Raw genomic sequence first — 71,345 nt, 5'->3', positions numbered from 1 at the left:
TCCCAAGGTGGGGATAGCTTATGCATATTAGTCTGATCTTGGATGAGCCGAAGCACCAAATCTCCTTCCTGAAAGGTTCTGGTTCTGACCCGGCGACTGTGATAACGACGAAGATCCTGCTGGTAAATCGCCGATCGGGCGGCTGCGATGTCACGCTCTTCATCCAACCGGTCCAAAGCATCTTGCCGTGCTGTCTCGTTGTCCGCTTCAATATAAGCTGTGACACGAGGTGAATCATGGTGGAAATCATTGGGGAGAACCGCCTCCGCTCCATAAACCATGAAGAACGGTGTGTATCCTGTTGATCTGTTGGGTGTTGTATTGATGCTCCATAAAACAGATGGTAATTCTTCTACCCAACAACCCGGCGTTCTCTGCAAAGGAATCATGGGCCGGGGCTTGATGCCTCTCAAGATCTCTTGATTAGCTCTTTCTGCTTGACCATTGGACTGTGGATGTGCCACTGATGAAACGTCGAGCCAGATGTGCTCCCGTTCGCAGAACTCCTTCATAGCACCTTTGGATAAATTGGTACCATTATCTGTGATAATACTGTGCGGAAAGCCAAACCGGAAAATCACCTTTTTGATGAACTGAACCGCCGTGGCCGCATCACACTTGCTAACAAGTTCTGCCTCCATCCACTTTGTAAACTTGTCAACCACCACCAGGAGGTGGGTCTTCTTATCTTTGGACCTTTTGAAAGGCCCAACCATATCCAGCCCCCAAGTCGCAAACGGCCAAGTAATTGGAATCATTCTCAATTCTTGAGCCGGTACATGAGCACGCCTTGAAAACCTTTGGCAACCATCACATCGTCTGACCAGATCCAACGCATCAACATGAGCAGTTAACCAATAAAAACCATGGCGAAACGCTTTAGCCACCAGAGACTTTGAACCGGCGTGGTGACCACAATCTCCTTCGTGGATCTCACGCAAGATTTCACGGCATTCTTCAGGAGACACACAGCGTTGAAAAGCTCCTGATATACTGCAATGATGCAACTTGTCGTTGATGATAGCCATGGACTTGGACCGCCGGATTATCTGCCGGGCTAGAATCTCATCCTCTGGCAACTCACCCTGGTTCTTGTACGCCAGGTAAGGAAGCGTCCAATCCGGAATAACATGAAGAGCCGCCACCAATTGAGCCTTCGGATCAGGAATAGCCAAATCCTCTTCACCAGGGATCTTGACCGATGGGTTGTGCAGCACATCCAGAAAAACATTGGGTGGGACCGGTTTGCGCTGAGAGCCCAGCCGGCTTAAAGCGTCTGCCGCTTCATTTTTCCGCCGGTCCACGTGGTCCACCTGATAGCCCTTGAAATAACCTGCGACAGTATCCACCTCACGACGATATGCTGCCATGAGTGGGTCCTTGGAGTCCCAAGTGCCAGACACTTGCCGAGCCACAAGGTCCGAGTCACCGAAGCACTTAACTCGACTTAGATTCATCTCCTTAGCCATCCGGAGACCATGGAGCAAGGCTTCATACTCAGCTGCATTGTTAGTACAAGGGAACATTAAACGGAGAACATAACAAAACTTATCACCTCGTGGGGAAGTTAATACGACTCCAGCCCCCGAGCCTTCCAACTGCCTGGATCCGTCAAAATGGATGGTCCAATACGTATGATCCAGCTTTTCCTCAGGTGCTTGCATTTCCGTCCAATCATTGATGAAATCAATAAGTGCTTGAGACTTAACCGTTGTCCAAGGCACATACTTCAGATCGTACGGTCCCAGCTCTATGGCCCACTTTGCAATCTGGCCAGTTGCTTCCCGGTTCTAGATGATATCTCCCAAAGGAGCAGAACTGACCACCGTAATTGAGTGCCCTTGGAAATATTGTTTAAGCTTTCGGCTTGCCATAAAAACTCCATACACCAGCTTCTGCCAATGCGGATACCTTTGCTTGGACTCAATGAGCACCTCGCTGATATAATAGACCGGACGTTGAACCGGATGCTCCTTACCTGCCTCCTTTCGCTCCACCACAATAGCTATGCTGACCGCCCGAACATTAGCAGCAACATATAGCAGTAACGGCTCCTTGTCAACGGGAGCAGCGAGCACAGGTGGATTGGCCAATTTCCGCTTTAAGTCCTCAAATGCTTCATCAGCAGCAGAACTCCAGACAAACTGATCCGTCTTTTTCAACATCTCATACAAAGGGATTGCCTTCTCACCCAGGCGACTGATAAACCGGCTTAGCGCAGCAATCCGGCCTGCCAGGCGTTGAACATCGTTGATACACTTCAGTTTAGCCAGGGAGGTGATAGCCGTGATCTTCTCCGGATTAGCCTCAATTCCCCTGTTGGACACTAGAAAACCCAACAGCTTGCCCGCCGGTACACCAAAGACATACTTGTCCGGATTAAGCATCATCTTGTATGTTCTCAGGTTATCAAAGGTTTCTTTCAGATCATCAATCAGAGTCTCCTTCTCCCTGGATTTAACCACGATATCATCCACGTAAGCATGTACATTACGGCCAATCTGCTTGTGAAGACAATTTTGTACACACCGTTGGTAAGTTGCCTGGGCACTCTTGAGCCCGAAGGGCATAGACACATAGCAGAAGGCTCCAAAGGGAGTTATAAATGCTGTTTTCTCCTGGTCCTTAACTGCCATTTTGATATGATGATAGCCAGAATACGCATCCAAAAAACTTAAATGCTCACAACCCGCCGTAGCATCAATAATTTGATCAATACGGGGAAGGGCAAAAGGATCTGCTGGACAAGCTTTATTAAGATCTGTGTAATCCACACACATGCGCCAGGTGCCGTTTTTCTTGAGGACCAGCACCGGATTGGCAAGCCACTCAGGGTGAAAAACTTCAATAATAAAGCCAGCTGCTAAGAGCATGGCTACCTCTTCTCCAATCGCCTTGCGTCTTTCTTCGTTAAACCGGCGGAGGAACTGTTTCACCGGTTTATATTTAGGATCCACATTAAGTGTGTGCTCAGCGAGTTTTCTCGGTACACCTGGCATGTCAGACGGCTTCCATGTGAAAATGTCCCGATTCTCACAGATGAACTCGATGAGCGTGCTTTCCTATTTCGGATCCAAGTTGGCACTGATGCTGAACTGCTTGGACGAATCGCCAGGTACGAAGTCAACAAGCTTAGTTTCTGCTGCCGATTTGAACTTCAGGGCCGGATCATGCTCCGTAGTTGACTTCTTCAACGGAGTCATGTCCGCCGGATCAACATTGTCTTTATAGTACTTCAACTCCTCGGTGGCACAAACCGATTCTGCATAAGCCGCATCTCCTTTCTCGCATTCCAAAGCGATTTTGCGGCTTCCGTGAACCGTTATTGTCCCCTTGTGACCCGGCATCTTGAGCTGCAAATACACATAACAGGGCCGAGCCATAAACTTGGCGTATGCCGGTCGCCCAAACAGGGCATGATATGGACTTTGGATTTTCACCACTTCAAACATCAATGTCTCCGACCTGGAATCATGATCATCCCCAAAGGCCACTTCCAGAGCTATCTTACCAATGGGATATGCTGATCTGCCAGGTACTACACCGTGGAATACTGCATTAGACGGTTTGAGATTCTTATCTGTTAGTCCCATACGACGGAAGGTCTCATAGTACAGGATGTTAATACTGCTCCCTCCATCCATGAGCACCTTGGTGAACTTATAACCTCCCACCTGAGGCGCCACCACCAGAGCCAACTGACCCGGATTATCGACCTGGGGTGGGTGATCCTCTCTGCTCCATATGATTGGCTGTTCAGACCAATGTAGATAACGGTGTATGGCTGGTTCAACAGAGTTGACTGCCCGCCTCTGAACCTTCCGGTCTCGCTTGTCCAAGCTAGTGGTAAAGACATGGTACTGCCCACCACTCAACTGCTTCGGGTTGCTCTGGTAACCTGACTGTTGCTATTGTTGGTTGTAACCACCCTGGTTGTTCCGACTATTTTGACCACTATGTCCGCCTGGATTACCATTAAATCCTGAACCGGAACTTCCTCCACCGTAACCCGGCCCGGACCCTGAGCCATCGCCAGATTCGTGATCATACCAGAAATTATTAGAATTCTTGAACTCCTGCATAATAAAGCAATCCTTCCAAAGGTGGTTTGCTGGTTCCTCCTTCGTCCCATGTCTTGGACAGGGCTGGCTTAGCAGATAGTTTAGGCGGTTTGGGTTGGGGTTGGGTGCCCCACTACGATTTTTCGGCCTACCCTTGCGTCGCTGGCCATTGTTTTGTGCGTTGGTATTAGCCACAAAGTCCATGTTACCATCCGCTTTACGCTTGCCTCCTCCGCCATTGCCTACCCAGTGATGCTGCTGACCTTTGGAGCTGCTGTTCTTCTTCCCTTTCCCTCTCTTGTCATCATCAGATTCGGGATCCTTGGTACTATCAGAATCAGCATATTTCACCAAAGCGGCCATGAGGGTCCCCATGTCGGTGCAATGACGTTTCATCCGTCCTAATTTCAACTTCAGGGGACCAAACCGGCAGTTGCCTTCTAGGGTTAATACTGCGGTGTCAGCGTTGATGCGGTCTGAGGAGTGCAACACTTGTGAAACCCGGCGCACCCGATGAGTTGTTGATTCTCCTTCCTCCTGGACACATGCAGCTAAGTCCACTATCGACATAGGCTGTTTACAGGTATCCTTGAAATTGCTGATAAACCGGGCTCGTAATTGGGCCCATGAACTGATAGAATTAGCTGGCAAGCTTTTTAACCACGTACGGGCCGTTCCTTCAAGCATCATGGTGAAGTATTTCGCACACGCCGTGTCATCCACATCAAGCATCTCCATGGCCATCTCATAGCTCTCCACCCATGTCTCTGGAGGTTGATCCGCCGTGTAATTTGGTACCTTGCGCGGGCCTTTGAAATCCTTGGGCAGGCGCACATTGCATAAAGCGGGGATAAGGCAAGGTACCCCCAAAGAACTAGAAGTAACACCAGGTTCGATCGAGATGGCTGGATGAACCGGCGTGAGCTGCCGAGCCTGATGTTGTGCGGCTAACTCGGCCTCCCTGCGCGCTCGGGCCCGGTTCACCACTTCCTGAGCGTCATCAGCACCACCCGTCGGGTTGTTGCCACGGGGTGCTCCACGTCGTTCATTGCTCGACACTGCTAGTTCATCCATATGTCTGCTATAGCTCCGGCTTGGACGGGGGGTCGAGTGGATCCGGTCGCAGCTGTACGAGTATGCTTCCTGTTGGGCCAAAGCTGTCCTCAGAAGTTCCTTGACCCGTCGCGTCTCTACCGCCTGCGGCGAGTCACCTTCAATTGGAATGGCCTCCAGCCGTGCAGCAGCAGCAACAAGATTGTCCATTGGATTGGAGTAGTGACCCGGAGGTGTTAAAGCATCCTGAGGTATAACGGTGTTTTGACGAGGCGGGTCCATCTGACGAGGCTGAACCGGTGCACCGGTCCCAGGGGCTTCTGCCCGGTTCCCCTCCAGCGGATTGCCGGCTCTTGGTCCTGGAGTGTTGAAAAGGTCTCTAGCCTCGAAAACCGGAGGTAGGCGGGATCGGTGCTTCCTCCTCATGACTTCATGCGACGTGCTCTGGTCCAACATAAGCCTGTAGGCCTGTGCGTCTAAAGCGGCCCGCTCTGCGGCCATCCTGTTGTCCTCAGCCGCCAGATCCGCCTTGGCCTGGGTGATCTATTCCTTTACCTTTGCAATCTCCGTATTGTGAACGTCCTGATCTGGCGGATTAACTTCCGCCATAAGCACAGCCAACGCATCAAATAGTTCTGATAGAACCTGAGCCGGCGGGCGCACAGGGCCTCCTGCCCCGGCAGCCGTCGCTGCTGCTGAACCGGAAATCGTTGCCGCCGCTGTCGAAGAATGAAGCGCTGCTTGTGTTCCGGCCATGAATATTCCAACCCGGTTGGGCAGATCAGAGGGGTCCGGAATACTGTCGCCATCGGAACAGCTCCCAATCCGGCCATCTTGTAGCTGATAAAGAGATTCGATTTCTCCGGTCGAAGATTCATCACCGGAACAAACAACAGTCGCCCCGCAAAATTCCGATCCGTCCTCATAACTTCCTCCATGGATGACTCCCACGAAGGCACGCTTCATGGCCGGTTTAACCCGGGCGGATTGCGCACGCTGAGCCGTCTCGACGAGGTCGGTGCAGATGTCCGGCTCAGGGCCCAGTTCACCGATCTTGCCAATGAAAACATGAATGCTACCAAAGGGGACCCGGTACCCATACTCAATTGAGCCGGCCTCGGGGCCCCAGCCTGCGTCGTCGATGTAGAGCCTGCCGCGATGACTCTTAGTCATCCGGCCTACAACGTAGCCCTCGAGTCCTTCAAAGCGGCCCTCCAAGAACCGGAAACCATCATGCGATAGCCCCACGGTGGGTGCCAACTGTCGTGGTTTTGTCACGGCAGATGTCCTAGAGAAAGGACTTAGTCGTCGAGCCATCGCGACGGGTTAGCTTGAAGGGGTTAAAGCGGACACAAGGATGTAAGAGAGTTTATACTAGTTCGGCCCTTCGATGAAGGTAAAATCCTACGTCTAGTTGTGATGTAATTGATGGGGTTTCGATGACTAGGGAGCAAACCAGCTTCGCCTACGTCTCGAGTTGTTGTCTGTCTCCCCTGAACCGCCGCTGGGTCGCCCCCTTATATATACGGGTGACGCCTGTCGGTTCAGAGAGTCCCAACACCGGTTCATACTCGTATCCGGGTTGATCTCTCCTTGTTCCTAACTTATAGTACAAGTATACGTACAAACGCCGGTATACGGCTACAGGTTTTAAACTGACTACGGGCCCTGGGCCTTTATCTGCCTCTTTGGGCTTTAACACCTTTGAACTACTGATGAAGTTAATCCGGCCCAGGTAGGCCGGTTTACGCCCAGTAGTAATATCCCCAACAATTATGGTGGAGGGGGGCACCGCACACGGCTAAGAGATCAATGATCAATTGTTGTGTCCATGGGGTGCCCCCTGCCCCTGTATATAAAGGAGCAAGGGGGGAGGCGGCCGGCCTAGGAGGAGGGCGCACCAAGGGGGGAGTCCTCCTTTCCTTGTTGGAGTAGGAGAGAAGGAAAGAGGAGGAGAGGAAGAAGGAAAAGGGGGCTGCACCCCTTGTCCAATTCGGACCAGAGGGGGGCCGCGCGCCTCCTTCCTTTTGGCCTCTCTCCTCTATTCCCGTATGGCCCAATAAGGCCCATATACTCCCCGGCGAATTCCCGTAACTCTTCGGTACTCCGATAAATACCCGAATCACTCGGAACCTTTCCGATGTCTGAATATAGTCGTCCAATATATCGATCTTTACGTCTAGACCATTTCGAGACTCCTCGTCATGTCCCCGATCTCATCCGGGACTCCGAACTCCTTCGGTACATCAAAACTCATAAACTCATAATATAACTGTCATCGAAACTTTAAGCGTGCGGACCCTACGGGTTCGAGAACAATGTAGACATGACCGAGACACGTCTCCGGTCAATAACCAATAGCGGAACCTGGATGCTCATATTGGCTCCCACATATTCTACGAAGATCTTTATTGGTCAAACCGCATAACAACATACGCTGTTCCCTTTGTCATCGGTATGTTACTTGCCCGAGATTCGATCGTTGGTATCTTAATACCTAGTTAAATCTCGTTACCGGCAAGTCTCTTTACTTGTTCCGTAATACATCATCTCGCAACTAACTCATTAGTTGCATTGCTTGCAAGGCTTAAGTGATATGCATTACCGAGAGGGCCCAGAGATACCTCTCCGACAATCGAAGTGACAAATCCTAATCTCGAAATACGCCAACCCAACATGTACCTTTGGAGACACCTATAGAGCACCTTTATAATCACCCAGTTACATTGTGACGTTTGGTAGCACACAAAGTGTTCCTCCGGTAAACGGGAGTTGCATAATCTCATAGTCATAGGAACATGTATAAGTCATGAAGAAAGCAATAGCAACATACTAAACGATCGAGTGCTAAGCTAACAGAATGGGTCAAGTCAATCACATCATTCTCCTAATGATGTGATCCCGTTAATCAAATGACAACTCATGTCTATGGCTAGGAAACATAACCATCTTTGATCAACAAGCTAGTCAAGTAGAGGCATACTAGTGACACTCTGTTTGTCTATGTATTCACACATGTATCATGTTTTCGGTTAATACAATTCTAGCATGAATAATAAACATTTATCATGAAATAAGGAAATAAATAATAACTTTATTATTGCCTCTAGGGCATATTTCCTTCAGATTTCCCCCTCCCGGAGGGATGTTTCCCTGGCAGAACAGCTTCGCCGGAGCCCTAGATTGGTTCCGCCTTGAGATGGTGGCGCTTTGTCCCAAAAGCTTCCTTCTAACTTTTTCCAGGCCAAAAGACACCTTATACCAGAAGATGGGCATCGGGGGGCTTCCAGGTGGCCCACGAGGTAGGGGGCATGCCCAAGGGGGTAGGGTGCGCCCTCCACCCTCGTGGATAGTGGGTGGCCCCCCTCTGGTGCTTTCTTAGCCCAATATTTTTAATATATTCCAAAACTGACTTTCGTGGAGTTTCAGGACTTTTGGAGTTGTGCAGAATAGGTCTCTAATATTTGCTCCTTTTCCAACCCAGAATTCCAGCTGCCGGCATTCTCCCTCTTCATGTAAACCTTGTAAAATAAGAGAGAAAAGGCATAAGTATTGTGACATAATGTGTAATAACAGCCCATAATGCAATAAATATCGATATGAAAGCATGATGCAAAATGGACGTATCAACCACCTAAACCTATCAATTAGGGTTTTGGTGGCTCGGGGTCGACGAAAACACCTAACCTCTCATCTAGGCTCTAGGGTGGCTCGGGGTCGACAAAACCACCTAAACCTATCAATTAGGCTCTAGGGTGGCTCGGGGTCGACGAAACCACCTAAACCTATCAAATTAGGCTCTAGGGTGGCTCGGGGTCGACGAAACCACCTAAACCTATCAATTAGGGTTTTGGTGGCTCGGGGTCGACGAAACCCCCTAAACCTATCAATTAGGGTTTTGGTGGCTCGGGGTCGACGAAAACACCTAAACCTATCAATTAGGCTCTAGGGTGGCTCGGGGTCGACGAAACCACCTAAACCTATCAATTAGGGTTTTGGTGGCTCGAGGTCGACGAAAACACCTAAACCTATCAATTAGGCTCTAGGGTGGCTTGGGGTCGACGAAACCACCTAAACCTATCAATTAGGGTTTTGGTGGCTCGGGGTCGACAAAAACACCTAAACCCATCATCTAGGCTCTAGGGTGGCTCGGGGTCGACGAAACCACCTAAACCTATCAATTAGGGTTTTGGTGGATCGGGGTCGATGAAACCACCTAAACCTATCAATTAGGGTTTTGGTGGCTCGGGGTCGACAAAAACACCTAAACCTATCATCTAGGGTCTAGGGTGGCTCGGGGTCGACGAAACCACCTAAACCTATCATCTAGGCTCTAGGGTGGCTCGGGGTCGACGAAACCACCTAAACCTATCAATTAGGGTTTTGGTGCCTCGGGGTCGACGAAAACACCTAAACCTATCAATTAGGCTCTAGGGTCGCTCGGGGTCGACGAAACCACCTAAACCTATCAATTAAGGTTTTGGTGGCTCTGGGTCGATGAAAACACTTAAACCTATCATCTAGGCTCTAGGGTGGCTCGGGGTCGACGAAAGCACCTAAACCTATCAATTAGGGTTTTGGTGGTTCGGGGTCGACGAAAACACCTAAACCTATCAATTAGGCTCTAGGGTGGCTCGGGGTCGACGAAACCACCTAAACCTATCAATTAGGGTTTGGGTGGCTTGGGGTCGACAAAAACACCTAAACCTATCATCTAGGGTCTAGGGTGGCTCGGGGTCGATAAAACCACCTAAACCTATCAATTAGGGTTTTGGTGGCTCGAGGTCGACAAAAACACCTAAACCTATCATTTAGGGTCTAGGGTGGCTCGGGGTCGATGAAACCACCTAAAAGAATCAATTAGGGTTTTGGGTGGCAACATAATAAAAGAACGATGAGGAAGCATTTAAGCATAAAAACTATTCCTTTTGCAAATGCATTTAAGAATTTAAGCATCAATATTTCTACAACAAACTAGCGACCATTTTCAGCATCAGTATAACATAAGCAAACAATACTTACTACAGTTCAACACATTATAGGCATACACAACCATTGTTCACAATACATAGTGCAGTTCAAATGCACAATCCATCATTTTCTCACAAAAGGATGAATATCATAACTACTAGGTAAAGAAACAACCAGAGTTTACAATTACTAGAACCATACATTACACAACCATAATTCTAAGTTACTAGGTCATTGCACAACCATCCTTCCTGAAAGGTCTGCAATGCCCACTAATCTCACTTCATCTTGTTCAGTTCTATAAGATGGCCTGGATCCCCTTGATCTTCTCCTTAAGATTCTCCTCTGCCTTCACGAGCTTACAAATCTTAAGCTCTTGCTTGTACTTCTCTTCATTATGGTTTTCCTTGAGCTTCAGCACATCAGCAACCTAAAAATTCATCTCTAGCTTCTCTTGGGTGAGCTTCTCCTCAAAATTTGTGAACTATGTATTCTTCAACTCCAAACTCATCCTAGCCTCACTAAGCAATTCCTTCTCTTTCATATTCTTCAACTTCAAGTTCTGGATGACAGTTGCTTGAGCACTTGTCAGGTTGCACAGGAGTTCATACTTCTGTTGAAGCTTCTCCGTAATTGCATCTTTCTTTGCCATTTCTGCCTTCATACCAGCCACCAATTCAGCTCTGCATTGGTGCTGATATGTGATGTTGGACTACAGATAACTGAAATCCACAACCCTCTCCTCCTGCATATCCGCAAGTTGATGCACATCTTTCACTAACTTGTCATAGTCTGCATCCAGCTTGTTCTTTTCTTCTGTCAAGTGGTGAATAGTTAAAGCACTTTCAAGATTATCATTCACCCTACAGACTTGCTCTCTTCAACCATTGACCAAAGCTTCAACAATGCATTCTCCATTGTTGGGGGCCACTGCTCATCAACCCACTAAACAAACCCACAATTCTGACCTTCCTGGAAAAATAACAAGGGCAAAATTTAGTACAATACAACTACTGTGGGTAGTAAGCAACAGTTAGTTCATGGCAGTAGCTAATGTTGGTATTGACCAACATTGAATTTGCACAACCATGTGCTAAGCAACAGGAGCACATTGTAAAATAACTTAATGTAATCCTACAATGGGTGATCAGTATATATTTAGCAGAGTAACACTCCATTCAACTTAGCATAATAACCAACTTAGAATTGGCCATTAATATAATGGAATCTTACAATGTGCACTACCACTCTACCAGTGAACTACTTTGCCATATATCACTAACAAATGGAACATAGACATCACTTAATGAAGAGTTATCAAACCAGACTACATTAGCCTAGCTAAATACACTACATTAGCCTGTAGCAACAAACTAGCTATTGATAGTACCTACTGTTAGCAGTAAGCAATAGTTACTTATTAGGAGTAACACATCAGCTAATGGAGGGGCTAATGTGAGTACTAAGCAACACTGCATACAAGTATAAATAAATAGCATGTGCACACAACAGAGCATGCTTGAGCCTATACTTAGCAAAAATGCACTCCACTGAACTTAATATTCAGCATTCCTACAATGAGCACTACAGTAGGGCATATATGACTAACAAAATTACCATAGACATAACTGAATAACACTAGGCAAACAAGACTCTGTCACTTTCAATGAACACATCCTGTGCATAATCAATAAGGCAAGAAAATTACCAACTCTGCACATGCTAAGAACCTTCTCCCAGTCAATGTTCCTTCAAATGCAACAAGCCTCTCTGATGGCTTCCCATGCTTCTCGCACATCACTATCAGATCTAGCTCAAGACCCTTGTAATCCGGGTCCTCAAGTGAGAAAGGCACCCGCCCAAGCAAAATCCAAGTTGCCATCATGTGCGGAGGACGAGGACAAAGCAAAGCAAACGAAATCCTCACAATAAAGACCACCTACACAGAAAAATCCCCTAATTTTCTAAACCTAACCCTAACCCTAGCTCCAATGGAGTAACTGACCTGGTTGAGCCCATCGGTGGAGGTTTTGGAGTGCATGTACGGGAGGCTTGAGTTGTCATCGCTGCTCTCGTCCTCCAAAACCATGGCTGCGGCGGCGTCGTGTGGCGGCCGGCGGGGGCGGGCGTAGGCGGCGGCGAGGCAGAGAGAAGGAAGAAGAAGGCAGAGCAGAGCGGGGGGGTGGGTGGGTGAGTGGGGTTTGGCTCAAACGCACCAGCCGCGCCTAAACGGTGCGACCCGGGGCTCGTCCGAGTCAGCGCGTGGGCACGCGCTCACTGGCCAGCGTGGCACCTGACGGGCGGGCCCAACCGGTCAGACTCCCTATCAATACGTATAAAACACACTTTTAGCCTCTTTTGCAACGTCTCGCCTCAAACTTGGTACTAACACGTAAAAATTACCAATCTTGGTACCAATCTGCTTCCAATGCCCTAATTGTGCTACTTCTGTGCAATTTACTCCTAGTTTACACTTGATCACTTCATACATGCCATTGAGCTTTTGCGTCCTGTGTCATCCCGTCAGCTTTGTGACCACCAGATTCTCTAAGCACTAGAATAATCATGGCATCATGCCACCAGCTAGACACAAAGCAAGATAACTGAAAGACAGCAAGCATCACTTCTTTTTCTCTCAACTTTTTCAAAGATCACACACACATTCCTTGTCTCTCCTCTCTGCCTAATCCCTGGGTACTCTTACACCCCAGAATTAACCAGCTACAATGTGAGAAGAGAAGACACTGGAACCGATTCTTCTTCCTTCTCTTCTTCTTCCTCTTACCTCTGACCCTAATTAATAACAAGACATAATTAAGCAAGCATGGTAGCACAAAGCATTACATATCCTTAATTCGGACATAATCTTCTCTTGCATGTTGCATCTTGCAGCTCCAAGGAGGTTAAGCAAGGTTGATCGTGCATGGTCGCCTATCGATCGGTGTCGAAGAAGCTCTTACCTTCGAGCTTCCTCTGCCTCTTCACCCTAGCAATGAAGTCATCCACCCTCTTCTCTAGCTCCCCCCCCCCCCCCCCCCCCGCGCTCCTCCTCCTCCTCCTCTTTTTCCCTTTCCTTCTCTCCCTCCCAAACTGCTTCAACCGAAGCACACTGATTAGAGAACGCCACCATGGTAGTAGTCGTCTTTGTGGTCATCGGCATGGCACTCCTCTTCACGTACTCCTCGTGGATGTTGTCGACATCCATGATGGAAGCGGGCTGGCTCTTCAGAGCTAGCCTAGACTGGGCGATGAGGAAGGCGACGATGAGGTTGTCGGCGACGAAGAGGCACTTGGGGCTGAGCAGGAAGGCCGTGGCCAGGTCAGGGAGGGTGGTGAGGACTGGGGAGGAAGGTGACGAGGAGCAAGCAGAGCCTAGGAACCAGGCAAAAACATGTTTTAGAGCACCTGCTCTCAGGCCCTTCTTATCTAGCCATCCATTCCCCGCATGGCGATTCGTGTAAATACATTTCTTTTTTTGTTCCTCTCATATAGAACATGTCTTGAAGTCAAACCTTTGTAGAACGACAAAGCTTTCTAACTAGAATCTAGGATAACACTTTTAGATTTTTTGGTCAAACATAAATATACAAAATAAGTTTTGTTTGATTAAAAAAATTATTTTTAGTATTTATGTCAGACCAAAGATTCTGAAAGATTTATCCTAGATTATAGTTAGAAAGCTTTGCCACAAGCTTTGCCGCACTGCAAAGGTTTGAACTTCAAGACATGTTCTATATGAGAGAAACAAAAGGGAGATAATTTCATGTAGAAAGTTAGTTGATGGCATAGATCTTAAAGCGACATTGAAGGGTCAGCCTAGCAGGGCCGGGGTGTAGGTGCTCAAAAAAATCTGCGTCCGGGAACCAGGCAGGGCTGGTGAGCAGCAGGCAGAGGAAGCCACAGGTGGGCATCAGGTACGGTGCGAGGGTAGGGAGCAGCTGATGCTGCTTCTTGTTCCTCCTGTACTTCCTCATGCCCCTGATCTTCTCTATGTTTTTTTGCGGGGAGCAGCTGATCTTCTCTATGCTGACGGGGTCCATTTTTTGGACTGCAGTTGAGTAGTCAAGCTCTTGCAATGGACTGCACACAAGAGACCTGATGAGGCTCAAGAAGCTATGGCCGCAATGAGGGGGGATGCTGGCCATGGAAAGGCAGAAGAGAGGGGCCAACCAACCATGCAGGGACACAGATCTTCGCAAGAACGAACTGCCAGGTTTCACATTTTACACGAATGTCATCTGGTGATTAAATTTTACAAGCTAAGAAAACATTTGTCAAAGTTTCACACAAAAAAGATTTCATTTTTTGAACCTTTTCTGTTTTTATTGTACACCTGAGCTCAGGATTAGAACATCACTTTCGATATATTGTGCAGTACTATCGCCTGTCCGAATCAGCAGCCGGAAAAGCGCTCCCCGGCAGCATCTACAAGTGGTTGGGGTCCCATCACTCGTGATAAAACCACCACTCAGAATAGTACCCTCCGTATTTATATTTAACTCAAAACCCACTGCATCTTTTGGTCTTGCGCCATTGATAAATCCCAAGAAAAAAAGCTGCATGTGCATATGCAGATATGCTGATATGCAGGCAGTCGGTAGTCTTTTTTGCCACTATTATGATGCCTGCACATTCAGCATTGCGTGTGATCTTATTATTTTACTGTTGACATTTGAAATGAAAAGGGAGAAAGCCTTTGGATCAACACCTGCGTCACCTTTTCATGTCTCCTCTTTTAGTTCTTGCTGGCAGGATAATATAGCTATTATTATTATGATGGCTGAACAATCAGCATTGCGTGTGATCTTCTTATTTTATCAGTAAAGAAAGAGAAAAAAAAGCTTTGGATCAACAACTGCGCCATTTATTTATGTCTCCTCCTTTACTTCTTGCTGGCAGGATAATGTGACTACTAATATTATCAATGGAAGTATGAAACCATGACTCTACTTTTAATTCTTGCTGGTAGTACAATAGAACCATTATTTCCATCACTAATTTTCCGGATTATTTACTGTGAAAGGGCGACCGGTCATTTAGCAGCTGATCTGAAAGTACATTCATGCATGTGTCAACCTCTAGTTTACACTTGATCACTTCATACATGCCACTGAGCTTTTGCGTGCGTCCTGTGTCATCCCGGCAGCTTTGTGACCATCAGATTCTCTAAGCACTACAAATTATCATGGCATCATGCCACCAGCTAGACACAAAGCAAGATAACTGAAAGACAATAGGCATCATCACTTCTTTTTCTCTCAACTTTTTCAAAGATCACACACACATTCCTTGTCTCTCCTCCTCTCCGCCTAATCCCTGGGCATTTGCTACGCCTCAGAATTAACCAGCTACATCGTGAGAAGAGAAGACACTGGAACCGGTTCTTCTTCCTCCTCCTCTTCTTCTTCCACTGACCCTAATTAATAACAAGACATAAAAAGCAAGGATGGTAGCACAAAGCATTACATATCCTTAATTTGGACGTAATCTTCTCTTGCACGTTGCATCTTCCAGCTCCAGGGCAAATCAGATCATGCATGGTCACCTATCGATCGGTGTCAAAGAAGCTCTTGCCTTCGAGCTTCCTCTGCCTCTTCACCCTAGCAATGAAGTCATCCACTCTCTTCTCCAGCTCCTCCTCTCCCTGCTCCTCCCCCTCCTCCTCCTCCTTCTCCTTCTCTCCCTCCCAAACTCCTTCAACCGAGGTGCCATGATCGGTGAACACCACCGTGGTAGCTGTCGCCTTAGCGGTCATCGGTGCGACGCTCCTCTTCACGTACTCCTCGTGGACGTCGTCGACATCCACATCGGAAGCGAGCTGGCTCTTCGGAGATAGCCTAGACTGGGCGATGAGGAAGGCGACGATGAGGTTGCCGACGACGAAGAGGCACTTGGGGCTGAGCAGGAAGGCGGTGGCCAGGTCCGGGAGGGTGGTGAGGATGAAGGAGACGAGGAGAGAGCACAGCCTGGGGAACCAGGCAGGGCTGGTGAGCAGCAGGCAGAGGACGCCACAGGTGGCCACCAGGTAAGGTGCCAGGGCAGGGAGCAGCCGCTGCTGCTTCCTGTTCCTCCTGTACTTCCTCATGGCCCTGATCTTCTCTATGCTGATGGGGTCCATTTCTTTGGACAGCAGTCAAGCTCCTGCAATGGAAAATGTATGCAGCTGAAGAAGCTGGTGTGGAGGCCTGAGGGGGAGGCAGGGTGGTGAAGGGTTTTATATGTGGCTTGAGAGGGGGGCTGGCCATGGAAAGGCAGAAGAGAGGGGCCAACCAACCATGCAGGGACATAGATCTCTATCCTACTGGTGGTAGAGATGCATGATGCTTTTGCACTTTGGGATTTCATAAACAAATGAATGAAATTGGTGTGTTGTGGGTGGGGGCATTTCTCTGTCAAAAAAGATATATGGTGGCTGTCTGCCTTCTCTTGCCCCTCTCTTTTCCTTTCCCTCCCTTGCTCTGCTTTTGGCCCCCTTTGCTCTCTCATGATCCTGATCCCTGGACTTTTGGTGACCTGGATTTATACAACTTTGGATGCCTCCAAAACTCCATGTATTCAAGCTCTTGCTCACTGCAGATGATCTACAGTAACAAGCTGTCACAAAACATGTAGAATTAATCACTTAAATGGACATGGATAAGCTTCACAGGCCACAGCTATGTCATGTACCAATAGTTGGCAAGTATGACCTCTCTGGCAGTTATGAACTCATGGTAGAGGATGGATGATTCACCTTCAGAACCAGTAGTGGCAAGGGTTGCTGAAACTTTCTGCTCATGTGGTATGCATTCTAGAAACTAGACCCTGGTGGTACAGACGTACAGTTGGTGCAAGTGCACATGAAGTTGTTGGTTTGGATTCTCTAGAAGAGGTCCTTGTGTCAGGAGGTCATGTTGCCATGACCAAGTGCTCAACTGTACTTCCAGTCTGGAACTCAAACCCAACAAGTTGGTAATTAGCAACTTTAGTGAATTTGCTATGAAAGCAGACGATCGTACCGAGTCGCATAAATAGTACCAAGTTGCGTAGTAAACTCTGACCGAAAGGGATCATCATGTGATAAAAGGGCAATGGCTTTCAATTAACTGGTGGCCTAAAGAAACAAAAGACCGGTTAAGCAAGAAGCCAAGATTAATACACAACAGTCTACGACGCTAAAAAGTTTCTACCCGAATATGTTTGCACTAGGACCATCTGAATCATATAGTAGCCTTTCAGTAACCATGTTCCATGTTTTCCTCTAGTAAACTAATGCAACACGGGGGTTCAAGTTAGATCCTGAGATCTTGTGTTTCTATATCAAATCAAAGGTAAACTGAGGAGGTGAGGATTAAGAACTGTATACTCTCCTAATTTCATAGAAAGGATGTCTTCTATCTATGACCGTCGCATCGTTCGAACACGGAACATCCAACACAAACTTGTCGTCTTATACCAAAACAGTCTGCAAGTTGCAACTACCGCTTGCGTCAAATAACCGAAGACTTGATGGCTAAGGAAAGATGGGGTTAGGCTCACTTCAGTCCAGTCCAACAAACACTAGTGCAGTGCAGTAGTGCCCATTATCTCCTTCCCCCAAGGACCCAGCTTCTCTCTTTAACAAGACTGGTGAGGTGCCTGTTAATTGAGTGCAAGTGTGCCAGTGTGACTGATCAGTCTTGACTCTTGGGCATTGGGCAAGCCACCAAGTAGGCACCACAAAGGTGTTTGTTTGTCCCTGCAATTTGCCTGTCATGGCAATATGCCATGCATTGCAAGACAGGAATGGTTCTGGAATTATGGTCTCCACACCAGCAAAATGCGCTTTACTCTCATAATTGAGCAGATGAAAGGAGCCCAATGCTTGACAAAAGATTATTATTAGCAGTTGGTGGATCCATATTAGCTTTACTATTATGTGGTGTGGAGTGTGGAGTCTGTGTGAAAAGGAAGAACTTGAGGTAAGCATGGCTGCATGGGTGATGGCTGGATGATTCCATTGGTGCCCTCCTACCCTGAAACACAAAGTTCTCTCTTGAAGTCCATTCATGGGGTGAAGGTTGGAAGTGCTTTCTTGGTTATTAGCTTTGCCCGCTCTCTTTAGATGAACAAGGCTCTTTCAACAATGCAGAGAAGTTCCATCCCCCAATTAGAAGATCCTTGAGATCTCACGAGCTTCAGACGCAGGATCTGCACCTAACAGATGATTCTTCAAGTGCTTTAGCTATTGGTGCAAGGCTGCAAGCCCGTATCTACACTTTGTTATATACATTATCTAGGGGGACTAAGGTAGTTACAAGAAAATAGACAGGGGCACATCAAGGAATTCTTCATCTCATTCCTTATTTGTAGTTTTACACTAAAATCCAGTGTTAAGCAGCTCTATACAGCAAACAAATGGAATTATGCAAATGGGATTCTTGCAAAAAATATGTATGGGTTTTAGTTTTTATGCCCACTATGTATTACTGTCAGCAAGAAATGACTGAAATTAATTCAATAAAGTTGCATCGAGCAGGTCAACACTGTCTTCTACACCGTGAACAGACAACCATTTTCATGAATTTGGTTTACAGAATCATAGTAGAAAAACTCATGCTTGCCAGGTCAATTCTGATATTTATGAGAAAAAATATATGGATAATACGCTTAGATCTCAGTAATAATCTACTCAACAAAGTAGATCACGCAAAATCACTGATGGATATGCATTCTAGAAATCAACCATCATGAAAAGAACATTTGAAAGGTCCTAGAAATGTGACAAGAGATAAAGAGATGGCACCAAGGGCTCGGTGAATCTGCAGTACAGCCATTTCAGACACTGCACATGCTTAACTCATCTAAAGTTATTGGTTTCCTAAGGTTATTGACCCAATGTATGGCAACAGATCATATTGTTGCATTACTTTAATGAACTTTGATGCCAAGGGTGAGGGTAATGAAGCAGTATTTTATTCTGCAAGTTGCATCATTATCATCGGCATATGTAACTGGGAAAACAAACTGTGACTTAAAATGTGTCAGATGGCTCCCAATACTGTGTTAATAGGCCCTGTCAGCATGGTAATCTTTGGGTGTCAAAAGAGACCACGACACATGATTTTAGACTTATTGGTACCATGCAATGCCAATACTGATTCCTTTTCAAGATTCCACACGCGAGAAGCATATGGGGACACTGAAAGAGCAAAAAGATCCAGTAATTGACATACTTTGTGTCCCTCTCCATCATCCAACTTGCACAAAGCTTGTCGAAAAACATGGTGGGCTCTCAATAATGCTTGTCTTGGCACCATCGTTCACCATTGCTGCTAGCTCCTGGGTTATAGGATGGCACAGAGAAGAGAGAGTAAACAAGGATCATGCTTCTTGATTCCATTGCCCTTTCCTTTTCTTTGTGTTGTTTCTTTGATGAAGACTTGTGGCCTTAGAGTCGAGAAGGCAACAAAAGGGTCCCATCTACCCTTTGGTAGGCCAATTTTATTTGACAAAAAGCCCACCTGAGCTCTATCATGCCCCTCCATGCTTTGCTTGAGCATGGCTGATAGACTAAACCATGAGACACAAAAGAGGGGCCAAAACACTATAGAAATGCCCCTTTCTATATTTCTTGTTGGGCAGATAATCAGCACCTAATCCATAAGGTTCCATAAAACAAAACCTAAACTTCCTTGTTTTATCTCTAATAATTAGGTGTGTGGCGTATTTGCTGCCCTATGAGACACAAAAGAGAGGCCAAAATACTAAAGAAATGCACCCTTACTATATTTCTTTGTTGGATAGATAATTAGCACCTAATCCATAAGGTTCCATAAAACAAAACCTAAACTTCCTTGTTTTCTCTCTAATACTTAGCAGAACTAGTGTCTGCTACTACTATTTTTGCCTTTTTGTTTTCACCAAATGTAATGTTACCATCTCTAAATATTGACAAATCAATTTACTTTATCAGAAATTTATGTTTCTCAAGGTAGCCATAATAGACATAAATGCAGGGAATCTGGTTGTCTTGCATGCACCAACTAGACTAAAACCGTTTAGATCCCTACACACCAAAAGAAACTTTTCTGCAAAGGGAGCCTCTGGAAAGTCACTCCTAATACGACCTTAACCAGATAACACACCCCAGTAATGATTGTTTGGATTCATTGGCACCATCACAATATTACGTGGAGTTTGTGGGAAGTTGGCCTAACTGTTCCCGGAAGTGTAATATCCCGAAAACACAATATAGACAGGACACAGCTAAAATTTAAAATGAAGCTGGAGTGCTGAACTTGCATTCATCTTGCAGTTGATGATTTACATTTGAGAAAGATTTGTCAAGCATGGATTTTGTAAAAAGAGAAATACATTACAGTAAACCTATCAGCAGTCTGCATTGACCTCAACACTTGCATCTGCAGCTGCCAATACCAATTCTGGTTCATAAGTTCCCTCTGCTCTGGCCTTCAAGCGTTCGCGCTGCAAGCGGAAGTTCTCTCTCTTCCTTGCTCTGTAACTGTTTGGGTTCTCAGGCTGTTTCTCATATGGGTAGACGCTTACCTGTAAAAGAAAATAACAGCATATTCATATATCTGGTATTCCGCTGAAACCCAACTAGATCCAGTAACTAGTGACTCTGACCTTTTTCCTGTCCGGTCCATATTTCTCAAACTTGACAAGTCCATCAATCAAGGAAAAGAGGGTGTGATCCTTGCCCATTCCAACATTATTTCCAGGATAAACCTGAAAAGTTCAGCATACATGCAAATAAGAAAACGCAAAACATGGAGACACGTTTGGTTGCGGCTTATAAAATGTGCACTTTTCGTACACCAATGTGAACCTACTTTATGAATAGTGCATGGTCTCAAAAGACCGAAAGTCATGTTAAACTCACGGTTCAGGTAAATAGCACAAAAGTTGGGAAGGAAATTGCATTTGCACACTGAATGATCACTCGGAACAGATAAAATTACTATGTACACAGAAAGTACTCCCTTTTTTTCTGCCCTTGCAGAATTTAGACTTGGTAGATATCAGTGCCCATTGCTTCTGAAGAGTGTAGTAATTCCTTTTTCTAGAAAGTGGAAGCTTTATTGCCCCGGCTCTGCATCGATGATGCATAAAGCCAATTTATTACAGGAGTACTATGCGCTCCGAAAGTACTATTGTCTGCCCTTTCAGAATTTAGACTTGGTGGATATCGGTACCCACGGCTTCTGAAAGAGCATAACTAGAGGCCACCATACTTGCAAGCTTGTACTACATGTGGCCATGTAAAGAGTGACATACTCCCTCCGATCGGAAGAAAGTGTCCCAGCTTGAGCGGAGGGAGTAGCAATTAAAGTCTCTTTACAACATGGTCATCGCCATGGTTTTATCTAAACGAATGAATAGTCATGCCACTCACAACATGGTCATTGCCAATTTACCACCACATAGTCATGCACTCATGCCATTCACAAGTACTCCCTCTGTTCCAAAATAGATGGCTCAACTTTGTACTAACTTAACAAAGTTGAGTCATCTATTTTGGAACGGAGGGAGTATGAAGTAAGCATTCAACCAAGATAACATGAATATAGCAGCTTCTAAGCTGCTACCTGCAAAATGATTAGCTGACTAGTGACTACAGATCACAGGTGTGAGTTCCTTTTGAAATGAATGGATGATGCTTGCAGTAGTATACAGCTAAAACAGGGACCAAACATTATACTCTGAACAAGTAGGTTCGTACTTTTGTCTGACAGAAAAAACTGAAAATGTGGACAATGCCAGAGCCAGCAGGAACCGCTGAGCGCCGCAACGACGATGACAAGCACACCTAATCTAAGCCCTGTCATTCCCTGACCTGTAGTATACACAGTCTTGCCTCACCACAATCCAATCTCCACAAATCCCCTAGCACTGAAAATCAATTTCGTATCCCGAAGTACTAGTACCGCACAGTATTTAGTTTTTAGTTATGTACACTAGCATTTCACCGGAATTCCCCATTGTGCACCAGTCAGAAGCGCCTTACTCACTGACAGGAGCCGAGAGCAAGCGGGAGGGAGAATGGACGGGGCGTACAGACAGACAGGAGCAGAGAGGGAGACCTTGGTGCCGCGCTGGCGGATGATGATGGCGCCGGGCTTGGCGAGCTGGTCGCCGTAAATCTTGACCCCGAGGCGCTGGCCCTTGGAGTCCCTGCCGTTCTTGGTGCTTCCGGCCCCCTTCTTGTGCGCCATCTGGATGGTCAGCCCGCGCGCCGGCAGCGTCGCCACGCCCACGCCCCCGGTGGTGCCGCCGGGGAGCGCGGCGCGGTCGCCGCGGAGGAAGGAGGAGGAGGACGCGAGGGACAGGCCCTTGAAGGCTCCCACCAGCGTGAACGCCATTTCTGTCGCTCGGAGAAACGCAGCAGCAGCAAGCCAGCAACGGCAGCAGACACTCTGCGCAGGGGAAAGAAGATGAGGTGATAAGGGTGGGGTCGTGGGCCGTCAGTGGGCTGAATGTACTGGGCTGCTCGCTAAGTTTGAGCCTGGTGTGAAGAGCGCTGCGCGCGCAGCTGCAACCCAGCAGGCCCTGGCCAGCAAGACCGAGTCCGTCCCCAAGCGCGCACGTCAGCAATGACGCCAGCCCTTGATCCCACCCGTCATTGAACCATACCCCCTCTCCCGCTGACGCCCGGACCGGCATGTCATCCCCGACCCCGAGCCGGTGTCCACCTCCATGGCGGAGTCCGGCCCGAGCACCGCCTCGCCGTGTAGCCCCGCGCCGCCTCTCGATCCCTGCATGAATGGAGGCGCTCCACCGCACCTCGACCCGAGTCCGCAGCCCTCGAAACCCGTCGAATCCGAGCTCCAATTTCTTGCGGTGCCGCTGCCGCCGCCACCGCCACAGCTCCAATTTCTTGCGGTGCCGCTGCCGCCGCCACCGCCACAGCTCCGGCCGAGCCCAGCCGACGCCAGAGATCACCACCGCCGTTTCCAAGGAGAGCAACGGAACCGCCGGTCAAGCCGAACCTCTCGAATCCGAGCTCCAAATCGAGCTGGAGTACTCGTCGGCGCCGCCACAGCTTCGACAGAGCCCAGCCGACGCCAGAGAACACCACCGACGTCTCCCAGGATAGAAACGGAATCGCCGACTCAAGGCAAATCTCTTGGACGCCTTCCCGAGGAGCAAGGATCACCGGAGCCAGCTCAGCGGCAAGCCCCAAAGCCGCCGGCGCCGCCTGAACGCATCTGAACCAATAGGTATGCAATCTGGACCGCCCGATCCAACCTAAATCCTGCTTCTTGGTCAACCGGTGGCGCTTCTTCAAGTGTAGTGTAGCAGCTTCAGGTGGGCCAAGGAAGTTGTATGTTGGAAATCCAGCTCCAATTGAGACCGGCATGCTCCCCACATTGCAAAACAGACTCTGCTTTTTTGTGCAGGGTGATGCTGTAGAATAAGTTTCTTGTCACAAATATACCTGGCCATGGAAAGCCCGGCCCGGCTGGCCCGGCCCGAAAAATCCCGACCCGGCCCAGCCCGACGCTGCCCCCAGGCCAGGCTCGGGCCTAGATTTTGAGCCCGAAGGCCGGGCCGGGCCCGGCCTGGGCCCGTCGTTTTTGCATTTCTCTGAAGGTCGGGCTGGGCCGGCCCGAAGCCTGACGGGCTTTTACGTGTTCGGGCCGGGATCGAGCCCAGAAAACAGGCCCGATGGCCGGGCCGGGCTGGGCTCGGGCCTGGGTTTTTTTCGTCGGGCTTGGCTAGGCCCGGCCCGGCCCGAGGTATGGCCAGGTATAGTCACAAAATGGAAGACTTTTTGTTTTACCAAGCTAGTGTAGCAGCTTCAAGTGGGGCAAGGAAGTTGTATGTTGGAAATCCAGCTCCAGTTGAGACTGACATGCTCCCCGAATTGCAAAAAAGACGGTGCTTTTCTGTGCAGGGTGATACTGTAGAATAAGTTTCTTGTCACAAAATGGATGGCATTTTGTTTTACCAAGATAGTATTTCAAACCTTTCCCTTTATTAATGTTAATCATACTATTTAGGCCCCGTTCGAAAGCTCGCTGGCTTCCGAAATGAGCCGTTCGGCAGTGCACCAGGGCAGCTTCTCGTCTCCGTGATTTTTGCACTGCCGAATCCTCGTCTCCGCGGAGCCAGATTCTCGAAGTGGAGCCGTTTGGTGCGGCTTCTCGGAGCGATTTTCGGAAGCCAGCTCGTGGACTGCTTCTGAACGGGCCCTTACTATGATTCGTAGTAGTAGAGCAGAGGAGTGGAACATTACGTTTTTAATCTAGTTGATTCAGGGAAGATAGGCGATTCTTAATTCTGTGTGATCTCTTAATTTGTGTGCCACTTGTAGTTGTGTGCTAGTCTGGTGTTTGATGTTCCTTCAATAGTGATTGTCATATATACACGAGGCTGTTTTATTTTACTTATTTTCAAAAGCTCATTACAGTTGTTGTATAATGGTTTTTTTTTACTGAGAAAAAAATGATTGCTGCTATCTATAGGTTTTGCATTTCAGATTGCTTGATAACTCTCTAGAACTGTATGTGTCAGGAATCTCTGAACCTTCATTTAACACATTGACTTCTCACATAAAAAAGTACTGATAACTGATTTTACTTTCATACTTGTAGATCAAAACGTTCCACATATATGTTGTTGAGAAAGTTGCACAGCATCTTGGTATGGATGATCCTTCAAAACTTCGCCTTACAAAGCACATCCCGCATTTACAGCAACCAGGTCAGGCACCTTTTTTTTAATGTTTTCCTATTTATTTACTACTACATTGCATGGGAGTATTGATCATCTTGAGCTTCCTTTTTACTTGCAGATGTCTGACATTTTTTATTATGAGACACTGACATTCCTTTGCCAGAACTGCAAGGTCCGATAACATTGAGTTGCTTTTCACCAAGCTACACACAATGAGGTTGTTTGCACCAAATTTTGTGCTTGCAGCCGCTTTTATGTGTCTGTAAACATGTCCTGCAATAACCTTTGTTTATCAGGCGCTGTTTCACATTATATGATTGCCAAAAGGCAGTACGTTTTCTGATTTGATTGGCAACTTAAAATCAAAGTTGAATTCACTGTAAATACTGTTAGGGTTTTTTTATTTTTCTGAAAGGGTTTTTTATGTTCTGCCAATTTGATCTTGAATTTTTCAATTTTTCCTTTTTTTAGGTTGAGTTATCACAAGGTGATGCTGGACTTAGCTATTTCAGGTCAACAATAACAAGATATGGAAGGTACTTGTTATCTCTGTTGTGGCATGGAAGTTGTAATTCCTCTAGAATAGATTTTTACTATTGAAATCTTGGTTCGGAAACAATAGATTGTATTATCACGGAAGTCAACTTGTACCATGATGCATGTCTTTAGTTTAGTAGGTTGCAGTGGCTGGAATATGGTACACCCTTATAAACGAATGCAATGAGACTGCTGATGGCAGTATGTTGGCAGGAATTAGGAAGGCAGTGCACTAGTCCTTGCCTGGGTGGTACTACCCCATGATGGGGCTACAAACCCCACTTATTTTGCAGTCCGTGTAATAAAAATGAATTAAATATTAATTGTAACCATGGATATCCATCTGTAAAATATGTGGTTTTGGCTATCTGCAAGGAAAGTACAAATTATCTTATCATGGTTCGTGATTTCATTAAACTTCTTCAAAGTTCCGTCTCTCTTTATGAATCCAGTTTTCATTAAGATGATGCACATACTTCACAATAATCCGGTTGACCTTTGTATGCATTATCAGTCATTGCCTTATTTTTCAGGTGTACCAGCCAACTGAGAAAATAGATGCAGTTCATGATCCAAACCTCTTTATGTTGAGGAGGTATGCAACATTAACACAAATACTGTTTACATTCTCCTAGAAGCTTTAAAGGCTTAACCTCGGGCCATTTACTCCTATTATCCTTATTTTCTTGCTTGGTTTGATAACGGAGTGACATGGTCCATGTCCATCTCATGCATTATAAGCACTTCATGTAATTACCCATTCCTCAAATACGCTAGTCATCGTCTCCTTTTCCGTATTTCTCTTAGTCTCACTCCCAAACACTTCACGATCCGACAGAGGGAATACCAACAACCATGGCATTGTCCCCTTCGGTCGTTCATGCCACTTGAGAGGATGAAGGCTCATGTGAAAGGCATCGGCACTGGCGAGTTTGCCACCATCCTAGCCACGACGACAATGCCGTTGAGTATATAGTGGAGGGTAGAGTAGCAAAGTGGAGCAATGACGCCGCGGGAGGAGGTGCACTCGAACAGGGGCACTGTAGTCTGTTTCTTCTTCCGGGCGAGTGACTGGCATATAGACAAGACTCCCAACAAAATATCGATAAAGCGTTGGATCAGACAATGGGTCAACATCATTAGCAGGGAGGTGAACATCAAGCTCCATGGGAGTCTCAAGAGTGCGCTCATCAGTAAGAGCAGCACGAGTAAGAAGATCATGGATTATTTTTTAGCAAGAAGGGACCTCAATCCCAAGAATTTAGCGAGGAGGGCCAAGATAAGACTTAAGAAATTGGTAGCTAAGACGTGCCTACACAAAGGTAATATACTCACGGTCTTCGCCTGGTGATGATCATGTCATCAACATATAGAAGAAGAGTCCTACCAAGAGCAGAAAAGTGGACAAACAACGTAGGATCACGAGCACTTGTTGAAACCAGCGGCAGCCACCATAGAGGCAAAATGCTCAAACCAGGCGCGAGGGGATTGCTTAAAGCTATAGGGAGAGGGATGAAGATGACAAAGCATGATACCCAGGTGGTTGCTGCATGTAAACCTCCTCATGCAGCTCACCATTAAGAAAGGCTTTCTTAATAACAAGCCGATACACAGACCAATGGAGGCATTCTTAACATCAAGCTGGGACATAGACTAGTGGCGAACAGAGGCCACAATAAGAAGTGTGCGACAATGGTCAGACGGTTTGCGAGAGAAAAAGTCTCATTGTAATCAGGACCATGCTCTTTCTGAAAGCCACGAGCCACAAGACGAACTTTGTAAGGCTCAAGAGAACCATCAGAGTGAGTCTTAAACTTGTAGACCCACCAAGTGATGGGACGAACACGAGGAGGAGCAAAAACAATACCCCCCGTGCCGATGCGCTCAAGAGCAACAGTCTCCTCTGCCATCGCAATATGCCATCTGGTTTGAACAACATCACTATAAGAAGTCGGCTCAAGAACAACAACGCCAACACTTGGAAGACCAAGGTGGTTAACAGGCCAAAGCATTAGAATATGCAAGCCATAAGTAGGCGGAGACGGGGAACATGGCACATCAGTAGACGCATCCACAACACGCAGATGCCGTGTATATAAGACATAAGTTAGGAAAAAAGATGAAAGAGTATGAGTAGGAATGATCGGAATAAACTTAGGTGATGGAGGCAAGGAAGCCACAAGGTGTAGAATCATGTGATAAGCGAGGTGAGAAAATCATAGGAGATGATGGCGTTGGTTCTACAATAATCAGGGAAGCAGGAGCAGTACATCAAATGCATAATGGCTCAATAGGACTGGTAGGAGTGTCGGGAAAATTGTGGAAAGAGATATACTCCATTGAAATGGTCGAGGAAGATGGACGTGGGTTATAGGGACGAGACTCATCAAAAGTCATCCCCTGAGAAATAGGTATGCGAAGACCAACATGATCCCAATAGTGATATCCCTTATGCTCATCGTTGTATCCTAAGAAGACACACGCAACGAACTGAGCAGTCAGTTTGGTGCATTCACGTGGGGGCAAGAAGGACATAGCAAAACACAACCAAATAATTGAAGCGCCAAATAATCAGGAAACGATCGAATAGATGCTCGAAAGTAGCGCCACCCTTCAGAGCAGTGGATTGCTGAAGGTTGATGAGATAGATGGAAGTGGAGACAGCCTCGGCCCAAAAGTGCAAGGGAAGAGAGGCAGTGGCCATCAACGGACGAGCCGTCTCAAGAAGGTGACGACGCTTACGCTCAACCATGCCATTATGAGCATGTGCACCTGGATAAGAGAACAAATGCAAGAGTATCTTGCTCATCAAGGATACGCAACAACTTGGGAGATATACTCTCCACCAAAGTCATCAAAGAACACACGAATAGGCGTAGAGAACAGAGTATGAACCATGACAGCAAAACGCTTATAGATAAGACCTCACTACGAGAAGAAATAAAGTATATCCAGGTGTTTGGGTCAAAGCTATTTTTAGTGTTTGGGTCAAATTATTATTTGCAAGAAGGGGTTAGAGTTTGCCTGAAAGACAAGATTATCATTTGGGTTTGATATATGACTATATCCCACTCAGTCATGTCTTGCATCAAAGGTGTGGCCCACTTTGGAGAAGAATACACCTACCATTCTGGCAGCGGGCCTATAACTTATCTCGACACTTCTGTTTAGGCCTCATTCCCCTAATACGCTAGTCATCGTCTCCTTTTCCGTATTTCTCCTAGTCTCACTCCCAAACACTTCACGATTCAAGACAGGGAATGCTAGCAGCCTTGGCGGCATGTCCCCTTAGGCCGTTCATGCCACTTGATAAGCTGAAGGCTCTCGCAACATCGTGTGAGAGGCATCAACTCTAGCGAGTTTGCCACAATCTTGGCAACGATTACGCTGTAGGAGGAGGTGCACTAGAATGGGGGCACTGCAGTCTGTTTCTTCTTCTAGGCGAGTGGCAGCCAGATAGACAAGACTCCCAACAAGATGACGATAAAGCGTTAGATCAGACAAAGGGTCACCATCAGTAGCACCGAGGTGAACATTGAGCTCCATGAGAGTCTCAACAGTGCGCTCATCAGTAAGAGCAACAAGGGCAAGTATTAATTTTGAGAAAGAAGAGACCTGAAACCCAAGAAAGTAGCAGGGCCAAGATCAGACATAGGAAACTCCTTACTAAAATGTGCCGTCACAAAGGCAATATACTCAGGGTCTTTGCCGGCGATGATCATATCATCAACATATAGAGGACTCCTACCAAGAGCAGAAAGGTGGACAAACAACGTAGGATCATGAGCACTCGCTGAAAACCAGCGGCAATCACCCTAGAGGCAGAACACTCAAACTAGGCTTGAGGGGCTTGCTTAAAGCCATAGAGAGAGCGATGAAGACGACGAAGCATGTCGTCAGGAGCATAATACCCAAGTGGTGGTTGCATGTAATCCTCCTCATGTAGTTCACCATTAAGAAAGGCATTCTTAACATCAAGCCGAGATAGACCCGTGGCCAATAGAGGCCACAAGAGAAGTGTGCGAGCAGTGGTCATATGGTCTGCACGAGCAAAAAGCCTCATAGTAATCAGGACTCATAATCAGGACCATGCTCTAGCTGAAAGCTACGAGCCACAAGACGAGCTTTGTAACGCCCAAGAGAACCATCAAAGCGAGTCATAACAGCTTTGTAACGCTCAAGAGAACCATCAGAGCGAGTCTAGACCCACCAAGTGATGGGACGAACACGGGGAAGAGAAACAATATCCCACTTGCCGATGCGCTCAAGAGCAGCAATCTCCTCTGCCATCGCAATGTGCCACTTGGTATGAACATCATCACGATAAGAAGTCGGCTCAAGAACAATAGCGCCAGCGCTGGAAGACCAAGGCGGTCAACAGGTGGAAGCAGACAAGGAAGCAAGCCATAAGTAGGCCGAGATGGGGAAGATGGCACATCAGTAGACGCATCCACAACATGCGGACAATGTGTATAAAAGTGAGGAAAAGATGTAAGAATATGAGTTGGAATCATCGGGATAAACTAAGGTGATGCGGATAAGGAAGTCACCGGTGATGATGCTGTAGAATCCTGTGATAAGCGAGGTGAGGAAATCATAGGAGATGATGGCGTTGGATCTGCAATAATCGGAGAAGCAGGAGCAGTACGACGAATGGATAAGGGCTCAACATGAGTGATAGTAGTGTTGGGAAAATTGTGGAAAGACTCCACTGAACATGTTGAGGAAGATGGACGAGGCTGGTAGGGACGAGACTCATCAGAAGTTATATTCCGAGAAATAGGCATCCGAAGACCAACAGTGATATCCCTTATGCTCATCATTGTATCCTAAAAAGACACGCAACGGACTGAGTAGTTAGTTTGTTGCGTTCACGTGGGGCAAGGAGGACATAGCAACACAACCAAACAATTGAAGCGCCGAATAATCATGAAAGGATATAGATGCTCAAAAGTAGCACCACTCTGCATAGCAGTGATTGCTGAAGGTTGATGTGATGGATGGAAGTGGAGACAACCTCGGCCCAAAAGTGTGAGGGAAGAGAGGCAGTGGCCATCAACAGACGAGTCTTCTCAAGAAGGTGGCGATCCTTGTGCTCAGCCATGCCATTCTAAGCATGTCACCTGGATAAGAGAACCGAATAAGAGTACCCTGATCAACAAGGATTCCACACAACAACTTGGGAGATATACTCTCCACCAGAGAGATCACGGAACACGGGAATATGCGTATAGAACCGAGTATGAACCATGGTAGCAGAACACTTATAGATAAGACCTCACTACGAGAAGAGGTGTGTCGAGAGAGGTCACCAGTGATGACCTCCTTTGGAGGCAAAGGGAGAAGGACCACCGACATCAGAGTGAACAAGGTCGAAAGGTGGCTGAGACACTGTCTGCCTATGAGTATAAGGTAATTGGACATGATTACCAAGCCGACAACCTTGACGGTTTAGAGTCATCGTCGGATACGAATCCAAGAAGACCATGCCAAATTAAGGATGAGAGATCACAAGTGACCCAAGGCAATGATGCCACTGCTCGAAATAATTGGTAGACAAGGCAACAAAGGCAGTGACTGGCGGTGGTGGCAGCAGAGGGACTTGATCCAGCATCCCACGTGCCTGTGCACTCTTCGCACCCTGCCGATCTGGATTGGTGTTCTTCTCTTGTTTTCGGGTTCCGGGACACGCACTTGATTAAGCACCCCAGGTTCTCCTACTGTGCACCCTTGGCCCCGGCTTTAGGTAGCGCCTGTCCTCGGCTCGTCCCGTGCATAATCCAGGTACGCGTCGACTGTCCAAGCTCCTGCTCACCATTGGTGGTGCTCGAGCGTGTGGTTATGGTGTCGCACAACAAGGGAACACGGGATGTGGGATTGAGACAGAGCCATAGCAACCCGTAGCAAGGCAAAGGATGCTCATCCAGACTGATAGGGAGCGGAGGTTGACACAAAGGTGGATGTTGACTTCATAGGAGTCTTAATAGTGCACTCATCAGTAAGAGCAGCATGAGCAGCACAAGCAAGAAGATCTTAAGGAAGTAGCGAAGAGGACGAAGAACTATGACGAAGAAATAAGAAATTCACTATGATGAGCCTTCACAAAGGCAATGTACTTACAATCATCGCCAGTAATGATCGACATGTTGAAGTGTTCGACCACAAGTTGAATGGTGGACCGAAAGTGCAGGAAATAAAGAAGCCATTAGAGGTAGAAGAAACCTCAAATCTCAAGGAAGTAGCGAAGAGGACCAAGATCATACATAAGAAATTCACTATGATGAGCCTTCACAAAGGCAATGTACTTGAGTCGTTGCCAGTGATGATCGACATGTAGAAGTGTTCGACCAGAAGTTGAATGGTGGACCGAAAGTGCAGGATCATGAGCACTCTCCAAAAACAAGCCGCAATCACAACTGAGGGGAAGCACTCAAACTAGGCACGAGGGGTTTGCTTATGTCCATATAGAGAGTGATGAAGATGACAAACCATGCCATCAGGAAGAGAACCTAGGTGGTGGCTACGTGTAGGCATTTTTGACATCAAGAGAGACAAACCATTGACGAACAGAAGCCACATTGAGAAGTGTGCGAAGAGTGGTCATGTGGGCCATATAGGAGCAAATGTCTCATCGTAGTCATGACCATGTTCTCACCACTAGACAAGCTTTGTAACGCTCAAGAGAATCACCAGTCTTAATCTTGTAGACCCACTTTCAAGTGATGAGACGAGCACAAGGAGGGAAATGAGATTCCACGTGTCGATGCTGGCAAGAGCATCAATCTTCGATGCCATCACATGCAGCCATCCGGGATAAACAACCTTACGATAAGATGGCTCATCAGTAAACACATCCACAACATGTGGACGATGTGTATAAAAGTCAGGAAAAGATGGAGGAATACGTGCTGGAATCATCGGGATAAACTAAGGTGATGGAGACAACAAGGAAGCCATCGGTGATGATGCTGTAGAATCCCATGATAAGCGAGGTGAGGAAATCATAGGAGATGATAGCATTGGATCTGCAATAATCGGAGAAGCAAGAGCAGTACGACGAATGGATTTGGGCCCAACAGGAGTGATAGGAGCGCCGGGAAAATTATGGAAATACTTCACTGAAAACATCGAGGAAGATGGACGAGGCTGGTAGGGACGAGACTCATCAGAAGTTATATCCCAAGAAATAGGCATCAGATGACCTACATGTTCCCAATAGCGATATCCCTTATGCTCATCGTTGTATCCTAAGAAGACACATGCAACGGACTGAGCAGTCAGTTTGGTGCGTTCACGTGGGGCAAGGACATAGCAAACACAACCAAACAATTGAAGCGCTGAATAATCAGGAAACGATCGAATAGATACTCGAAAGTAGTGCCACCCTGCAGAGCACTTGCTGAAGGTTGATGAGATAGATGGAAGTGGAGACAGACTCGGCCCAAAAGTGCGAGGGAAGAGAGGTAGTGACCATCAACGGACGAGCCGTCTCAAGAAGTTGACGATGCTTGTGCTCAGCCGCGCCATTCTGAGCATGTGCACATGGATAAGAGAACCGAATGCAAGAGTACCCTGCTCAACAAGGATTCCAGGCAACAGCTTGGGAGATATACTCTCCACTAGACTCATCACAGAACACACGAATAGACGTATAGAATTGAGTATGAAGCATGGCAACAAAATGCTTTAGATAAACCTCACTACGAGAAGAAATAAAGTATATATATATATCCAAGTAATGACTTCCTTTGGAGGCAAAGGGAGATGGACCACCGACATCAGAGTGAAGAAGGTCGAAAGGTGGCTGAGACACTGTCTTGCTATGAGTACAAGGTAATTGGGCCTGTTTACCAAGCCGACAACCTTGACGGTTTAGAGACATCGTCGGGTACGAATCCAAGCAGACCACGTCAAACTAAGGATGAGAGATCACAACTGACCCGAGGCGATGACGCCACTGCTGAAAATAATTGGTAGACAAGGCAACAGAGGCAGAGACTGGCGGCGGTGGCAGAAGAGGGACTTGATCCAGCATCCCACGTGCCTGTGCACTCTCTGTACCCTGTCGATCCGGATTGGTGTTCTTCTCTTGCTTGCGGGTTGTGGGAACGCAGTTTATTAAGCACCCCAGGTTCTCCTACTATGCGCCCTTGGCCCCGGCTTTAGGTAGCGCCTGCCCTCGGCTCGTTCCGTGCATAATCCAGGTACGCGTCGACTGTCCGAGCTCCTACTCACCATTGGTTGTGCTCGATCATGAGGTTATGGTGTCGCACAACAAGGAAACACGGGATGTGGGATTGAGACAGGGCCCATAGCAATCCGCAGCAAGGTAAAAGATGTCCATCCAGACAGGCAGGGAGCGGAGGTGGACACAAAGGTGGATGTTGACTTCATAGGAGTCTCAATAGTGCGATCTCAAGGAAGTAGCGAAGAGGACCAAGATCATGCATAAGAAATTCACTTTAATGAGCCCTCACAAAGGCAATGTACTTCATCGCCAGTGATGATCGACATGTAGAAGTGTTCGGCCACAAGTTGAATGGTGGACCGAAGTGCGGGAAATAAAGAAGCCATTAGAGGTAGAAGAAACCTCAGTCTAAGGAAGTAGCGAAGAGGACCAAGATCATACATAAGAAATTCACTATGACGAGGCTTCACAAAGGCAATGTACTTGAGTCGTTGCTAGTGATGATCGACATGTAGAAGTGTTCGACCAGAAGTTGAATGGTGGACCGAAAGTGCAGGATCATGAGCACTCTCCAAAAACCAGCCGCAAGCACAACTGAGGGGAAGCACTCAAACTAGGCACGAGGGGTTTGCTTATGTCCATATAGAGAGTGATGAAGATGACAAACCATGCCATCAGAAAGAGAACCCAGGTGGTGGCTACGTGTAGGCATTTTTGACATCAAGAGAGACAAACCATTGATGAACAGAAGCCACATTGAGAAGTGTGCAAAGAGTGGTCATGTGGGCCATATAGGAGCAAATGTCTCATCGTAGTCATGACCATGTTCTCACCACTAGACAAGCTTTGTAACGCTCAAGAGAATCACCAGTCTTAATCTTGTAGACCCACTTACAAGTGATGAGACGAGCACAAGGAGGGAAATGAGATTCCACATGCCGATGCGGGCAAGAGCATCAATCTTCGATGCCATCACATGCAGCCATTCGGGATAAACAACCTTACGATAAGATGGCGCATCAGTAGACACATCCACAACATGCGGACGATGTGTATAAAAGTGAGGAAAAGATGGAGGAACACGTGCTGGAATCATCGGGATAAACTAAGGTGATGGAGACAACAAGGAAGCCTTCGGTGATGATGTTGTAGAATCCCATGATAAGCGAGGTGAGGAAATCATAGGGATGATGGCATTGGATCTGCAATAATCGGAGAACCAGGAGCAGTACGGCGAATGGATTTGGGCCCAACAGGAGTGATAGGAGTGTCGGGAAAATTATGGAAATACTTCGCTGAAAACATCGAGGAAGATGGACGAGGCTAGTAGGGACGAGACTCATCAGAAGTTATATCCCGAGAAATAGGCATCAGATGACCTACATGTTCCCAATAGCAATACCCTTATGCTCATCGTTGTATCATAAGAAGACACACACAACGGACTGAGCAGTCAGTTTGGTGTGTTCATGTGGGGCAAGGACATAGCAAACACAACCAAACAATTGAAGCGCTGAATAATCAGGAAACGATCGAATAGATACTCGAAAGTAGTGCCACCCTGCAGAGCACTTGCTGAAGGTTGATGAGATAGATGGAAGTGGAGACAGACTCGGCCCAAAAGTGCGCGGGAAGAGAGGTAGTGACCATCAACGGGCGAGCCGTCTCAAGAAGGTGACGATGCTTGTGCTCAGCCACGCCATTCTGAGCATGTGCACATGGATAAGAGAACCGAATGCAAGAGTACCCTGCTCAACAGGGATTCCAGGCAACAGCTTGGGAGATATACTCTCCACCAGAGTCATCACAGAACACACGAATAGACGTATAGAATTGAGTATGAAGCATGGCAACAAAACGCTTATAGATAAGACCTCACTATGAGAAGAAATAAAGTATATATATCCAAGTGATGACTTCCTTTGGAGGCAAAGGGAGATGGACCACCGACATCAGAGTGAAGAAGGTCGAAAGGTGGCTGAGACACTGTCTTGCTATGAGTACAAGGTAATTCGACCCGTTTACCAAGCCGACAACCTTGACGGTTTAGAGACATCGTCGGGTACGAATCCAAGAAGACCATGTCAAACTAAGGATGAGAGATCACAACTGACCCAAGGCGATGACGCCACTGTTGATAATAATTGGTAGACAAGGCAACAGAGGTAGAGACTGGCGGTGGTGGCAGAAGAGGGACTTGATCCAGCATCCCACATGCCTGTGCACTCTCTGTACCCTGTCGATCCGGATTGGTGTTCTTCTCTTGCTTGCGGGTTGTGGGACACACACTTGATTAAGCACCCCAGGTTCTCCTACTGTGCGCCCTTGGCCCCGGCTTTAGGTAGCGCCTGTCCTCGGCGAATTCCTAACTCCTCAGTCAGAACAAAGTCCTCAGTGACCAGAAGAACTGCGTCTCTGTCACTGAAGAAATTGACTGAACTGTATGAGATTTCCAATGGCTTCACTCGAAGGGATTGGTAGGTGTAGGATTTGAGTTGAGCATCACTTGGAAATTTTCTCCTTAGTATTTCCTCGACCCCCTTTAACAGTACGGTGTTTCCTATGACTCAATAAAGAGAAAATGAAACTACGAAAACAAAAGTCTTCACGCTTCATGTTCCTCGAATGAATACCAAGTCTTCAGAGTTACACCAATTTCTTCACTTTCAAAGTCTTCAGAAATTCTTCAGAATATCAAAGTCTTCAGTCGAAGAACTTCATTTTTAGGGGTCGACTTTCTCTGTAAATATCAAACTCCTCATAGACTTATAGACCTGTGTACACTCATAACCACATTAGATCCTTAACCTATAAGTCTTCAATACACCAAAATCACTAAGGGGCACTAGATGCACTTACAATATCCCTTATGCTCATCGTTGTATCCTAAGAAGACACACGCAACGGAATGAGCAGTCAGTTTGGTGCGTTCACGTGGGGCAAGGACATAGCAAACACAACTAAACAATTGAAGCACTGAATAATCAGGAAACGATCGAATAGATGCTTGAAAGTAGTGCCACCCTGCAGAGCACTTGCTGAAGGTTGATGAGATAGATGGAAGTGGAGACAGACTCGGCCCAAAAGTGCGAGGGAAGAGAGGCAGTGACTATCAATGGACGAGTTGTCTCAAGAAGGTGACGATGCTTGTGCTCAGCCACGCCATTCTGAGCATGTGGACATGGATAAGAGAACCGAATGCAAGAGTACCCTGCTCAATAAGGATTCCAGGAAACAGCTTGGGAGATATACTCTCCACCAGAGTCATCACAGAACACACGAATAGACGTATAGAATTGAGTATGAAGCATGGCAACAAAACGCTTATAGATAAGACCTTACTACGAGAAGAAATAAAGTATATATATCCAAGTGATGACTTCCTTTGGAGGCAAAGGGAGATGGACCACCGACATCAGAGTGAAGAAGGTCGAAAGGTGGCTGAGACACTGTCTTGCTATGAGTACAAGGTAATTGGACCTGTTTACCAAGCCGACAACCTTGACGGTTTAGAGACATCGTCGGGTACGAATCCAAGAAGACCACGTCAAACTAAGGATGAGATATCACAACTGACCCAAGGCGATGATGCCACTGCTGAAAATAATTGGTAGACAAGGCAACAGAGGCAGAGACTGGCGGCGGTGGCAGAAGAGGAACTTGATCCAGCATCCCACGTGCCTGTGCACTCTCTGTACCCTGCCGATCCGGATTGGTGTTCTTCTCTTGCTTGCGGGTTGTGGGACACGCACTTGATTAAGCACCCCAGGTTCTCCTACTGTCCGCCCTTGGCCCCGGCTTTAGGTAGCACCTGTCCTCGGCTCGTCCCGTGCATAATCCAGGTACGCGTCGACTGTCCGAGCTCCTGCTCACCATTGGTTGTGCTTGAGCATGCGGTTATGGTGTCGCACAACAAGGAAACACGGGATGTGAGATTGAGACAGGGCCCATAGCAACCCGCAGCAAGGTAAAAGATGCCCATCCAGACAGGCAGGGAGCGGAGGTGGACACAAAGGTGGATGTTGACTTCATAGGAGTCTCAATAGTGCGCTCATCAGTAAGAGCAACACGAGCAAGATCTCAAGGAAGTAGCAAAGAGGACCAAGATCATGCATAAGAAATTCACTTTAACGAGCCTTCACAAAGGCAATGTACTTCATCATCGCCAGTGATGATCGACATGTAGAAGTGTTCGGCCACAAGTGGAATGGTGGACCGAAGTGCGGGAAATAAAGAAGCCATTAGAGGTAGAAGAAACCTCAATCTCAAGGAAGTAGCGAAGAGGACCAAGATCATACATAAGAAATTCACTATGACGAGCCTTCACAAAGGCAATGTACTTAGAGTCGTCGCCAGTGATGATCGACATGTAGAAGTTTTCGACCACAAGTTGAATGGTTCACCGGAAGTGCAGGATCACGAGCACTTGCCAAAAACCCAGCCGCAATCACCACTGAGGCGAAGCTCTCAAACCAGACACAAGGTGTTTGCTTAGAGCCATATAGAGAGTGATGAAGATGACAAACCATGCCATCAAGAAGAGAACCCAGGTGGTGGCTACATGTAGGCCAACGGCGAATAGAAGCCACATTGAGAAGTGCGCGAAGAGTGATCATGTGGGCCATATAGGAGCAAATGTCTCATCATAGTCATGACCATGTTCTCACCACTAGACAAGCTTTGTAATGCTCAAGAGAATCACCAGTCTTAACCTTGTAGACCCACTTACGAGTGATGAGACGAGCACGAGGACGGAAATGAGTTCCACGTGCCGATGCGTGCAAGAGCATCAATCTTCAATGCCATCACATGCAGCCATTCTGGATGAACAACTCTCATGATAAGTCGTCCCGGGAAGAGCCGCACAGTGACCATAGCGGTCAATAGGCTGAAGCGGGCGAGCTCGGAAGCCATAAGTAGGCTGAGTTGGAGCCGGTGCCTTGCCAATAAAAGAAAACATAGTAGTCAAGTGAGATGGCTCATCAGAAGAATCCACAACACGCGGACCACGAGACATAGTAAATGAGAAAACCATCAGAGGTAGACCTCTATCACAAGAAAGTCGAGAAGAGGGCCCAGGTTAGACATAAGAAACTGCTCACTAAGACGTACCTTCACAAAGGCAATATACTCGGGGTCGTCGCCATTGATGATCATGTCATCAACATATAGAAAAGGAGAGTCCGACCACGATCAGAAAAATATATCCATCAGAGGTAGAAAAGACCTTTGTCCTAAGAAAGTATTGAAAAGGGCCAAGATCAGACATCAGAAACTGCTCACTAAGACGTGCCTTCACAAAGGTGTCACCATTCATGATCATGTCACCAACATTCTAACCTATAATGAGGCTCGCCAACTCGGCCTCCTGGTGCTCCCCCAGATTGAAGCTTTGTTGGCCATTTGATAGAGCTGCTTTTGGTCAATTGGTTCATTACGGCCATCAGATTTGTTCTGCCAGTTTTCACCGCACGGTTAGTTTTCAGTATTATGACCGGTGGGCTCGTTCTTTCTCCTTATTGGCTGGGTGAGCCCTTCGTGGGTGTGAGCAACCTTGTCCTCGCACGCCACGTGTCGTGCGGCTCGTCGTGGGCGTCTCCGCTGCTACATGCAAACCCCATTTGAACCCTAGCCTCCCATCACAACCACCACATCTGTCCCTCCACCCCTCGTCCGTCGTCGTCCATCTCCACCTCCTATCCCGGCTCCTCTTGTACCTCTCATTTTCCTCCTTACCTCCCCATTGCTTGCCCCCTTTCCCTGGGCGACAGGGTCTTAACGGCGGGGGTGGAGTAGGGAGGGTCATTAGGCTAGCGGCGGAGGGATGAAGCAGTGAGGCCCGAGCTCTAGGCGGTGCACACATTGCGGACTCTAGACTCTTGTGTTGTTGATTGGGTTTTGGTGCTCTATGCTTACAAACTTTTGGGATTTTGTCAATGCCAAGGTATGTGATTGGTTTCTCCACTTCCACCCTATGATTTGCAATTTCCCCATATGATGCATTGATACCATTTCATTGTGTGATTTTTCTGCTGAAAATAGTCATCGGGTTTTCAAGTGTAGGCATCATGAGCCCAGTTAGTGTTCCTGGTTTATGAATTTAAGAATACGTTCTCATCTCCCTGCTATCTATATTCCATTGTTTTAGATTTAAAAGTGCTTTAGATGAATTTTTTTGAGGCAAACTTTCCATTTCAGGCATCATTTCTAAGTATATGGCATCCACGAATTTCCCGATAGTTTGTTCTGCACCATGCTGCCTCATGTAGGATTTTGGCGCTCGTGATTTACCTTAGGTGACCTGCTCCCAGTCCTTCCCTCCCCTCTGACCTCTCTCCCTCTCTGTATGATGTTTTGTTGTGTTTTGGTTCAAATTTGACATGACTTTTTGATTGATGCTTGGTTTAGAAAGGAACAAGTTCTAGAATTGGTAGAAGAGTCATATGTCATCCTTTGTATTTTTTGCCAAGATGAATGCTTCATAACAGGTGTATGGAAGCACAAAAGTAGAATCATATAAACTGCAGTTGCAGTATCAGCAATAAGCAAGGGACATATCACATGTTTCTATCAAAACTGTGTATAAATTTAAGAGCTTAGCAAGAGAATAGTATCTCTGTTCCGGGAGAAAAATTTAAGTGCTTAGCAAGAGAATAGTATCTCTATAAATTTTAGAGCTTAGTTTTTTGCATATGCATGTAACAGCAACTCTTTTGTGTTCTGGTCTTAAATATCCTATTCATGATACAGTAATTTGCATCAAGCTTACTATGTTGAATTTTGGTAAGGGCAATCCCATTGTTTATGCATCTTCTTTAACAAAGAACGATATTTGGGGTATCATCTGAGATGTGCTTGATTAATGTCTTTCAGGCAATGTGTGATGCCATTTGCAACCTTCTTGTTGAGCAAGCTGAAACAGGAGTAACTCCATTAATCATTCTGTAGGTATGTTAATAATCATTATGTCACATTGTAATCCATCACAAGAATCATCTCTCCTATTTCATTCTCTGAATTTCTGTACTGCTGATGCTTACATATATGTATATTTTGCTTCTGCTTGATGTGTCTCGTGCCTGATCCGGTATTGATGATCTATGTGGCCAAAAAAAAAAATGCATTGCCTGTGAATTTGTCTAAAGATGCATTATGATATCCAGCTGTGTTGGTATGGCTGAAAAATATGGCTACAGAGTATTATTGATGGTTATTTTGCATGTTGGGTCATGTTAGTAATGTGCTTTGAAATTATTTCCCCTCCTTGTCTCAGTTTTGTTTTTCTTTAAGCAATATTATGGTATAAATATACGTGTATTTTTTAGGCAGTGTTATGGTAGCTGCAGGAGTGGGCGGTACTCAGCTGCCGACAGGCGCTGATGACAGTGGCCGAGCTAGACTCCGTCAGGGACAGGGCGTGCATGTATGTCGAGGTGCTCCAGGGCAGCATGTGGGGCAGTTGTCTCTGGTCTCATTTGAGTTTTGCTTCTGAGCTATTATCGATTTCCCATTTCTTTTGTCTGCACTAGAAGATTGACCATGTTGGAGGCTGTTAAGGCGCAGGATTCATCTCACCAATCGATTTCCCATTTCTGAGTCGTTAGATTGTCCGATGACCAAACCAGTTGCCGAGCAAACATTGTCGCCGATGCAGGAGCTGAACGCCGAAGGGTAGATCTGTGAGGCGCAGGGGGCAGCGGTTGCGGAGGGAGGAGGTTTACCATGGGCATCCAAGTAGTCGATTGGTGAGATGAATCCTGAACCCCCTGGCTGGACCAAAGGTATGGCAGTATGTAGTTGTACGACTCTTGAATTTTAATCATGGTAGTCTGAAGGATACCTACCACACAAGCTGTACATGGAGGTAGCATGACTTCTTAGTAAGAACTGGGTCTGCTACAAGATTATATGATTATATCAGGAACTTAGATACTGAAAGGGTTAAGCAATTTGGTTGTGATAGCATTTTCCAAGCATGAACACTTCAGCCACTTCTTGACAGTACTGAATAAACATGTGCGAATTTCAATGCTTGTGTTACCTTGAAAACAAGTCTTACTGCATAGGTAAGAAAATATAATCAGAGTGCAAATTTGAATGCCTGTGTTACCTTGGAAACAAATGCTAAAACATAGTTAAGAAAATACAATCAGAGTGCGAATTTGAATGCTTGTTTTACCTTGAAGAATGCTACAGCATAGTTACTTAACTGATACAGAGTGAGGATTAAGTAATTTGCATTATGTGAGGATTAAGTGCTACCACCAGAAAATCCAATCTAAAAGTCCAGTGATGCAGGTCGGGATGGAAAGCAAGATCATGAAGTGTAACTAGCCCTAGGTAGTAGGTGGACTGTAAATAATTGTAAGTCGAAGTTGTGCGACAAAACCACAAGAGGCTTATTTAGGATTGATACAAGTGAAACTGGAACAGCCTCTGGATCTAAGGGCTATTCCGTGGCCTGGAGGTGCTTGGGGGTCGACGGGTTGTCGATGGTGCGGCGCCGTTGCCGCAGCAGTAGTAGAAGATAGCAGGGATTAGAGATAGAGAACAAATATTAGGGAAACTAGACTTTGTTGATTATTGCTTGCGTCTATGCTTACACGGGTAGGTCCTTTATAAAGGACATGGACTACTACTTTGACATACTTTGGACTCTAATAGGAATCTGACTCAAATACTACCTTAATAGAATCTGGAGACTACCAAAATAGATGCATCCTTTTAGGACATCGAACTGCCCTTGTCTAGCCACAGCCTAACCTGCCCCTGCTGCCTTGCGCCTTCCATAATGAATTCCCCACGTAACATCTCTCCCTCGACAAGCAGCTCCTCCTCGAGCTGATAATCTGGATACTGCTTGATGAAGTCAGCAAGGGGCTCCCAAGTGGCATCCATTTCTGAAGAACCGACCCATTGAACAAGCACATGCTTCACTCCTCTGCGCATGCATGAGCTTAATACTTTGGCAGGCTCCGGAATGACGCGGCCATCCTGAATTAATGGCAATGGTGGTGTCACATCAGGAGCGACGCCATGGAATTTCTTCAAAAGACTCACATGGAAGACATCATGTACTCGAGAGCCTTCTGGAAGATCCAGCTTGTAGGCAATAGAACCAACGGGCTCCAGAATCTTGTAAGGTCCATAAAAGCATTGAGCTAACTTGCCACGTGTATGGCCTGTCAATGAAGTAGCTTGCTTGTGGTGAAGGCGCAACCATGCCCACTCACCAACATCAAATGACAGATCCTTATGATGGTCATCATCATACTTCTTGCCGCGTTGTTGGGCTTGGAAGTAGACGCTCCGAACCTCCTGTAGAAACTGATCACGTTCTTGCAAAGCTGTCCCTACTAACTCAACTTTGGCTTCGCCCCTGTTATAAGTTGGTAGAGCAGGAGGGTCACGGCCATAGACCACCTTGAAAGGAGTATCACGAAGCGAAGAATGATATGATGTGTTGTAGCAGTATTCTGCCCAAGGAAGCCAGTCCAGCCACTGCCTAGGTCGATCTCCTGTCATGCACCGAAGGTACATAGAAATCACCTTGTTCACCACCTCGATCTGGCCATCGTACTGAGGGTGAAACGCTAAACTCATATGCAAGCAAACTTCGGACTGAGGGTGAAACATTGAACTCATATGCAAGCAAACTCCAGAAAGGCGGAAGATGTCATGCCAGAAATTGTTGGTAAAGACAGGGTCACGGTCACTTACGATGGACTGTGGAAGCCCATGGAGCCGAACAATACCGTCAAAGAAAGCGCATGCCACCGGGATAGCAGTGTACAGATGTGCCAATGGTATGAAGTGTGCATATTTGGAGAAGCAATCAACAATAGAAAGGATCACTGTCTCGCCATGGACGCAGGGAAGGGCCTCAATAAAATCCATTGAGATATCCGACCAGATCGACGCGGGTACTATCAGAGGCTGAAGGAGACTAGCAGGATGAAGAGTCTCAGTCTTGTTCCGTTGACAAATCTGGCAGGAACGTACCAATTCTTGCACCAATGCATGGTCACCTGGTATGTGGAAGGTCTCTTGCAAGCGATAAAGTGTCTTCTGAATGCCCTCATGAGCTGCATGGGCCTGTTCTAGTAAAAGAAGCTACCAATGGCGATGATGGAAGCACATAAACATGTCGACAATGCAAGATCAGATCATCACAACACGACCAAGGGTCACCGAGCTCACCAGACATAATACAGTCACGCAAAGCAGATAGCTCGGTAGATGTCACAATCTCATTGCGCAAGTCATCAAAAAGAGCAAATTGCGGTGATGAGATGGCACAAACTGTGACAAGGCTATCATCAGAGTCATGTCGAGACAGTGCATCGGCGATGGTGTTAAGGCGCCCACGGTACTCCATTGTGAAGTCGTAGCCAAATAACTTGCTCAACCCATTGATGTTGTGGAATTGTCGAAAGCCGTTGGTCTAAGATGAACTTGAGACTGTAGTGGTCAGTGTGGACAGTGAATGCACGTCCCCACAAGTATGGCCGCCAATGCCGCACAACTTGGACTAGTCCGATTAGCTTCCCTCTCATAGTTTGCCAACTTAGCATGATGCGGTGCTATGGGCTGACTGTAGAAAGCTGACGGACCATCACCCTAGTGAAGAACCGCGCCAAAGCCGAAGCTGGAAGCATCACACTTGATGAAGCGAGGCATCTGAAGGACTGGGATTGTAATGAGGGCAGCCTTGAGTGCACCAAATGCGGCCTGAGCTTCTGCACACCAGCGAAATCCCTCCTTCAGTAGTTTGGTGAGCGGGGCTGCGATGGTACCAAAGTCCTTGATGAACTCGCGGTAATAACCTGCAAGGCCAAGAAAACCTTGTAGCGCACGCACCGACCGTGGGTTTGGCCAATCTGCCACAGCACGGACCTTGTTGACATCCATGGCCACACCATCTGCAGAAATCACATGGCCGAGGTATGCCACAGATGCAATCCCAAATGTGCACTTAGACCATTTGAGAAAGAGATTATGCTGCTGCCTAACTTGAAACACAAGATGAAGATGGCGGAGGTGCTCTGACCATGATGAGCTACAAATCAAGATATCATCAAAGAAGACGAGGACAAAATGGCGGAGGAAGGGCCGAAGGATCTCGTTCATCATGGCCTGGAAAGTTGTCAGGGCATTGGTCAGACCAAAAGGTATGACTAGGAACTCATAGTGGGCATCATGCGTGCGAAAGGCTATCTTCGCGATGTCATCTGGGTACATGCGCACTTAGTGATAACCAGAACGCAAATCGAGCTTCGTGAAGAAGCGCGATGATGAGGACATGACTACACACCCTCGCCTCTATCACGCGCGCCATGAAGCTCGTCAAGAAGTGTATCCACCACCGGAATTGGAAACTTGCCCTTAATCGTCTGCTCATTGAGAGCACAATAGTCAACACAAAGGACCACGAGCCATCTTGCTTCCTAACAAGAACTGGTGAGGAAAAAGTTGAATCATTGATGCGAATAATGCCCTGCTGCAACATTTCGGTGCACTGGCGCTCAATCTCGTCCTTCTGCAGTTGTGGATAGCGGTAGGGCCGTACAGCGACCGGAGACCCATCAGTCTGCAGTTGAATTCGGTGATCATGTGCACGGGCAGGTGGCAAGGTGGAAGGCTTGGTGAAGATGTCGTCAAATTCTGCGAGCAGTTCAGTCATCAAATCCTCAGGCTCGGGAGCAACCAAAGCACGGACAACAGCCGATCGTGGCAAGACACGATATGTCCATGTCACAGGTTGGCCCTCCCAGTGGAATGACGCGGTCATGTTGTCGAAGTCCCAGAGGATACGACCCAAATTACGCAACCAGCTAATACCAAGAACAATATCAAAGCTGCCAAGGGGTATGGCAAAACAGTCTGTTGCGAAGTTGTTGCTCCCCAATATGCAATGGAAGGCCACGACAAACTCCACCACTGGCCACTTGGTTGCCATTAGCAACCACACACGTAGGCAAGGACAAGGACGTGGGGTCAAACCAGCGCGGGCCAGAGCGCTCTCATCGATGAAATTGCGGGTCGAACCTGTATCTAGAAGCGCTGTGAAGAGTGAATTACCAATCAGAACCTCTAGCTGCAAGGTGTCGGTCACCTGGATGCTTCACAGACCGGTCATAGCTTGGATAGACACCTTCACACAGTTCTCTTCCTCGGGCAGTGTCTCAAAATCATCATTGAAAGATGTATCAACCTCAATCGAAAACAGACTGGCGCAACGGTGACCGCGCACAAACTGTTCGTCACAATTAAAGCAGAGGCCTTGCTTTCGGCATTCTGCAATCTCTGTGGGAGAGGGACGACGAAAGGTGCGGCCGGCCTGCATGGTGGCTGCTGCAATGGTTACCCCGGGTACAGTTGGTCCTCCAAGCTGTTATTTGGTGGCAGGAATCGGCAGAGATGGTCGTGTGAACGAACGAGACGATCGAGGAGTGGTTGCTATGGAGGATCGAGTCGGATATGCACGACGTTCATATGCAAGTGCAAGGCTGATGGCATCATCAAGGTCCTCGGGATGAGCTAGTTCCACATCTGTGCGCAAGGGCTCGGGCAGGCCCATGGTGAATAATTCCACTTCAGTCTCGACTGACTGAGGGGGCGCGAGGTGTAGCAGATGAGTGAACCGTTCCTGGTAGTCAGTGACGTTGCCATTGGACGGACAACGTGCTACAGCCCCAAGCTTATTGCTGTGTGCAGGTGGTCCAAATTTCTTGGCACACAACTGCTTAAAGAGATCCCAAGATGGGCGGCCCTTTGCTTTGGCATACTTGTGATACCATAGGTGAGCATCGCCAGTGAGATGGAACGATGCCAGCCAAACCTGACTTGCATCTGGAGTGCACTAACCTTCAAAAAATTGCTCGCCGAAGGGTCTTCCTTGCCATCAAATAGTAGAAACTCTAGCTTGGCATACTTTGGTACATGGGGCGAAGCACCTGGGTGAAGCAATTAAGTGTTGGTTTGGGACGAATGATGATGGGTCGAAGTGGGCAAAGCTATATGATGGAGGCGGGTAGTTTGGAAGCTGTTGTTTTGCTGGGTCTGGAGGGATAGAGATAATTGGTTTGTTGTGCTGGATTGGGTAGGACAGGGGTACTGGTGGGGTGCAAAGTAGTATGGCGAGTAGGGCTGGTAGGGTGTTTGCAAAGGGGACATGGTAGGCACTAGCGATGGCGGATTGACGGCGGCAGTGGCTGAAAGTGAGGCGCTGGCGGAGACAGCTGATGCTACACCAGAGAATGTGATTGATTCAATAACAGAGGTAGGCAGAGGACCCAGGATCCGAGTTGACATATCACAGAGTTGTTCCTGGAGGGCCGCGAGTTGCTCTTGATGCAGCACCCATGTTTTGGCGCCAGGAAGCGCGATCTCATGCTCGGTGTTGTCCCCAGGGCCAGACATGGAATCTGATACCACATTGGAACAACCTCTGGATCTAAGGGCTATTTCGTGGCCTGGAGGTGCTTGGGGGCCGACGGGTTGTCGACGGTGCGGCATCGTCGCCGCTGCAATAGTAGAAGGTAGCAGGGATTAGAGATAGAGAACAGGGATCAGGGAAACTAGACTTTGTTGATTATTGCTTGCCTCTAAGAGCATATCCAATTGAAGATGTAGATGCAAAAATAACTAACTTTTGCATCTCCGAGGTCTAAAAACCCTTCTCCAACAGATGATGTAGATGCAAAAAAATACATCTTCGCCTTCCGGAGATGTAAATTACAACAACTCGCGGTGCAAATTTGCATCTCCGCCATATGGAGAGGTAAAAACGTAACCGCCCGCCAACTGCCCAACTGTCATTCATTTCACTTCCGCGCGAACAGCCGCCGCCCGCCCAACTCCGCTGCCGGCCGAATTCGTCCAAATTCGCTGCCGTTGCCGCCCGCCCGACCCTTCCGGCACCCCGCCGCTGGTTTCGACCGCCGGCCGTCGCCGCACGCCGCGGATCGGGTGTTTTTCCGCAGCCGCTCAATTCCACTGCCACCACTCGATTCCATCGTTGCTGCCGCCCCGGCCGCATCACTGCACCGCCGCCGCCCTGCCCGCATCACCGGCGGCATCCCCGCCCCGCCCGCATCACCGGCCGCATTCCCGCACCGTCGCAGTGCCCGCATTACCAGCCGCATCCCCGCACCGCCGCCGCTCGATTCCACCACCGCCGCCGCCCCGCACTCCCGTCGCCGCTCGATCCGGCCGCAGCCCCGCACCGCCGCCCCGCTCGCAGCCTCGCCCCGCCATCCGCAGCCCCGCACCGCCGCCTCGCCCACCGCTGCCGCCTGAGTACTAGTTAAAATACAATTTTACATCTCCATTTGCATCTTTTATTGGAGTTGCTCTTTTACATCTCCGTTTTGCATCATCTATTGCAGTTGGCCCTTTTGTGGAGATGCAAAAAGCACTTTTTGGAGATGTAAATTTTTACATCTTCAAATTTGCATCTTCTATTGGAGATGCTCTAAGCTTACACTGGTAGGTCCTTTATATAGGACATGGACTAGTACTACTTTGACATACTTCGGACTCTAATAGGAATCTGACTCAAATACTACCTTACTAGAATCTGGAGACTACCAAAACAGATGCATCCTTCTACGACATCGAACTGCCCTTGTCTAGCCACAGCCTAACCTGCCCCTGCTGCCTTGCGCCTTCCATAATGAATTCGTCACGTAATAGAAACTACTTCCTGCTCTAGCATGTTTTGACTTTTTTTTTCAACATATGATTTTCGTCTTTTTAAAACAGGCATTACCTGGTAATTACATCTCGGCTACTCTAATGGTGGCCTTCATAGTAAATATACAGATCAATACTCCTCGGAAGTACTTCATAGTATATGTTCAAAATCTTGCAGATGATGACTTCTTGGAAACGAAACAGGTTGCAAGTTCATCTGTATCACCCAAATCAAGAGAGGCAAGTAATGTTTGCAAGAAAAAGAAAAGGTACCGCACCTCCAAATGTTCAAGACTCTCTTTCCTCCCTTAGCATGTTTTTGCCTTTTGGATTAATATATTGTAGGTTATTTTTGAATAGTATCTAGAGAAATTATGTGATGGTGTATTGACTGTATTCCCCTTCTCGTGCTATTGTGTTTTTTTATGTAACATCTTATCTTAAAAAAATCTGATATTTAAGTTTGCAAGGAAAGAGAAGACAATGGAACATCAGGCCATTTCTGTGAAAGATTGCAAGTTTAAAGAGATTAATGAACTGAAAGCCCAAACGAACCAAGGGTACTAAAATATGGCTCGAAGGCTGAAACCAGTGAAACAGAGCCATGGCTCGGGGTGTCAATGTCCATGCCGGTCCGTGGATCGGGAAACTTGCTTTCCGTGAATTGCGACAGCAACCGAGTTAATGCATGGATGGGGTGCAGGATACAATTATCTCCTACCTCATGCACGTGGATCCTTCCAGGGAGAGCGGTGGCCTCGGCGGACAAACTTCTGTACGAAACAAGAAGGTAGGTGCTGAAGATGGAGTTTTTGATGCAGCCAATTAGATTGCTCGAATATGACCAATTTCTATGTGTTCTGAGTGAATTTTTTTTGCGGGTGACCAATTTCTATGTGTTCCGAGTGATTTCGATAGTGTACCCTGATATGGATCTTACATTTTGCCGATTTTGTTACGCAGTACATGCTGAAAGAGGTGACTGACAGCTCCGATGGAGCCTCTGCACTACCCAGTCGTTGCACTGGTTATGGAACAGCTGGTGCCCATGAGGAAAGTGAGTGCGGACGGGGAGATCTGTGTGGCGGAGGCGGCGACGAATGCATTCGCTGCAAGGATCTGAGCAGCCGATTAAGCAGGACGACCCGAAAGCTCCTGGGGTGGACGAGAAGGTATGGCATTATGCAGATGTGCAATTTGTAGGGACACATTGGGCTATTCATATGTAAAAGCGAGACAGTATATGAGTGGTGATTTTTTTGAATGATTTCATATGTAAGTGGAAAATTGTAGCAACCAGGAACGTGCTGTGTTTGACCCACCAAAATTGGAGGAATCAGTCTTGTTTGCTGTGAACTATGGACATAGTCTACCCCTGAGTAAAGAAAGTGTCAGATTTAGTATAACAGTTTTGTGCTCTTGTTGATCCTGATTGTTGTCTGGTGTTTGATTCTAAGCCTTAAGTATGAAAAGAATGGACAAATTAATAAGTTAGCTCGTACATTTGTTAAAATCTGTTGCGTGATCTGAACTGCATGGCTGTAGCAATGCATCCTGAGTAAACTGTTGTGCGGCGCACCAGAGTGTTCAATTTTTTTGTTCTAAAATGACTTGTGGTGTTTATGTGATATATTACACCTGACACTCGTTGTTTACATGGATTATTTTGCAGAGTGGGGATTGGTGCTGCCGCATCAGGCAGGATGTTGTGTCCTAATCGAGCTAATGCACTCGAGAAGGCGATTTGCGGTTTTGCCAAAAATCCTGGAGACAATTTGATAGTTTCAAAATTGGGTACAAGCTTTGATCTGCGCTGCAATCTTGGCAGGGAATCACCGGCAACGGCAGATGAGGAAGAGGTAGACATCGGGTAGTGGAAGAGCACCGTCGATCTGGTTTCTCTTAATGGACTGCAGATGAGTGACCGATCTGGCCGGAGTTGGATTTAGCCGGAAGGCGAGGGAAAAGTATATGGTGCACCGCTGCTTGTGGTGCTGCCGGTGCACCGGACGTCGTAGCGTATTAAACAATGTTTCAAAAAATCTGGAAAAAAATGAAGCACATTGACACAACATTGGTCTATGTTGTCGCAAAATTTCAAATCAAAATTCAAAATACTTGACAAGATACAAAATGACAATTTTAGCCAAAAATCCAAATTGGTGTCCAGGCTCATCTGCTCCCGGTCAGAAAAAAATTTGAAACAAATACTACGAAAATTCAAAAAAATCTAATTTTTTTGTGTGGTAGATAATTTGATGCGCAACTCATTTGAATATCTGAGCAGCTCTCGGCAAAAAAGACAAACCGGGTCAAAACAGTGTGTTAACAGTAAACTTTTTTGTATTTTTTGCAGAGAGCTACTCAATTGTCCAAATGAGTTGAAATTTGTAGCGAACCTCACGCATCAAATTATCTATCACCCAAAAAATTTGGAATTTTTTGAATTTTTTAGTATTTGTTTTGATTTTTTTTTGTCAGCGCGGGTGCAGCTGAGTCCGGGAGCAAAAAACGCCGCACTCAATTTTAGCATCAATCTGATAATGGGCCAAATTTAAAGCCCAACTTCTGTTGTATACTATTCAATGTAGATTTTGTGATTTTTGTACCTTGAGAAATATTTTCAATTTTGAGTTGAATTTTTGCGACGACATAGACGGATGTTGTGTGAATGTGCTATATTTTCTTCCAATTTTTTTTGAACATTTGTGAACAAGCTACGGGCATCCGGTGCACCGGTAGCACCACAAGCACCGGTGCACCAGATACTTTCCCAAGAGGTGAGGCATGCACTAGAAGATAGTAACTGCAACAATGACAATAAATAATCTTTTTTTGAGAGAGGTGACAATAAATAAATTTTTTGAGGGAATGACAATAAATAAATAAAATGAGCAGTATAACAATAATATATATTTTGAGGAATATGACAATAAATAAATGGGTTGTTAATGTTCTGTTAGTCAAAAATCTCTCCGTTCACGGTCCATTTCATGACTGACTTCCGAGCCATGGCTTCATGTTACTTGTAGCCAGATGTGGGCAATGGGTCATGCAGAAATTAATAATACGTCAACTATACCTGGGCCTATACGTGTTGGTTTTAGGATCTCGGTGTGTGTGTGGACGAGGCAGATAACGTGTGCTCAAGAGCAGAATAGCAGCTTCGGCAGATGCATGTCTTGTTGATTAGTAGTAGTATCATTTAGAAGCTTCCTAAAGGGGCTGATCTTGCCGACTTGCCCCACTTGCCGCCAATGTATACCACTATAGTATCTGAGATGTTTTGCTGTTCAGATGCATGGATGCATGCCAATTAATTGCTACCTATGTAAAACAGTGATCTAAAATGTCTTATAAAAGTTTACGGACGGAGTAATTAATTAGGTCTATCCCATTAGCCAATAAAATTTCTGTTCTTTTGTGTAATTGTCAGATTTATTAGTATTTTCTATTCCCAACTCTCAATTTGATGTCATGAATCTGAAAAAATGCTTTATTTTTCGTTTACGTTTCCTTCCGGTTTGTGGTGGTCAATGCATGTAGAACGTGCAGATTTACCGAGAATTTTGCTTTTAGTTCTTTTTTATTGTTATTATTATTAGGTCACTAATGAATCATTAAAAAAGAAAAAGAAAAATTTAAAAGGAATAATTAAAATTGTAAAAAAAAACTTGTGAACTTGAAAAAATTTCATGAATTTGAATAGGGTTATACAAACTATTCACGGAAATGGAAAACGTTCATTGTTTTTTAGAAAAGTTAATGATGACAAAGTTCATAGGTTTGAAAAAAAAATATCATGAATTAAAAAGCTCGTGAAATTTAAAGAAGTCATAATTTTCTAAATATATTATAAAAAATGAAAAAGACATGAATTTGAAAAACAATCCTAACCTAAAACTTCATGTTTCACGATTTTTTTTCAAAAAGTTCACGCACTAAAACGTTCACGGATTTTTAAGTTCATAAATTTGGGGAAAAATCTATGAATTTGAAAATTGTTCATAAAAAATAAAGGAAAACTAAAATAATGGAAACCGAAAGAGAAAGAGAATCAAAAAGGATGAAAAAAGCAAAGGAAAAAGACCCTGGCCCAGCCTACTATGAACATGGGGGTGTGCACCCCGTACGAAATGCCCTGAACCGGCGCTTGCAGCGCCGAATAGGGATTGGCGAGTCCTACCATGGCTTATCATCATGTTTACGTCGTGTAATTTGTTTCTTCCTTTTTTATTCACATTTTAGTTTCTCCTTATTTATTTATTTTTTACTTTTCTATGTATTTCGAAATATTCTATATTCTATATATGTATATATATATATATATATTACATAGAATACTTTACATGAAATTTTAATCTTCTGTATGAAAAATCTTAATCATGTGCATGAAAAATATTTTATAAAAATGCACGTGACATTTAAAAATGTTATACAATGTAAAAGAATGTATGTGTAATTAAAAAAATGATTCATACATTGAAAATGTTTGTTACATTTAAAAAATGTTTAACTTGTTTAAAAATGTGCGTGACATTAACAAAAACGTTTGTACAATGTAAAAAGTGCATAGTTCAGAAAAAATGTTTTATTATTTAGAAAATTTCCCAATGTGTATTAAAAAAAGTGTTTTGTAGAAAATGTTATATATGTATTTAAAAAATGTGAAATATTTATAAACAATTTTTTTAGTTGTATAAAAAATATAGAACATGTATGAAAAAGTAAACATCTGATGACCTGCAAGTGCAGAGGGCTGTTGTAGCACTTTCGTGATAAGTAAGTGCCGAACCCACAAGGAGCTGATAGGAAGGCATCAAAGACCCCACAACTATGTTGTCACTTCACGCGGCTACATACGCACCCAAACCAGAGTTTGGAAATAGTATACTCTATAACTACGTTGTCACTTCACGCGGGTACGTACACATCCAAACCGGAGTTTGGAAATAGTACTCTATAACTTGCTAGGGAAACTAGATAAAAATGGTGTTTAACTAAACTACGAACAAGAAGGTAAACGGTAATAAAAATATACTACGTTCGTGATGAAGGTGCTTGAGTAGCAAAGTGCTCTCTAGGACTCCGGAGTCATCACCATAAATATGACCCATGCAACTAGTGCGGAGCAAACGCTCTCTTTCGTGTCCTCTATCAACCCTTCAGATGCATAAGTGGGCGGTCCCCGGTACAGGACATGTTCTACTCTAACGTAGACTTCATGCCACATACGCCACCAACCGTTGCGTCCGCACGTTGGTTATCACAAACAGTCAATTAAGTGAGGTTTTACTATCACCTCGAATTCCCTCAACATCCTAACCCGTACAGCGATAGTAGTTCCTCCACGGCCAATCACGGCAAAAGTGTGAGTGAGGCCTTCTCTCAACACTCGCGAGAATACTAACTTGAACATGAACAAGAGCATATTGGATCACTTAGGAATCATAATGATTCTAATCATAAAGTAGTTCATCTATATCCTTGAGAAGAAATACATCTACTCAAACATAAAGGAGAGAGTCAAGTTACAAGCTAGCCTAGAGTCGGTGAAGAGAGAAGGCATGGCGGCGCCGGTGATGATGATGGCGGCGGTGTCCACGGTGATGATGATGGCGGCGGTGTCCACGGTGATGATGATGGGGGTGGCGCCGATGGAGGTGCCGACGCGGTGGAAATGGCACCGTCCTGAAGGCCGGTGCTCGCGATGGTGGAGCCCTCTCTTCTTCCCTTGATCTTGTCCCTTCCTCTATAGTGGTGATGGAGCAGCAATGGAGATGGAGATGGTTGTGTTCTTAGTGAATGGCTGGTGCAGACGACGGCTAGGGTCGTAGATGATATATAAGGTGCCTCCTTAGCCTCCTCCCTTGATGGGATGCATCCAAGGGATTTGGATGAGCCTTATCCTCTTGCAATTTCTTCTTTACGAGCCAAGGATCTCGTGGGATCGAATGGGGACGAAGTCGGTGAAGAATCCCATCTAGAGAGGCAATTTCTGACTTGTGTGCACGTCATACGACCAGCCAAACGAGCGGCCACGCTGGCATGAAACACTGTCTTTTATTCTGACCTTCTATGGTAAAATGGCCGCCATTTCTTCGTACGAACTCGAAATTTGATGTTCTTGGGCTCGTTGGATTCGTATGAACGACACCGATTCATTCGTGGTCTTAGATATTGATTTGGAGGAGTTAAAATAAACACTTTTTCCGACCTCCGGAATGGCTAAGTATGCCCCCTGGGTGACTCCGTATTGAACCCATCCTTGGTCCTTTCACCGTGCTTGGTCGTAGGTTGCTCCAAAACACCTCTAGACACAAGAAAAGAAAGAAACCTAATAAAAACCAAATAAAATACTAAATGTGCAATGCTCACAAGGGAAAGTGTAAATACCAGTAATCATGTATAATGAACAACTATTTGGTTCAATGCGACATAATATATGAAGAGAACATGCAACAAATGAGCTCTAGAAATGCGTAAAATATAGAGCCATCACCTCCCCCACACTTATAACTTGATCGTTCTCGAGTAAGAAGGTTGACTACCAAAAGCTCATTGCTACCAACCCTAAAGCATACATTGAACCAAACCCCAAAAGTGATATCCATGTTCATCATGCAAGCATGCAAAAGTTAACCAGCAAGGGAGTAACACAAGTTATCCTCTTAGTTACATTGCCATGGAGGTCAAGATAGAGGAAAATATTTTTGTGGAGCCCAAATTCCCATTATCAAAGGTCTAGAGAGATGGTCAATATTATGTTAGGAACACAACAGTAACTATCATAAACAAAAGAAATCAAGCATTAGTGATCGCTTCAAAAACACCAACCCGAGGCTTACCAGGTATAATAGCAAGATCGACTGCCTGTGTTATTCAACCACTCAACTACCTATGCAACACTGAGTGCAAGCCTATGCCTCACACCTAATGGAAAAACAAAAAATGGTTCGGGTTTTGAGAAGTCAAAAACAAAGAAAGTCTTGCATCAACGCAGCTATCCACCAGGCTATGGAGAAGCCCTTATGATAGATGTCAAGCAAGGAGTAGGGATCGCCATGCAACTAGGATGCATATTTATCTATGAATATGTGAAAGCTCTCCAAAGGACTAAGTGGGGGTGCATCGAACTTGTTTTCTCATGAAGATCTTGAGCTTTTGAAGATACTCGTCATTGGAATATAGAAGCAAAGTTCTATAATGTAGATTCCCCACTAGTATGAAACATGAAGCTCATGAAACTTCTAATTGACCATGCATGAAGTGGTGCTACTTCGCAGCACAAGTCTATACTAAAAGGATAATGGTGTTGATCCTTCTCTCTTCCTCTCCTTTTTATTTTTTCTCTTTTTGTGGCACCTCTGTGGTGCATCTTTTGTCTCTCTATTTATGGGAGGAGCAACACCTCAAATTTATGAACACTAGACTTTACAATGACTCACTTCAACTGAATGTAATCATAAGTCAAAATTGAAACATGAGAGGAACTCTCTGATGAATGCCACCGGCAGTGTACTAGTATGTGCAATGATCTGGCGTAGCATAGATATCAAAAATCAGACAAGCCATGAAAATATTGAGCTAGCCATACTATAATCATGGAAGGCAAATGAAAACATGTCTCTAATCATGTAATGTAATATGGCATGGTGATATGCTCGGAATGGCTATGAAAATTCCATGTACGTAGGTATGTGTCTATTTTGTGGGGACGGGGTGTTTTTATGTCTAGGATAACGAGAGAAAGTCCTCCCACGGGTTTGGATGTACCTGTGAAGTGTGCACCAAGTCTCAATGTGAGAGTGGGTAATGCACGGTACCATAGAGGCTAGAAAATAAAAGATGAACAGAAGTGTAATGGATTCGAACTTGCTTTAGTCAATAAGAACTCAAATACCACACAAGAGTATCACAGTGTCATGTTGCATAAGACTCAAAAGGTAAGTACCCTGAGGAGATAGTTTAGCGGAGATACACCCCGTTGCGCGTCCTGGATCAACCAAAGATGTTGGGTTCATCAGCAAAAAGCCTCTACAATCATTCAATCTCTAATCAATCCACCACTAGAGTCCCTAACTTAAGTTATTAGGTGAAAGAAAGGCACCAGTTCAAAGGACTCCTTTATTGGGTTTTTGATAAAAGAACATGGCATTTTTTCCAGAAGATAACAAGATTCTCACATGCTTAGTAAAACAAATGGAAAGCAAGCATGTCAAAACAGAGAGACACACAAATGCATGAAAACCTTATGATGAAGAACATTGCACAAGACATTACACATGCAAAAGTAACCTCCCCACGCTTAGAACTAAACTAGGGAAAATTACAAAAGTAAAGAGGAAGTGCAGTTACTAAAAGACAATGCGAGAAGTGGTTACCTACCCAAGCTTACTTCTAAGCAAGGGTTAGAAACTTTTACCGTTGACGCGCATAAGACCTATCTTTTAATAGGCATAGACCTTGCTTCAACTGATCTACTGGTCGTGGTCTAGCGGCTGCCCTTTGATAGAACCTATTGAAAATGAACTAAAAAGAAAACAACGTATTTTTGTGTTTTTGTTGTTTTTCATCTTTTTTTGTAGCACAAAGGATTAGCAACACAAGTGATAGAAACATAAGCCTCACAATGATCGGTTCACAATGACCGCTGGCCGCCGCTCCGTGGCCGGGGAACCGCTCGCACATCGTCGCGGCTGGGGTGGGGTGGGGAGAGAGGAGAGGTTCGTCGGCGGCGGAGAGAGAGAGGAAGAGAGCACGACATCTGTGGCCAGCGGCCGGGGGGCACGCTTTTTATAGCCGCCGGGGAGACGTGTGTACGCCGCGCCGCCCATGAAGAGACGCCCCGTGGTGAGGAATCAATGGAAGGTTGACCGATGGCAGCCTTGGCATTGATTCCCGTTGGGAAACCGAGGCATTCTGAGGACGATGAGGCAAGTGTCGCTGACTCGGCGGGCCCACAGCTCTTACGCGCCAAAACCGTTTTGCCCGGCGCTCCCGAGCACCCCCCAGCGCACCGGGTTCGGCTTGGGTCCGTCGGTGCCAAATTTGGCCCGAGCCAACAAAAATTGGGCTTCTGGGGGCGCGGCTGGGCCGATTTTTGTGCGTCGGCGTGAAAAAATTGCCTGGGGAGGGCGTGTTGGGGGCGCGGCTGGAGATGCTCTAATGTCATGCCACCAAGATGATGTGGTGAAAATTTTGGCATGTTTGATGAAAGTTTGGACACACCCGTCACAAACTGAAGTAACTCACTAGAAGGCTCGTGGTTCCAAGAGGGAACAATGCATGTTTGATGACGAACGGACGAGAGCTTTCTCTTACGACCTTCAAAAAAATTCTACAGTTAACGTGCACTAATACAACTGTCATTTGAAAACTGGAAAATTTCAGGGGTCATTTGACCTTTTAAAGACATTTAAGTGATTTTCTAGCCATTTAATGGCTGTAATTAAAATTTGAACTACATCTACATGTAACGAGTAACCATAACGGTTTGAAAAATCATATGTGTGTACTTTTGTGCGAGTTAATTCCATGTGCAGTAAATTGGAAGGAATTTTCAAACATATTGGTCTCACGGCCTGGACACATGCATAGAGTGCCATGGCATTTAAATTCCAAAAAAAAGAACAGAAACACATGAAACCTTGCTTGATGTAATGTCATGCCACCAAGATTATGTGGTAAATTTGTTGGCATGTTTGATGAAAGTTTGGACACACACCCCTCACAAAACGGTGCAACTAAGGCTCATGGTTCCGAGAGGGAACAATGTATGTTTGATGACGAGCGGGAGATGGCTTCCTCTTACGGCCTTCAAAATTTTCTACATTTAACGTGCACTAATACAACCGTCACTTGAAAATTTTGAAAAATCTAGGGGTCATTTGACCTTTTAAAGACATATAAGTGGTTTTCTAACCATTTAATGACCATAATTCAAATTTGAACTACATCTACATGCAACAGTAACCATAACAGTTAAAAATCATATTTGTGTACTTCTGTGCAAATTAATTCCATGTGCAGTAAATTAGAAGAAATTTTCAAACATATTGGTGTCACGGCCTGGACACATGCATGGAGTGCCATGACATTTAAATTACAAAAAACTAAAAAATGATCAGAAAAATAGGAAGCCTTGCTTGATGTAATGTCATGCCACCAAGATGATGTGGTAAAAAATTTGGCCTGTTTGACGAAAGTTTTGACACACACCCGTCACAAACTGGAGCAACCCACTAGAAGGCTCATGGTTCTAAGAGGAAACAATGCATGTTTAATGACGAACATGAGATAGCTTCCTCTTATGGCCTTCAATTTTTTCTACATTTAACGTGCACTAATACAACTGTCATGTGAAAATTTGGAAAATTCTAGGGGTCATTTGACCTTTTAAAGACATTTAAGTGATTTTGTAGCCATTTAATGACTGTAATTCAAATATGAACTACATCTACATGCAACGGCTAACCATAAAGTTTTGAAAAATCATATTTTTGTGTATTTCTGTGCGAGATAATTCCATGTGTAGTAATTGGAAGGAATTTTCAAATATATTGGTGTCATGGCCTGGACACATGCATCGTGCGCCATGCCATTTAAATTCCAAAAAAAAATAAAAAATGATCAGAAACACATGAAACCTTGCTTGACGTAATGTCATGCCACCTAGATGATGTGGTAAAGAAATGGCCTTAACGAAAGTTTGGACACGCAATACTCACAAACCGGAGTAACTCACTAGAAGACTCGTGGTTTCAAGAGGGAACAATGCATGTTTGATGACGAACGAGCGATAGCTTCCTCTAATGTGCTTCACAAAAACTCTATAGTTAACGTGCACTAATACAACCGTCATTTGAAAATTTGGAAAAATTCAGGGGTCATTTGACCTTTTAAATAGATTTAAATGATTTTTTAGCCATTTAATGACCGTAATTAAAATTTGAACTACATCTACATGCAACGGCTAACCATAACGGTTTGAAAAATCATATTTGTGTACTTGTGTGCGAGTTAATTCCATGTGCAATAAATTGGAAGGAATTTTCAAACATATTGGTCTCATGGCCTGGACACATGCATGGAGTGTCATGGCATTTAAATTCCAAAAAATTAAAAAAAGATCAAAAACGCATGAAACCTTGCTTGATGTAATGTCATGCCACCAAGATTATGTGGTAAATTTTTTGGCATGTTTGACGGAAGTTTGGACACACACCCCTCACAAACTGAAGCACCTCACTAGAAGGCTTGTGGTTCCGAGAGGGAACAATGCATGTTTGATGACGAACGAAAGATAACTTCCTCTTACGGCCTTCAAATTTTTCAACATTTAACGTGCACTAATACAACCGCAATTTAAAATTTGGAAAATTCTAGGGGTCATTTGACCTTTTAAAGACATTTAAGTGATTTTCTAGCCATTTAATGATCATAATTCAAATTTGAACTACATTTACATGCAACAACTAACCATAACGGTTAAAAATCATATTTGTGTACTTGTGTGCGAGTTAATTCCATGTGTAGTAAGTTAGAAGGAATTTTCAAACATATTTGTGTCACGGCCTGGACACATGCATGGAGTGCCATGGCATTTAAATTCCAAAATATTAAAAAATGCTCAGAAAAACATGAAACCTTGCTTGATGTAATGTCATGCCACGAAGATGATGTGGTTAAAGAGTTGGTCTGTTTGACGAAAGTTTTGACACACACCCCTCACGAACCGGAGCAACTCACTAGAAGGCTCGTGGTTCCGAAAGGGAACAATGCATGTTTGATGACGAACATGAGATAGGTTCCTTTTATGGCCTTCAATTTTTTTCCACATTTAACATGCACTAATACAACTGTCATGGGAAATTTGGAAAATTCTAGGGGTCACTTGACCTTTTAAAGACATTTAAGTGATTTTGTAGCCATTTAATGACCGTAATTGAAATTTGAACTACATCTACATGCAACAGCTAACCATAACGGTTTGAAAAACCTTATTTTTGTGTACTTGTGTGCGAGTTAACTCCATGTGCAGTAAATTGGAAGGAATTTTCAAATATATTGGTGTCATGACCTGGACACATGCATGGGGCGCCATGCCATTTAAGTTCCAAAAAATTGAAAAATGACCAGAAACACATGAAATCTTGCTTGACGTAATGTCATGCCACCAAGATGATGTGGTAAAAAAATTGACCTGTTTGACAAAAGTTTGGACATACACCCCTCATAAACCAGAGCAACTCACTAGAAGACTCGTGGTTTCGAGAGGGAACAATGCATGTTTGATGACGAACGAGCGATGGCTTCTTCTTATGGGCTTAAAAAAATTATACAGTTAACATGCACTAATACAACTATCATGTCAAAATTTGGAAAATTTCAGGGGTCATTTGACCTTTTAAACACATTTAAGTGATTTTCTAGCCATTTAATGACCGAATCCAAATTTGAACTACATCTACATGCAGTGGCTAACCATAACGGTTTGAAAAAATTATTTGTGTACTTGTGTGCGAGTTAATTCCGTGTGCAGTAAACTGAAACAAATTTTCAAACATATTGGTGTCATGGTTTGGACACATGCATGGAGTGTCATGGCATTTAAATTCCAAAAAATTAAAATATCATTAGATGATGTAAATATATGGTGTTCAAAAAAGAAAAATGTAAAGATCTGGCAAGACAACCGGGCCCCACACGGCTGGCACTCTATTTCGTGCCTTGAGGTTTGGAAGGTGAGTAGCGCGGGTTATTAATCAGACACGGTTTTGTATTGGAAACCGTCAGCTATTAAGGTCACACTACAGTATTCATAAGTTCCGGCGACCAGCGTGTGTACTGTTCCCGTCGATCTAGATTCCAACCACCAATAAATACTATCTTGCTCACGTCGTCCCGCCTGCATTCTCATCTACATCCTCCCCTCGCTCGCCATCTCTCTCTCTCTCTCAAATCTTGGCCATGGCGCCGCTGAAATGCCCATGCGCCGATGAGGAGGCGCCGCCCCCCGAGGATGCTCAGTCGAAGAGCAGTGACGAGGAGGACCCCTACGCACCGCCGGACGAGGTTGCGCCGGACCCCCCCAACTTTGGAGTGGTTTTGGGGCCAGTACAGTCATTTTCTCTGGAAGTCACTGCCGTCGTCTGAGAAAGCCAGGCAAGTGACGTTCAAGAAGGAGATGGCGGAGGAGGAAGCCAGGTACTAGGCGGCCTGTGAAGCCTGTGATGCCGCCTGGAAAAAGGAGGCAGTGGAGCTTTGGGGGCGGGCGCGTTGTCATGCGGAGGAGGTGTACGAAGAAGGGCACTTCGCGAGGAAGGTCAAAGGCGCTAGGCGCCACATCGCTGCATGGAGGTGGGCCGATAAACTCCAGCGTGCCACCGACGAGGAGCTCCGGTGGGCGCCCAGCAAAATGGCAAGATCGTTCGCGCTCATCTGCCAGCAAGAGGCAGATCGGTACGTCAAGCGCTGCGAGGCGGAGGAGGCATAGTACTAGCTCCAAACTAGGAAGACACCGCGCACAGGGAGCTACTGGCGAGGGGTTGCCGGAATACTGTCCCCAGGAAGGATTATTGGTTTTAGTATTGTTCATTTTCAATTTTATGCATTGTACCTAGTAGTTAAGTATCATCACGTATATGTGATGATATTATATATATTCTGTGATGAACTAATGAACAATTAATATATATATTATGAATTCCATTTTCTATATGTTTTTGTATACTAATTTGTATGTAGCTGTTATCATCCACATATACAAAATGAAAGCATATATACACACATTGAAATAGAACATATAAGAACGGAAAACAGAGTACACACATTGAAACAGAGCAATATTATGATTGCTGTGAATACATAGCGATCCATGTCGAAATGACTCAACAAAATAAAATGCGTCCATGAGACCATGACCAGCAGCCCTTGCCTACGACATCTCTTGGCTCTACCTGAACTCGTGCAGGCGTTTGTCCAAGCGGTCGACATGCTCGCAGTACATCTGGAGCGCGATCTCGAGCTCCGAGTTGGCTATTTCATTGGAGATCACCAGCTCGAGGATGCGACGGCCATGTTCCTCTACTGCGCCCAGGTGGACACCTGGGCCAAGGAGGCGCTCGAGCCTAACGACCAGCGCGTTGGCATCGAGCAGGGCGTGGACAAGGCGAACGGCATGACCCATGCGAACGGCGCGACGGGCGTCCAGTGCAAGTACGGCGCGGCCGACCTCTAGTGCAAGTACGGCGCAGAGGGCCTCTGCCCACTCCTGGCGAGGAATGGGGCACTAACGGGACATGTACCTAGTTGCGACGCCATGTCGACAGCAGGCAAGCGCCGATGGATCCGCTCTTGCTGTGCGGTGCGCTGCGCCTCTCACTCTGCGGTGCTCCAACGGTCTCGCCTTGCGGCAAGCCGCAGCCTATCGGCGTGTACACACCTAGCTTGCTTTGTGGCGCACCATCGATCATGTTGTGCGGTGAGCTGCGGCCTCTCGGCGCTGACATGCCTATCTTGATCCGCGGTGCTGAAGCGCCATGCGCCAAGGGTCTGCTCAACCCTAGCGATGACGCACATCATGGCGTCGTCCATTGCGTTGCCGGGGAGCGCCTCGCTCTTGTTTTCCTCGTCGACAAGGTTGATGGCAGAGGCGGCGCTTTGGTGGGTTGGCATGCTTGGAAAAGGTGGATGTGCTACAGGCTGCGCTTGTTGCCTCCGTGCATCGCGCACTGCCTAGGTTTATGTGCAATATCGATGGGTGATGGGAAACCGATGAAGAAATAGCGGGACACGGTGGCGTGTTCATAAAACGCCATCAATTAATGGAAACTTAGCATAGAAGGAACATCGAGCTAGCACGACGCATGCAGGAATATATATAATATCATCACATATACTGTTCGCCTAAGGCTATGATCCATATACTTGTGTCCCAACGGAGCACACTATTCATAGTAAATAATACTGTTCCATTTATCCTAGTAGAGCAGTGGCGGCAAGCGTCACAAGAAGTAGATGATGATCAGATGATCATTTATCCTAGTTAATTATGCATGTAATAGTTTACTTTGGTGTGTGGAAATGTCATGTGTGTACTAGCCACCTATGTAATTGGATGTTTGTCGCGTATCACACACATCTTGTTTATGTGAAACATTTACGTTCTCTTGGCTCAACACAAATAATTTATCGGAATGAACTGTATGCCCTCCATTGCACACACCTTCATCTGGCTGAACCATTTCTATTGTGTTGCCTAATCAAAAACAGTTCATCCGAGTGAATCGTATGCTATATATCATACACACCTTGATCTGGCTGACCGTTTCTTTTGTGTTGCCTAATTACAAACAGTTCATCCGAGTGAACTGTATGTCGTATATCGCACACACCTTCATCTGGCTGCCTGTTTCTGTTGTTCCGCCTCATCACAAACAGTTTATCCGAGTGAACTGTATGCCATATATCGCACACGCCTTCATCTGGCTGCTCGTTTCTTTTGTTCTGCCTCATCGCAAATAGTTCATTGAACTGAACCGTATGCCCCGTATCGCACACGCAACTAAAATCCGAACTGCGTTTGATGTATCAACCATCGCAAACATTTTGCATCTTTTTTTACTGTTTTTTTACATCACTATTTGGGATTAATGCATCGCACGCAGTTTCGTCAAAGGGTCTCTGATCGTAGTGTCGCGTCAGCAGCATCCTGAGTAGTGACGGGGTGGAACTAGTGGAGGTGCCGGCACGGTGGAGATGGCACCAGCCCGTAGTCCGGTGCTCGCGGTGGTGGAGCCATCTCTTCTTCCCTTGATCTTGTCCCTAACTCTATGGTGGTGATGGAGCGGCAATGGAAATTGAGATGGATGTGTTCTTAGTGAATGGCATGGTGTAGATGGTGGCTAGGGTTGTAAATGATATACAAGGTTGTCTTCCTAGCCTCCTCCCTTGATGGGCTGCATCAAAGGGCTCTGGATGAGCCTTATCCTCTCCCAATATCTTCTTTAGGGGTGAAGGATCTCGTGGGATCAAACGAGGACGAAGTCGGTGAAGAATCCCGTCTGGAGAGGCAACTTTCGAAGCCGTCTGCACGTCATACGAGAGGCACCAATGAGGATGATGAACCCCTCCGTGATGGTGTCTAGATTGGATCTCGTGGTTCTGGAACTTGTGGCGGCTAGAATTGTGTTTCGTTGACTTCCCTAGGGTTTCTGGAATATTTGGGTATTTATAGGGTGAAGAGGCGGTGTGGGAGGTCACTGAGGGAGGCACAACCCCCCTGGGCGCGCCCTGGTGGGTTGTGCCCACCTCGGGCCTCCCCTCTGGTACTTCTTTGGCCCATCTTGTGTCTTCTGGTCCAAAAAAATTCTCCAAAAAATTTCGCTACGTTTGGACTCCGTTTGGTACTGATATCCTGCAAAGTAAAAAACAAGCAAAAACAACAACTGGCACTGGCACTATGTCAATAGGTTAGTCCCCCAAAATGATATAAAGTTGCTATAAAATGATTGTAAAAATCTAAGAATGATAATATAACAGCATGGAACAAGCAAAAACTATAGATACGTTGGAGACGTATCAGCATCCCAAGCTTAATTCCTACTCGTCCTCGATTAGGTAAATGATAAAAACAAATTTTTTGATGAGGAATGTTGCCTTACATGTTCATCACATATTCTTTTTTCTTTTGTATTATGGACATTTGGTATGGTTCAAAGCAATAGTCTAGTTTTGACATGAAGATTTCAATACTCAAGCATATCAACAAGCAACCATGTCTTTCAAAATATCAATAGTAAAGAAAGTTATCCCTAGCCCATCATGCTCAATCATTGATCCATTCATGAAACACACTCGCATATTAGCTACATCCAATGCTCAAGTATGATCATAGTGCCCCTTAGTTGGTTCTTTATAAGAGAAGATGGAGACTCAAGTAAAAATAAAAATTGTATAAAGTAAATTGATAGGCCCTTCGCAGAGGGAAGTAGGGATTTGTAGAGGTGCCAGAGCTCAAAGCAAAAATTTGAGAGATAAAAATTTTAGAGAGGCATACTTTTCCCGTCAACGAAAACGACCGAGTAATTCCCAACACTTTTCATGCTAGATATATCATAGGTGGTTCCCAAACAGAAAATAAAGTTTATTCGTTTTTCCACCATTCTTTCACAATCCATGGCTAGCTGTATCCATAGGCGCCTTCCATACCAACACTTTCCAAGGAATTTATTATTCGACAACATAAAGTAAAATAATTCATTTCGAGATTGGGCATCCCTATTACCGCCATACTCTCGTGCAATGACAAGTGAATAAACACTCATCTTGAGAATAACACATCTAGCATGGAAAATATTGGCCACCCCCTACCGCTTCATTAGCGGTACGAGCACACAAAAAGGAAATTCATTTTGAAAATTAGAGGTGGCACATACAAATTTGCTTAGAACGGCACGAAAATACCGCATATAGGTAGGTATGGTGGACTCATATGGAAAAATTGGTTTTAAAGATTTTGGATGCACAAGTAGTATTTCTACTTAGTACACGTGGAGGCTAGCAAAAAGATTGAGAAGCAACCAACCAAGAAACGAAAAATCACATAAACGGGTATTAAGCATAACTAACAGCAAATAATGCACCACAAGTAGGATGTAATTTCATTGCATAACTATTGAATTTCGTGCTTGCATTGGGAATCACAAACCTTAACACCAATATTCTTACTAAAGCATAATTACTCACCAACATGACTCACATATCACTATCATCATATCTCAAAACTATTACAAAGAATCAAGTTTATTTTGTCCAATGATCTTCATGAAAGTTTTTATTATATCCCTCTTGAATATCTATCACTTTGGGACTAGTTTCAAATGTTGCTTTTGATAAGCTCAAACAAATTTAAGTGAAGAACATGAGTGTCGGAGTAAATAGCCACGGGTAGCCCAGCCGGCTCCCCTGGCACTTCGGAAAAATTACAAGCCATTCCAACCTTCAAGATCCAAGGCGTGGGGCCGTCTTCCTCCAGCCGGCTACCTCTCAGAGCGGCTGGACGAAGGCGGCCCTGCCTCAAGACCTCCCAAGGGAAACCACAAGAGGGCCGGCTCCAAGAAGCCAGCCACGAGAGGGCCGGCTCCCAGAAGCCGGCCACAAGAGGGCTGCCTCCCAGAAGTCGGCCCCCAACAAGCGGCCAAGACCGTGCCCTCAAAGTCTACACCCACATAACGGCGACGAGACGGGGCGTGGCTACAGTAAAGCCTGCCACCCCCGAATCCCGGGACGCGCATGGCCACAGTGAGCCATACAGGGTGGACATCCCAGTCCGGCGCAGCACTGTTGCCATGTTGACTGTGACATCACCCACGGCGAGCTGTCAGTACGACCCAAGGGCTGCGGGGCCCATCGGTCAAGAAGACGCCCGAAGGCGGCCAGGCCTCCCGCAGTCGGCCTGGGGTATATCCAGCTCCCAGAAGCCGGCTAGTCCCTCCCCTCGAGGGATGCGCCTCATTAAGAAGACAAGACGGGGTAAGGCTACAGTGATATGCCGCCCAGCGGTGGCACCGTAGCCATGCTTACCACGATGAAGCCCGCGTCACCAGGGGTGGGGCAACAGTAACCAGCCCCCGACAAGACCCCCAAGTGGTGGGACCGGCCTGTCGACTATAAAGCCAGCAGCCGGTGGGCCCACCAGTCGGCGGGCCCCATCGGCCGGCGGAGAAGCCGGCGAGCGTAGACGCAGACAGCTAGGGCCCATGCCCAGCTGGATTACCATTGTACCCCTGGGGGTAGGCCTATATAAACCCCCAGGGCGCCCATGCACAGGGAGATCTCTTCCTAGGAGTTTTAGACAACACATCGAGGGGAGAAGAAACCTAGCCCTGCCCTTCTTCTTCTTCCCTCCGAACAGCTCAAGGAGCAACCTTGTACACACTTTGCCATAGTGATCATGCGGAGACCCCGCAGAGCAGCAGTAGGGGTGTTATCTCCACAGAGAGCCCCGAAGCTGGGTAAGATTCGCCGGCGTGCATGTCTTCGCCTTATCCCATTTCCAGGCACCAGCGACGTTTTATTGGCTCCCACAATGATAAGCCATCCGTTGGCATATGTCGCCCCAACCACCCGACATTTGGCGCCCACCGTGGGGCCAGGTGCACCGCCGTCCGGAGACCTGCTCTGGACGGGAACCCTCTTCCTTCCCCATGAGCGTAGCCAGCCTAGCTTGCCCAATGGCGCTTGCCCCGACGCGTTGCAAGGCGTTGCTGACGCCTGCGCGGCGAGCTGCCTCGCTGATCTTCTTGGCGAGGCTCGCATCTCCGACGAGCCCGCGTCCGACGCGGGCACCGGCTGCCTCGAGAGCCACCTCGTCAGCCTCCTCGACCAACTCCACGTTTCCAGCGAGCCCGCTGCGGACTTGGAGTCGGTTGGCTCCACCGACCCGATGCTTGTCGACTCTGACACAGCATCGCTTGACGCCTTCCCCACGAACGTAATCATCATCAACGACCCTCTTCCTCGAGCCGACAGCAGCGGCAGCGCCATCACCGAGGTACTGGTCATCAGCCACGGCGCTGCCTCTGGCGGAAACGCCCACGACACCTTGCAGACGGCGTTGCACGACTTGTCCGCCCCCATCCCGGCTGACGCCGACGCATAAACACTGGAGGCACGCCGCCTCGCCCTCGTTACGGAGGGCCAGAAGCTAGCTTCCATGAGACGCCTCACCGAGGCTCACCAGCGCGAAGTTGACCGCGCCGCCTTCGGCATGCCACCTCCTGACGGGCCGAGCCGCGTTGGCGTCATCAAGAAACACGGCGCGGCCATCGCCGACATGTTGGGAGCGGACCGCCCAATTTATGCCACGCCTCTCGAGAACCTACGCGCCGCCCAGGCGGCCGTAGACGAGCTGGATAAACTGGGGCCCGACGAGCTCCCTTACATGACTAGACGCATCCAGCAGCTTATCGATGCTGCCGCGGAGCGGCATGAAGATGGCGTCCGCGTCGAAAGTCTTCCCCCGCGCCGAGAGCACGGTGCGACGTCGCAAACACTGACGGCTGGTAACACCCATGCAAGGAAAGAAAAGGAGCCAGCTGCGAGTCGCAGCCGGACTCGAATCTCCATCGAGCGTGATGTAGAACGCCGTCCTCGAGCTGTGGAGCAGCGAGGCAACCCACCTCCTCCTCCGCCTCGTGGGGAGAGATATCCCACACCACCACCTGTCACGCATCCGACTCTCAGCGGCCGACTGGATCGCCGCGAAGGAGTCGGCGAGAATGACGCCCGCCACCGGATCGACCGCTTGGCGCGATCCCTGGCCCTGGAAGAAGAAGATGATGTCGGCCCGCCTTGCTTTGGCCCCCGCATCCGCGACAAGCCCTTCCCCAAAGGGTTCTCGCTCCCAAGAGACACGCCCAAGTATAACGGCTCCGTGAAGCTGGAAGATTGGTTGATCGACTACTCTACAGCGGTTCGCATAGCAAACGGCAACAGGCGTGTTGCCGTGAAGTATGCCCCCCTCATGCTCCAAGGCACGACACACACCTGGCTCAACAGCCTCAAGCCTTACAGCATCAACAACTGTCTAGACTTCACAGAAGCCTTCGTCCGCAACTTCACCAGCACCTACAAGCAGGCTCCCAAGCCCCGACAGCTCTCCTTGTGTGTCCAAGGGCCCCATGAGTCAACCCGCGACTACCTCACGCGTTGGGCCGAGCTCCGCAACTCCTGCGAAGGGGTGCACGAGGTTCAAGCCATAGAGTACTTCACCGCCGGGTGCCGAGAAGGCACCCTCCTCAAGCATCGGCTCCTCTATGACGAGCCGACTACCCGCGACGAGCTGCTAGTCATAGCAGATAAATACGCCACGGCCGACTCCTCCATGAAGACCGAGCTTCAAGTAGACGCCTCCGGGAAGGTGCTCGCCCCGGGTCCCAAGACGCTGGCTGGAGACTCCAGCCGACGCTCGTACCACAACGACCACAAGCGCAAGGGTCCCGCGCCGCCTTCCACCAGTCGGCAGGTAGCAACAGTCGAAGACGAACCAGCCGAAGGGCCGCCCACGCCCAAGAAGCCGAAGGGCGGCAGGCCGGCTTGGCAGCCGGCTTTCTCCTACGAGCAAGCACTTGATGCCCCCTGCAAGTTCCACAGCGGCGCGAGGCCCTCCAACCACACGACCCAGAAATGTCACTGGCTCAAGCGAATCTCCCAGGGCGAGGGGATAGCGCCGCCTCCGCCTGCTGGTCAGCCGCCCCTGGCCCCTCAACAGCCGGCCGCTCGGCCAGCAGTCGGAGCCATTCAAGACGAGTTCCCCGATGAACATGCCGCCTACGTCGTCTTCACAAGCCAGCCGGAAGACCGACGTAGCCGACAGCACCAAGAAGTCAATGCAGTCGCCTCCAGCAACCCTGAGTTCATGCACTGGTCAGAAAGGCCGATTAGCTGGAGCCGGGACGATCACCCAGAGGTGATGCCATCTCCCGGCTCTTATGCGTTGGTCTTAGACGCCACCCTCGCCACAGAAAGGCGGGCTGCCCAGTTCTCCCGCGTGCTGATAGATGGCGGAAGCAACATCAACATACTGTACCGTGACACCATGGAGAAGCTAAGCATCAAGACGAAGCAGCTCATGCCCAGTCGGACCGTGTTCCATGGCATCGTACCCGGCCTGTCTTGTTCCCCAATCGGCAAGATCAAGATAGATGTCCTCTTTGGGGACAAGGATCATTTCCACCGAGAAGCAGTGTGGTTTCAAGTAGTGGATCTGGAGAGCCCTTACCATGCATTGCTTGGCTGCCCTGCCCTGGCCAAGTTCATGGCTGTACCCCACTACGCCTACCTCAAGATGAAGATACCAAGTTCCAACGGCATCATCACCATAAGCGGAGACTACAAGAAATCCGCCGAGTGTGCAGCAGCTAGCAGCTGGCTGGCCGAGTCCCTCATTATTGCCGAGGAGAAGAAGATGTTAGATCGAGTCGTGGCCATGGCCGGCAAGTAGCCGACCCTGTCCCCCGACCCCAAGGAGTGTGATGCCCAAGGTTCTTTCCAGCCGGCCAAAGAAACGAAGAAGGTACCTCTGGACCCAGAGCACCCGGAAAGGTTTGCCACCATTGGGGCGAACCTGGATAGCAAATAGGAAGGCGAGTTCGTCGATTTCCTCCGTGAGAATCGGGACATCTTTGCATGGTCCCCCAAGGACATGCCGGGTGTTCCGAAGGAATTCCCCGAGCACAAGCTACACGTCCGAGAAGGTGCAAAACCAGTCAAACAACCCCTCCACCGACTGTCGGAAGAAAAGAGAAGAATCATAGGAGAGGAGATAGCCCAGCTTCTGGCGGCCGGCTTCATTATGGAAGTTTTCTTTGCAGAATGGCTCGCCAACCCGGTCCTCGTACTGAAGAAGAATAACAAGTGGCGTATGTGTATAGACTACACAAGCCTCAACAAGGCCTGCCGCAAAGATCCCTTTGCCCTACCAAGGATTGACCAAGTGATAGACTCCACAACCGGATGCGAGCTGTTGTGCTTCTTGGGTGCTTACTCAGGCTACCACCAGATAAAGTTGGATCCAGCAGACCACCTGAAGACCGCCTTCATCACACCATTCGGAGCTTTCTGCTACCTGACTATGACATTCGGCTTGAGAAATACCGGTGCCACTTTTCAGCGTTGCATGCAGAAATGCCTCCTCAAGCAGCTCGGCAGAAATGCCCACGTCTACGTAGATGACATTGTGCTGAAGACGGAGAAGCGCGGCACCTTGCTGGAAGACCTCAGAGAGACACTTGAAAACTTGCGCCGATTTCAGATCAAGCTCAACCCCGAGAAATGCGTGTTCGGTGTACCAGCCGGCCAGCTTCTAGGCTTCCTGGTCTCCGAACGCGGCATGGAGTGCAACCCAGTGAAAATCAAGGCCATAGAGAGAATGGAGATTCCAACCAAGTTACGAGACGTCCAGAAGTTCACCGGATGCCTAGCTTCCCTGAACCGCTTCATCAGCCGGCTCGGAGAGAAGGCTCCCCCCCTCTACCAACTCATGAAGAAGTCCACTCACTTCGAGTGGAACGACCAAGCAGACCAAGCTTTCCACGAGCTAAAAAAGATACTGACCACGCCGCCTGTCTTGGCAGCGCCTGCTGAGAAAGAGCTCATGCTCCTTTACATTG

General features: G+C 46.7%; 4 protein-coding genes across 16 annotated transcripts; 1 reads left to right on the top strand and 3 right to left on the bottom strand.

The window, feature by feature from the left end:
• Positions 1-13,016: 13,016 nt before the first annotated feature.
• LOC125547130 (uncharacterized) lies at positions 13,017-14,230 on the bottom strand. The gene is made up of 4 exons (XM_087515880.1): positions 13,940-14,230; positions 13,612-13,615; positions 13,139-13,457; positions 13,017-13,107 (listed from the first exon to the last, which is right to left on the bottom strand). Exons 1-4 carry the CDS (start codon positions 14,228-14,230, stop codon positions 13,017-13,019), a joined length of 705 nt encoding a protein of 234 aa, XP_087372006.1.
• A 1,075-nt stretch (positions 14,231-15,305) lies between these two features.
• LOC125545778 (uncharacterized) lies at positions 15,306-16,337 on the bottom strand. Its single transcript, XM_048709809.2, has one exon. The coding sequence runs from the start codon at positions 16,201-16,203 to the stop codon at positions 15,631-15,633; it is 573 nt and encodes a 190-aa protein (XP_048565766.1). The 5' UTR covers positions 16,204-16,337; the 3' UTR covers positions 15,306-15,630.
• A 3,981-nt stretch (positions 16,338-20,318) lies between these two features.
• Positions 20,319-22,499, bottom strand: RPL27 (ribosomal protein large subunit 27). The gene is made up of 3 exons (XM_048709807.2): positions 22,151-22,499; positions 20,694-20,795; positions 20,319-20,612 (listed from the first exon to the last, which is right to left on the bottom strand). The coding sequence occupies exons 1-3, from the start codon at positions 22,427-22,429 to the stop codon at positions 20,436-20,438; spliced, it is 558 nt and encodes a 185-aa protein (XP_048565764.1). The 5' UTR covers positions 22,430-22,499; the 3' UTR covers positions 20,319-20,435.
• A 340-nt stretch (positions 22,500-22,839) lies between these two features.
• LOC125526708 (uncharacterized) lies at positions 22,840-51,035 on the top strand. Of its 13 annotated transcripts, none has more exons than XR_015598858.1 (12): positions 22,840-23,287; positions 24,665-24,773; positions 24,865-24,918; positions 25,218-25,282; positions 25,817-25,878; positions 39,670-39,767; positions 40,345-40,419; positions 40,797-41,252; positions 48,347-48,437; positions 48,631-48,958; positions 49,132-49,340; positions 49,841-51,035. XR_015598858.1 is itself a non-coding variant. In XM_087513838.1 (12 exons), the coding sequence occupies exons 10-12, from the start codon at positions 48,857-48,859 to the stop codon at positions 50,040-50,042; spliced, it is 513 nt and encodes a 170-aa protein (XP_087369964.1). In that variant the 5' UTR covers positions 22,840-23,287; positions 24,665-24,773; positions 24,865-24,963; positions 25,218-25,282; positions 25,817-25,878; positions 39,670-39,767; positions 40,345-40,419; positions 40,797-41,252; positions 48,347-48,437; positions 48,631-48,856; the 3' UTR covers positions 50,043-51,035. The 13 variants fall into 13 exon arrangements, 1 of the variants encoding a protein (XP_087369964.1); XR_015598852.1 differs by having other exon boundaries at positions 24,865-24,963; positions 40,818-41,252; XR_015598851.1 differs by having other exon boundaries at positions 24,865-24,963; positions 40,812-41,252.
• Positions 51,036-71,345: the final 20,310 nt, after the last annotated feature.

The sequence above is a fragment of the Triticum urartu genome, chromosome 3A (genome assembly GCF_056163025.1).
Source record: "Triticum urartu cultivar PI428250 chromosome 3A, HENAU_Tu73, whole genome shotgun sequence".
Lineage (NCBI taxonomy): Eukaryota > Viridiplantae > Streptophyta > Magnoliopsida > Poales > Poaceae > Triticum > Triticum urartu.
Note: the sequence above shows the minus strand (reverse complement) of the source record. Positions and strands in the feature narration are given on the sequence as shown.

Bases quoted from the DNA above. Each gene is read 5' to 3' on its own strand.
- RPL27 (XM_048709807.2), bottom strand. From the start codon at position 22,429: ATGGCGTTCACGCTGGTGGGAGCCTTCAAGGGCCTGTCCCTCGCGTCC. The intron at 20,796-22,150 runs GTCTCCCTCTCT...TGAACTTTTCAG, and splicing joins TCCGCCAGCGCGGCACCAAG to GTTTATCCTGGAAATAATGT. The intron at 20,613-20,693 runs GTCAGAGTCACT...TTTCTTTTACAG, and splicing joins ATGGACCGGACAGGAAAAAG to GTAAGCGTCTACCCATATGA.
- LOC125526708 (XM_087513838.1), top strand. From the start codon at position 48,857: ATGGATGGGGTGCAGGATACAATTATCTCCTACCTCATGCACGTGGAT. The intron at 48,959-49,131 runs GTAGGTGCTGAA...TTTGTTACGCAG, and splicing joins CTTCTGTACGAAACAAGAAG to TACATGCTGAAAGAGGTGAC. The intron at 49,341-49,840 runs GTATGGCATTAT...ATTATTTTGCAG, and splicing joins CTCCTGGGGTGGACGAGAAG to AGTGGGGATTGGTGCTGCCG.
- LOC125547130 (XM_087515880.1), bottom strand. From the start codon at position 14,230: ATGGCCAGCATCCCCCCTCATTGCGGCCATAGCTTCTTGAGCCTCATC. The intron at 13,108-13,138 runs GGAGGAGGAGCG...GGGGGGGGGGGG, and splicing joins GAAAGGGAAAAAGAGGAGGA to GGAGCTAGAGAAGAGGGTGG.
- LOC125545778 (XM_048709809.2), bottom strand. From the start codon at position 16,203: ATGGACCCCATCAGCATAGAGAAGATCAGGGCCATGAGGAAGTACAGG.